This window comes from Canis lupus, chromosome 32 (genome assembly GCF_003254725.2).
Source record: "Canis lupus dingo isolate Sandy chromosome 32, ASM325472v2, whole genome shotgun sequence".
Lineage (NCBI taxonomy): Eukaryota > Metazoa > Chordata > Mammalia > Carnivora > Canidae > Canis > Canis lupus.
This window is the reverse complement of record NC_064274.1, coordinates 32,854,633-32,926,721: the sequence shown is the minus strand read 5'-3', so window position 1 is coordinate 32,926,721 and position 72,089 is coordinate 32,854,633. Positions and strand designations below refer to the sequence as shown.

General features: G+C 36.9%; 1 protein-coding gene, 1 non-coding gene and 1 pseudogene across 2 annotated transcripts; 2 read left to right on the top strand and 1 right to left on the bottom strand.

Annotated features, from left to right (window-relative positions):
- The first annotated feature begins 34,413 nt into the window (after nt 1-34,413).
- On the top strand, nt 34,414-34,519 carry LOC112671762 (U6 spliceosomal RNA). Its single transcript, XR_003143844.1, has one exon. It is a non-coding gene; the product is annotated as a U6 spliceosomal RNA (small nuclear RNA).
- Nucleotides 34,520-35,210: 691 nt separating this feature from the next.
- LOC125754176 (peptidyl-prolyl cis-trans isomerase A-like) lies at nt 35,211-35,710 on the top strand (annotated as a pseudogene).
- A 7,975-nt stretch (nt 35,711-43,685) lies between these two features.
- LOC125752145 (transcription elongation factor A protein-like 4) lies at nt 43,686-44,889 on the bottom strand. Its single transcript, XM_049104865.1, has one exon. The coding sequence runs from the start codon at nt 44,772-44,774 to the stop codon at nt 43,851-43,853; it is 924 nt and encodes a 307-aa protein (XP_048960822.1). The 5' UTR covers nt 44,775-44,889; the 3' UTR covers nt 43,686-43,850.
- Between the last annotated feature and the right edge of the window lie 27,200 nt (nt 44,890-72,089).

The following is a 72,089-nucleotide window of genomic DNA, read 5'->3' as shown; positions in this document are numbered from 1 at the left end:
CCTGGGCCAAAGGCAGGCGCCAAACCACTGCGCCACCCAGGGATCCCAAGAAATATATATTAATGTAAAATTATTAATGTGAAATAACACTATTATTCCTGACTAAATAAAGACTAAGTTGATACATTTATAATGATTTTTATACCCAGATATTTCTCTTCTTTAATACTACATACATGGTTTTCTATTCAGGTGTTCCCCATTACCTAAGAATCATAGTAATGATATACAATAAGGGAACTTCTCTGGAATAAGGTTATATTGAATTACAGTGAGGCTCTAATGGGAATGAAAAAGGTTTTCCCTGGCGAGCTACTAATAAAGTGAGGGGATACGGAAGGAGCAACCAGGAAAAGAATGAAAAAGCAGTTGGTAAAATATTCATGCAAAAAAAAACCCAAAAACATAACAAACCAACAAAGCTGACACCATAAGAAGTTAATGAGTTAGAAATATTAAAGGGAAATATCTGAAGAGTTAGGGGAGATAATACTTCTATGAGTATCTCATTCCTTCTTCTTCCCCTACATTCATGCATATGTATATGATTTTTTATAAGATACAGAAAATCTATCAAAGTCAAGTACAAGAAATAAAAAGTAGTTGTGGACTTGCATGAGGAGCTCCAGAAGTGTTGACATCTCTAAAGGTTTGAGGACGTCAAGACTGCTAAGTTACCAATTAAATCCCTAGGACATTTACTTGAGTTTATTCAAAATAGCAAAATCTGTTTCAGACATAACTTTTAAATCACATTTTAGTGGCCTTCCTTCAAAAACCTAGCCTGCATAACTGACTTTTTTTTAGCTTAGTTAACATGGAACTCAGAAACACACAAGCCTCATTCCTGACGATTACTCCATTTGGGCAGAGATGCTCATACAGATCATGAAGCTTTACAATTTATCTCTTAAACACTTGGTTCTTCCTCTTTATGCTCAGAATTAATTGGTTATTATATAGACCAGTTAGTCTCATTAAACTTTCAAAATGTTACCAGGGTGCCTTCTATTAGCAAAGGAAAAAATTTTCTCAATGGCAATTTGGAGTTATAATGATTATTAAAAGTAAATTTGTTATTGTTACAAATTCAAAGATGGGACAAAGTAAGAGTTGGGGCCGGGGAGGGGGAGGGACAGAAATATTTATTCCAGTAGATTCCAATTCTGGTAGGAATCACCAGGAGAGCTTTAAAAATATATAGATTTTTGCTTCCTTTCCCTTTTAGTCTACCTCAGGATTCTGGTTTATTATAACTGGGATGAAGCTAGATCATTCTGATGAGATTTTCCACAATGCTGTACACATTTAAAATCATGAGTCATTTCTACACTAAAATGGTCACACTCATATATAGCTGATGAGTCCCCTCCTAATTCATGGAGAACTCCAAAATTTGGAAAGTGCCTTCCTTATACTATTCTTTATTTTAATGTATAGTGTCCCTGTAACTGAGAATAAAAGTAAGTATTCCTTGTGAGGAAGAAATTATTTTGAGAAATACAAATGAAAAAGGGTGACATGTTGGAAAACGTAAACCATAAAAAGATTAAGTATGTGTGTGGAATTGTTAACTTCCTTGTATTTTTCACTGACTCTACAACACTCCTAAAATACTTCTACAATATATTCAGTATTCTTTACAATGTCAAAATGTGCTGTAATATTATTGATGAATGGGGTAACTAATAAAATTAAAAGTTTCATAATAAAGATCACCAATGAATTAATTCTGATTTTTTTCAAGATAAAAACATAAAAACTTAGATTAATGTAACAAAAGAGAAAAAAATATACCGGGTTGTATTTAAAGATTTTAGATTCCAAAAGTAAACACAGATTCATAGTAGCTTTCTTACATTAAGAGTGTGTCTTTTGGGATCCCTGGGTGGCGCAGCAGTTTGGCGCCTGCCTTTGACCCAGGGCGTGATCCTGGAGACCCGGGATCGAATCCCATGTCAGGCTCCTGGTGCATGGAGCCTGCTTCTCCCTCTGCCTGTGTCTCTGCCTCTCTCTCTCTCTCTCTCTCTCTCTCTCTATCTGTGTGACTATCATAAATAAATAAAAATTAAAAAAAAAGAGTGTGTCTTTTAACAGTCTTCTTAAAAACTTATCTCAAGCCATATAACTGGGACTATTTTTTGCCACAATCCCACAAATTTGACAGCTACAAACCCTAAGTTAGTTGTCACCCACTCAATGGTTGAAAGAGGTTCTTTACAATTAAAAACTAATAAAAACTCAAACTTATGGTGTTGGCAAAGAATGCCATTAAGAGTATAAATCACTTATATGAAGATAATTGTCATAGCCAAGACAGGGTTTGTGAATTGAACAAAGAAAGGGAATAGAAGGAGTGTTAAAGACGAAGAAAGTGGGTTTTTAAAAAATCATGATTTCATAGAAGCCTCCACATGTAAATAGATATTTTTACTTGAACATATTTATTTAGACTCAAATGGGAAATCAAATCAACAAAACATTTAAGTTTTTATTTATGAGTAGACATTAGGACATAAGAACAGCAAATGTCCAGATAAAGCTCAAGATCTCACCAATCTATCTTATATTAGTGTAGTCTCTGAAAGTACTGACATACTGATTGAGGGGTTTTAAGAAATTCTATAAAGACAATTTGATGTAGGCCCTAAAATTGCTATCGGGGAGGCACCTAGGTGGTTCAGTCAGTTAAGTGTCTGACTTGATTTCAGTTCATGTCATGATCTCAGGGTTGTGAGATCAAGCCCCGATTCAGGCCCATGCCTGGGCATGGAGCCTGCTTAAGATTCTCTCTCCCTCCTCCTCTGACCCTGCCCCTTTAAAAAATGTTATTGGGATTTGCCATCTTTGAATAGTTTTGGCATGTAATACATTATACAGGACCACATTATTATGTTGTCATTGTATTTTTAATCACATTATATTTGGTTTGGTGCCCAGAAATCTTTGTGTACTTGGTTCTTGGCTAAGTATCATTACTCTCAGAGTTGGCCTTCCATTTGGAATCAGACTGCTGAGTGCCTAAGGAGGAAGACTCAAGGACAGGAAGGATGACTGGGCTAACCACCTTCCTCCTATACACTGAGGGTTCACCGACAAAACACCAAGGAAATAGTACAGTTGTCCATTATCTTCTATGTTTATTTGCAACTCATTCTTATAACACAATTCAAAAGTTATAGGATATATTCCTCTCTATACTTGCAAATAAAACATTCTTCCATTTTAATAAAGTATATTAATTAGTAACTTTAAAAAGTCTCCATCTTTCATGTCTCCTTACAACTTGCTGATAGGTATATTATATATACTGAATAAGTATTCTCATTGTCATCAACTTAATAACCATGTGGACAAGGAGAATATGGTGGTGGTTGTGGCAGGGGATGGTGATGGGTTTCCAAAGGTTATCCTAGAAACGATGAGTCTTGTTCCCTTCAAGATAAAAATTATCTATATAAAAGATAAAAGTAAAGAACCAAACAGAACTTTTTCTATGAAATTCAGTAAAAAAGGACTTCGAAAAAAGTTGGCTCTCATTTTCTACATAATCCCTGGCAGAATCACCTTTCTGTATCAGTTTAAAAAAACTGTGAATATTCAAATACATTTTCAAGGCCTGATAAAATTGCAACAAAGAATGATAATATATCAAAGTCTGTCATTGACAGCAACTGCTATATCTAAGGAGCAAATGTTGATTTTAATAGTTGATTTTCCAAGAAATCTCATGAAATATTTTGATGCAGTTATGATAGAATCACAAACCTAAATTCATAGTATCCTCTCAAACATGATATTTAGGGGATCCGTGGGTGGCGCAGTGGTTTAGCGCCTGCCTTCAGCCCAGGGCGTGATCCTGGAGTCCCAGGATCGAGTCCCAGGATGGAGTCCCATATCGGGCTCCCTGCATAGAGCCTGCTTCTCCCTCTGCCTATGTCTCTGCCTCCATCTCTCTGTGTCTCTCATGAATAAATAAATAATTTTAAAAAAACATGATATTTAACTTCTCACAGTAATTAAATTTCTTTCAGTTGTAGGAAGGTATTTTGAAGATTACAAAGTTGAAGCATTCGCAAATTAAATGATTTACTTATTCCCTACATTCAGTGTAGGTACAAGACTAAGAAATCATTAACTCTTTTTCCCAGTGTACTTTGGAGCCTAAGTTCAAATCCCAATTCTGCCACATAGTAGTTGCATATGATTAAGTAAGTTCCATAAGTCTAGGTTTCCTTATTTATAACATGGAGAGAATAATTCCTAATGTATAGACCTGTTTCAGGATTAAATAGTGCAATGTGTGTAAAGTGCCAGATACAGGGCCATATTGGTACTCAATAAGTATTATTATCTTACAATTTTTACAGGAAGCATGAACTCTGGCTTTTTGAATAGTATAAATTATAATACAAAGGAAGAACTTCTTAAAATGTATAATGCTGAGAATCAGTCATAGAAATTGCCTCTTGAGATATGATTCCAGTGAGTGTTGTAGACACTATGATGAATTGAAGGATGGTTTGTTCATGCTGAGAAATGGAAAACCTATCTATTGTTTGAAAATAACTGGTTATCATAAGTTTAAATGAGAAAGATTATTTAAATATATGCTTTATGTCAGATGGGATTGTTTTGTTTTTGGCAGATTCTGTGAAATTATGTCTTTCCAAATTAAAGTATGTGATTGTAGAGGAAATATTATACTTAAAATCACTTCCTACAATTAAGTCTTAAAAGCTATGAGAGGTCATTCCTTTTGGTATCCTTCTCAAATCTTAAAATTCTCAGATTCTAATATAGAAATAAGACAGTAGACATACAAAGAAGTGACTTAAGTTAACATAAGCTAATAACCAGAACAAAAATATCCTTATTCCTATAAAAAAAAATGTACTCTTTTGAGAAAATAAATTTAGTTTGCTTCAACTAATCTTAATCTTGGTCCCTTTGCTTTAAGATGAGTCTTATTCTAGCTCTATCATAGTATGACACATACACAATATATATTTGGTACATACTATATTTAAATATTAGTTATCTACACTATAGCTTGAAGAAGCCTAAACATTTTTATTCTTAGATAAAGTCTGCCTATAATGCAGTTGAAACTAGGTCTCCTACTATACAAATAGAGATATTTAAAAAAAATACCACTTGGTAGAGGACTTATAGCTAAGCATGCAATATGTTTCAAGTTTACAGTAATTAAAATTTATTCAAAATGTTTTATAGAGTACAAAATAATAATGCAAAGATTCTTCTAATCAACAGCAAGTTTACAAAAGAATCTTAAAATGAGATCCAAATATGAAGCTGCCTAATTGATTTAATACTTAATAATTTATACTCCAGTAAAAATCTTTTCAAAATCAGCTTATTTTTTTCAAGCTCCACAGCTGACTCTTATCTGCATTGGGGCAGGTCTCATCTGACTTTTGCAAATAACCAGGTTTATTAGCAAGATACTTTACAAATGTATATATGTGATACCTTTAGTCATCACTACAACTGATATATTTTTTATGGTTATAAAATGGCAACAGCAAATAAAGTATAATAATTTTTAGGTTACTTTCTGAAGATGATGTTCCAGAGTGCCACTAATAGGCAACTATCCTTTTCTCATATCTTTATGAACTACAATTCTACATACCTTAGAGAATAATGTAAATTTTTCCTCTCTCAAACCAAATTTTAGAACTAGCTCAAGAAGTTCTATGTGTGGAGGGCTAAAAATTTAATCTGATACAGCTAAAAATCTCAGCCACTCTTCTAGCAAACATTTGTTGTGCTGTGTAAATACTCATATAATACCAAATACATCTGCAGTAGAAAGGGAAGAGGTCGGGTAGGTATGTTCAAAAAAAGAGAGAGGACAAGAACAAGAACAAATAATAGCAATACCATTATTCTCCTAATTTTCTTTGGTTCTAGCTTAATGGTATTATTTAGATGTGAAGAGCAGATAATCCTGTCATACGACCGCATTATTAACCAATGATCTTGCCCACAGTGTTGGATTTAAGCTAAAGCAATGCAGCATCCAAGCAACTGAGATTATCAACAACTATTGGCACTTCTCCATTTTAATGATGTAGTCTTTCAATTTTAATAAAGTATAGGAAAGGGGGGGAAATGAATCATACACAGAAACGATCCAGAGTGAGAATGAGAAATTTTCTAAGTGTATGCATGGTACTCTGGCTATTCAAAGTTACTAGGTCACAACTGAATGCTGAACAAACACTCCTGACCAGGAAGTAATCTTGTGTTTTGGAGAACATAAGATAAAAAAGATATAATCACAGGAAATTGTTTTATGTAGCAATGTTCCATTTAGAGGATTAGAAACAGAACTGTAGTAGCTGTCAAGAAAGAAGCCAACTCCCACAAAAATGGTCAACAATACTTTCGATGTTATAAAAAAAGAATGACTACATCCTTGAAACAAGGCCTTCTAAAGGTCAGACAAGCAATACTAAAGTTTTCCCCCAGAAGGGAAACTATAATATACTGCTAATTTTATTTAATTATGTTGCCTAATAATAGTTACTTAAGCTAACTAGTGATGAAATAAGTAGTAAAACTGAAGTGGGATGAGTCCCTCTGTAGTAAGACCTCAATTTAATGTGGGGTCCTTACGTGTTTTTCCAAAAATGAGGCAAAGATAACATCCCCAAAATGGAAAGATAAACATACCTATGAATGAGGAAGAGAAAAAAAAGGCATTGAGCATATGGATTATTGAGCATCTGGATCCGCAGTGCATCCCTAACCCCGGAGTTATGTTTAACAACAGCTTGTGTACAAACCACTATTTTTATGCTTTGCAAATGTAATATGCCATTTATCACATTCTGAAATTATTCAGTGACCTACTTTGTTAATTAAGGCATATACAGAGATCTTCTTCCCCTTTAGAACCAGACCACTGGCTAAATGACTATTTTGGTTTTACCAGGTTACAAGATTATTTTTATTTTAAAGAAAAGAATATTTTAAAGAACAATTCCATAGTTTCATGTAAAGGGAAGCAATGTTTCTTCTCCTTATTTAAACCTTGGTCTTCTCACCTAATTGCTATAGTCAGAAGATAAATTCATAAGATTAATGATGGAAACCAGAAAATAAATTAATTAAAATTTTAAAGATGCAGGGACACAGCTCACTGCACCAATACTCTTCCGTGCAGTTTCACACAGAACAGTCTCAACCTTCAGAAGGGGTGGGGGGAGTAAATAAAACCTGTGGTTTATTCTTAATCAGAGATCTACAACAAATACACAGTCAGTGAGAAGGCACAGGGCTAAAGATCTAGTAGTAAAGCTGAGGAACAAGAAGGGGAAAATATTTTAACCTTCCAACCATAAATCAGCCCTTTCCTTCTACTATGACAAGTGTTGAGAGTTACTTAGTGGAATAAAGCACCTGGCTCTGAGATTGAGTACACAGAACTGAGAAAAACGAAGGGAAGGCTCTGCGTGGTTAAAGCAAAGAAATTTGCCCTGCTCAGGCATCTCCTCCCAATGCAGCAAATTTGGACATGAGCTATAGGCTGCAAACTGAGCTTGGAAATGGTGCAGGGGAATGATGGAGGGAAGGAAAAATGAAGTTGCCAGTTCTGAGGCTGGATGGTTCTACACGGAGCCTCAGAGGGAAGGGGCTAAAGGGATGCTCCTCATACCTTTCTTTTCCGTTCCATACGTTCCCTGGGGATTTTCCGTTGTTTTTTCCTCTCCCTCTCAAGGGTTTTTTCCTTTTCATCCAGTTCAGCCTCTCGAACTTTTTTAATAGAAGCAGCAGCGTGAGCCATTTTGCAGAGAAAATCAGCAGAAGCAGTTACCGCGGCTCAATTTCCACTCCCCAGCAAGCCAGGTGATTTTTAGAGCTAGATGGAGATGTGATTTTTCCCCACCAGGGCAATGGCTGGCAGCCAGAGCACTCACAAAATAATCCACTCCGCCCCGGAGCTAGGTCATAATCTTGCTCCAGCCTCTGCAGCACCCATAATTCACCAGAACGTACCAAGGTCCCAGGCCAAGCCCCCCAGCAGCGCACACCTGCACACACGCAGGCATAGGTGTGCACCCACACTCGGAAATGGTCCCGGGGGAAGGCGGAGCACTAGACTTGGAGCTCTTCAGCAGTTGGGTGGCCGCAAGTGCAGGCAAGCATCCTACTAGTTGAAAAAGCCTTCCTTAGACACACATCACCAATTGGAACAGTCTTTGGGGACTCCTCCAGACAGTCTGTGTCTTCCGACTGGAGCCAGGAAGAGGCCACCTCTGTGCAACTGCTAGGGGGTGGGTAGTTTATTGCCGCTTCCAACCACACCTCTATGCAGGGTGAGAAGAAAATGGTGCAGTCTCACTAAATGACTCGCTGCTGCTGCTGCTGCTAGTGCTGTTGCTACGGCAGCTCTGCTGTAGCACATGACATGAATTCCTGCCTTTTAAATCTCAGCCCTTCCCTCCTCCAAGGTTCATTTCTAGAAAAGAACCAACGCTGCCATTCTGGGAGAAGACAAGCACCGTTGGAGGTACTTGCCAGGCCACCGCTATAGCAATACACGGGTGAGCAGTCTGGGAAGGGCTGGGAGTAGCCCGGTCCTCACTGTGTCATTTACAGACCCACGTGAGGCTGCATTAGGGAGCTGCATTAAGCTGGGACTCGAAAGGAGCTGTCAGTGAGCACACAGCATACAGCATAATCTGGGCTCAGCCAGGTTATCCCCCACCCCACCCCCTGGAGAAAGAGGGGGCCCTCAAAAGAGGCAGAGGAGGGCAGAGGTTGAGAAAGGGTGACAGGAAGGCCGGCAACACCTAAGACAACTCTCTCTCATTCTAACAGGCACACAGGTACTCATTATTTAATTACCAAAAGCTTTTGTTAAATACCAAGGTAACATTAAGTAATGTGATGAAGTAAAGTGGGATTAATGTTTCTAGATGTTCCTGGATATAGACCCACAAAGGGAAACACAATGAAAGAAGAAGATACAACCTGGTAACTCAGGATGAACCCAGCACTTAATCTGATCCAAAAGTCAGTCAAAGGAAAAAATAATTGCCATGGCAGGGGCTAGCCTTCATGGGCACCGTGACGGTTCACGGGTCAACTAACTTCCAGCCGGCACTATTAGTTTCTTATGCATGGGAAGCATAGCCCTCTCTGACATAAACAGCTGAGAATTCATCTCCTTAAGAGAAATAAATAAAATTAGCTTTTATTAACTCCCTCCTCTGGAAAATCTTGTACGTATTTGCAAGGAAACACACATAGGTATTTAAGCTTCCTGGGAAGATAATATGTGGATGTGGGGAGGATTCCTATATGTTCTTAACTAGGTGAGTCATTGCCTGCCACTTGATATAACATAATTGAAATCTTTTCTCCTCTGAGTTACTTCAAGATAATCAGTGGTGAGGACTTCGAGATAATCAGTGGTGAGGATGTCAAAGCAGTCATTAGGAGTGAAGGTGGTTCAGGGAAAGCAGTGAGACTGGAGCACAATGTGTTCTTAACACCATCTGGCCTTTTTTCTTCATCTAAATACTTTCTTAAAATGTTTACAACCAAGCTAGTCTGTTTTGATTCATGGATGTCCTTTTAACTTAAAAACATGTGTCCCAAAAAAAATGTGGCTGAGCTACAGACACACAGTGGTTTCCCTGTTAGTAAGGCTGACTCTTTCTGGCTTCTGCAGGAACAATGCTCTTTTCCCCAGTCCCTCTAGCACCTGTTCATCTTGTCTCACAATATAGTCTCCCCTCTGTGGATTTCCCAAAAGGAAGGTGGAAAATCACAAACACAGCTAGGGAAGAAAGTGGGGAATTCCTGTTTGTTTGTTTTTTTTTAAAAAAGCAAAAACAAACAAAAACCCAAGTTTATTTCATTAGCCTTTAATGAGCTCGATAGACCTACTTATAAAATTGAACAGTATCAATTGAATTATGTTGTTTTCTAATGCCGGGAAAATTACACATTTTTAAAACTTTAATCTGATAACAAGCTCTTGCAGGATTAACCATTTTAGTCCCCAAGATTCCCTCCCTTTTTCTTTTCTTTTTTCTTTCCTTTTCCTTTCCTTTTCTCTCCTCTTTCTCTCTCCCTTTCTTTCTTTCTTTCTTTCTTTTTCCTCTTTCTTTCTTTTTCCTTTCTTTCATAAAGTCTTTGCCCAACTGGGAGCTCAAGCTCATGATCAAGAGCCGCATGCTCTAGGGACTGAACCAGCCAAGTGCCTCTGCTTTCCCTTTTCTACAACAGTGTTTGAGAACTTTTTCATTACTTTGTCTGGAAGAAATGGTAATCAATCAGATGTTACTTTGTTAGGTGTTAGTTTGAATGACATAAATATTTCACAAAGCATGTGATTGCCAAATCTTTAAAAACAATAATTAAACTACTTCGCTTACGTATTTTCATTATATCTTAGATGCAATGCAGAGAAGCAGTCACTGTGTTTTTATAGTACACTAGAGGGCAAATAACTTGTTCCAGATAGCTTTCCCAGGACAGTTTGCAATGGCAAGAGGGCCAAGTTTAAGTACTCTCAAATTGGCCCACCTCAGGAGAAGGAACCCACTCTAAAAAAAAACAAAACAAAACAAAAACAACAACAACAAAAAAAAAAAACCCATTCTGGGTTCTACTACTCAAATCACAAAACAGGAAATCTCAGACGGCTGTAAATATTTTTAAGTGAAATAAACCGACTACAAGTCCTTTCTTAGTGTACAATGTTTCATTTATCTTTTTTCTAATCATAGAACACATTGCTTCCCCCTGAGGTGGATGGCCCTGTAGAATTCTTTTTGGAGCACCAGGCACATTAGACATTCCCATGCAGTGATAATGTCTCTCTACAACTAACTTATTCAATAGTAAGCTGTTGAGGAAAGGATTTTTTAAACTGTATCTTCTTGTATATTTGTGTTGCTCAAATTTTCCTATGATTTCTGTTTGAATGGGAAAAAAAATCAGTGTCAGTCTTTCTGAGGAAAGAGAGTAGGGCACACTCACCAACTGACCTCTGCACAGACAGGGCACCAGGTTCCAGTCCCAGGAGCTCCCAGCCATTTAAAGGATACATGCGCCACATTAAAGTAGTCTTCCCATCAAGCTTCCAGCAGAGATATAATACTGGCTGAATTTTAAACTTGTAACAAAAGCTGCTTCCTTCCACAAAGCATCTTGGCCATCAATGGGATAAGCTTGTGTCTGCCTTCAAAGTAAGGAACACTGTGTCGTTTACATTTAAACTTGAGAGCCAGCCTACATAGATTGCCCTTCAGAGAGGACATACTTCATTTTAAAGACAAGAGAGAAAATGGCCATTTGCTGTTCTCAGAATCCAGCACTCCATTGATCAGAATCCAAAGAAAATCCTCTGCAGACATCAGGCATCAGTCAGGGCATCGTTCAATAACAACTGAGCTAGCCATATGCAACTTAATCCCCACTCTCTCTCCCAACCTCACCCAGGAGAAGCAGCTATGCAATTAAACAGCATATATTGTCACTCTACCACAAATGGAGTGTGGGTGGTAAGTGGGAAAAGAAGCAGATGCACCACAAAGACAGTTAAATCATCACCTAATCAGGAAAAAAAAAAGAAAGAAAGAAAGAAAGATTCTGCTCACTTGAGCTATCAGCCAAGAGTTCATTCTACTCAAGTTCAATGGTGTTTTTTTTGTATTTGAGGATTCATGTGTGTTCTGAGACTCTCGAATGGTCAGGTAAGGTAAAGCAAACAGAACGAATGACAATAATGATACCTCATTTCCAGTTTGTTTTACTTGAAACCAAATCCAAAAGCCAATTTTACAACACAAAATTAATAAAGCAGAGCTTGCTAAGAATACTAGATCCTACTTTCTGTTGAAAACAGTTTTGTGAGGAGAGGATTTGATTAAAATTAGAATATCAAAGTGGTGTAGTTCTACTTCTGCCTGAGGAATGGAAGCAAGGACACCCCAGTTCCAAGTCAAAATATATTCTATAGTTTAAGATGAGGAAGGAGAAGTGGTCTCAAGATCCCTGTCTTCAAGCCTCTGAAACAAGCTCTGAGCACTTCTGATGTTTGGTAGAAACTTTCCAGCTAATAACAAGGGTAAGTACACAAGAAGCGAAAAGCTTCCCTCTGGTGATCGCTTTACATAAAGAAGATAAAGCCACATGAAGTGTAGGTCACAAATAGTTAGCATTTTATCACCATGGACTGTGGCCCTATAAGGACTGTGAGGATGGTCAAGGGATTACTGGCAGCAGCCACATCTGCAGTGAGCAGAGGGAAGGAAAAGGCACAGAGAAAGAAAAAAAAAAATAGCCACAAGGAAAAGAGACACAGCCTATTTCTCCCTGCATCCCCCTGACCCTTATCCCTGGCTCTATTCATTCATCCCCAAGGTGTGAACCCAGGTGAAAAAAGATGAATATGCATTAGCCTAGCTTGCGTAAATTGGAGTCAGCTCCTGTAAAGGCGCTTGGATTTACACATTGTAAAAAAACTCTTCTGACAGAAAAATCCCTTTGCTGAGGCTTCTTAATCGAATTTACTTCTCTGTGCTCACTTTGACAGGAAATAAAGAAATAAGTTCATTCAGAAATTGGAAAAGCCTCACAAGGCTAAAATCTGTCGTCCTTTTAATTTACTATATGTTATTTTAGATTGAAAGACCGGAAATTAATATTTGCCTTTTAAAGACACTTTGTTTCAGTTAAAATTTTTCTCCCTGTTATCTCATTACTGCATGGCTTCTATCTCTGGTGCCACCTTTTTATCAAATACAGTAACTGAGGGTCTAATATGAGCCAGTCAAGAAGGACTGGGGATCCACTAGTGAAAATGATAGTCTTAACAATCCAGCTGTTGTAAGTGAATTATTTTCAGACTTCTACACCATCTCAGTCACTGTGTACGATCTACAGTCACTCTAACTACAGATACTCAGATCTCAAATAGAAGGTGGCTTCACAATCTTCAAATGCTTGGCTTCAAGTGTGAAGCCATTTCTACATATCTTTAAATGTCTTCTCGGGGCTCTTCTCTTCTCATAAATGGACTTTTATTCTGAAAAACTTACTGATCTTGGATCAGAATGCCCCATAGTCCATTAGGGATTAAGACCTTGGAGTTAAGCTCTAACTCCTGCTAACAGTTTACTGTCTTGGTTTAAAACACATATAAGTTGCCTTTTGGGTATGTAACAGCTTTTCATGAAAACTCTGGGCATATTTCTGAGCCCTTTTATTTTGGTCAAATAAAAAGCGCTAAACTGTGGTTAAGATGTAAGCCTGTTAGTCCTAAAGATCCCTGAAGACAAGATTTGTGTCTTTATCCATAAAGAAATTTTTATTTTTATTTTTATTTTAGGAATTATATTTTTATTCAGGAATTATATGTTAGTGGTTTTAGCATCTCAAAAGAAATAACTTTATTGGTAATGGAGAGAGAAGTTGGATAAATACTTGAAATTTTTACATTTACATAATGTCAATGAGAAGTGCTACTGGGAAATATGATAGACCATGTTTTAATTAGATTATTTACAAAAGGCAAAGATTAATTTTTCTTGATTGAGACAAAACTATTTTTTAATGGTTACCTGATAATGTACTTATTTTATTTTGTTTTATTTATTTTTATTTAAATTCAAGTTACTGAACTTAGAGTGCAGCACTGGTTTCAGGAGCAGAATCCAGTAACTCATCACCAGCATACAACACCCAGTGCTCATCCCAACAAGTGCCCTCCTTAATGCCCATCACTCATTTACCCCATATCCTCACCCACCTCTCCTACAGCAACCCCTCAGTATGCTCTCTATGGTTAAGGGTCTCTTATGGTTTGCCTCTTCTTTGTTTTCATATTATTTTATTTTCCCTTCCCTTCCCCTATATTCATTTGTTTCTTAAATTCCACATATGAGTGAAATCATATGGCATTGAGACAAAACTATTTTTAATTGTTATTCCTTACATGACTCCAAATTTAAGCCATGTCTATCTTAAATTTTTGTGAAATAATTTATATTTGCATATAAGTCAGTAAGGCTTAAAAGCTAGTAAATATGCATTTTTAATGACTGGGCTATATTAATCCTATACTTTCTATGGACCATGAATTATAGCTTTCTTACTCAGCATTCCTGGCCAATTGTTAGCAAAAATATCTCGTTATTTTCCAAGATTAACAATAGAAAGATGGTAAAATGTAATCTTAGAGTATATCCAAATCTGCTGAAGATCAAACATCAAATCAGTGACAGATGTTTCAGATCTCCAGTTTTCCAACCCAATGCCCTTATCACTAAAGCATGGAAATAAACACTTTTGGCAATTCCTACAATCAATTCTATACCCAGTAGAGCTTTTGTGCAGTGGATACAGCAATAAATATAAAACACTTATAAAATATGTTGTTTCAATAAACACAGCCATTCAAAAAACAATCCTCTTGTGGTTGTATTGCTGGTACCAGAAAATTGAACTGCTACAAAGTGCCACTCTTGTATCCATGAGTGGTTAGTAATATTTATGAAGGTATAAACATCTGGATTATTACTGCTTCTGGATGCTACCACATTTAGTTAACTATCTCCCCGCCCTCCTCACATATACACTGATAAAGAGTTTCCATGAACCATTTTCATTTCTTCAGCAACAGATATAAGCTATCCTTTTTATTGCAACCCCTGTTTAATTGACCTATAAATAAAATCTGTTGCTAGGCAGTCAATGTTTCTTGCTTTAGGCATGACCAGCACTTTTCATTTTATACCTACTCATGCAGAGTCATGGTCCATAAATATGGAAACCAAAGCATAAAATTCAATCAAACTTTCTCTGGAAACCACATTTTCAATGCTACAGCATAATCAAACCTTTTTGGCAATGTAGTGTTTCTATCACTTCTAAATCAAATCAATCACCGAAATACAAAGCATATATATATATATATATATATATATATATATATATATATCATATGTTTCCAGTGAATAGAAGCCAGTCATTCAGACCAACCCTCCCCCTGAAACAAGCTAGGAATGTTGGATAAAATATAAATAACTTCTTATAAGCAATAAATAGCTTACATGATAATAAGGATTTTCTGAAGGAAAATGGAACCACTGGGAGATAAACAAGCAGAGAATTTGCTTTTGTTTCCTGAGTATATTTCCCTAGAAAATTTTAACTTTTGTTTTGAAAACATCATAAGCAAGGGGGTAGAAATCAAATGTCAGTATCTATATAAGGTGCAGGGTCTAATGAGGGGCCTCCCTACAATCATCTGAAACCTCAAAAATCTAAAGTCTTAGGCTATGGGTAGAATAATAAATAACCAGCTCTCCAGCAGATTTACAGCCGGGTTTTATTGCCTGGAGTTTCAACAAAACTCAAGCCTTGAACTTGGTTTAGAGTGATGTTCAAATCATTTTTAACCACAGGGCCTTAAGTAAATATATATCTTCTGTGAAGGAGTGACCTTCATCCTTGGCCTCAAATTATTTGCATAAATAATTTTCCAAGAACAGTAATTAGCCAAAAAAATAAAAGACAGCCTAGCATACAGCAGAAACAACAAAACAGAGAAACAGACCCATAAAGACTTAAAATAATAAAACTGTGTATAGACAAGACAATGACACAAAAGGGATGAGTTATAAAAATAAAAAAACAAACATACAGTCTGGTTCCCCCAATGTAATATCACTTAGTTGAGAGGTCAGTAATCTGAATTCATAGAGTTCAACTTATTTCACTTTTTTTTCTACCTCTCCACCAACCTATACTAATTTGCATAAGAACAGATACTAATAAATGTTGGCAAATGAGCATTTTAAGCACCAAATAAATTGTAGAAACAATATGTACTGTAGGATGATATATATTTTAGGATTTCAGAAGCTTTATTTTTTTCTTAATAAACAGTTTTGATAATGAATAAATCTTAACAGAAAGTTGCACCCCTAAACATTTGACAACACAAAAAAGTCACCAAAATCTGATAAGGTTAACTGAAAAATTGCAATAGATTATATTTCACATGTTGAAAATTTTATATGAAAACAAACTTGATGGTTTAGGTAGAAACTTTAGCCAATATTCAATCCAACCAACTTAGTAAAATTAAAAATTAAAAAGGGGTGAGATATATACATATATATGATTTATATGTATATGCAATGGAATATTACTCAGCCATTAAAAAGAAAGAAATCTTGCCATTTGCAATGATGTGAATGGAGCTGGAGTGTATTATCCTAAGCAACATAAGTCAGTGAGTAAAAGACAAATACCATTTGGTTTCACTCATATGTGGAATTTAAGAAACAAAACAGATGAACATAAGGAAAGGGAAAAGAGAGAAAGAGAGGCAAATGGTAAGAGATTCTAAACTACAGAGAACAAACTGAGGGTTGCTGGAGGGGAGGTGAATGGGGAATGGGCTAAATGAGTGATAAGTATTTAAGAAGATGCTTGTTATGATGAGCACTGGGTGTTATATATAAGTCATGAATCACTAAATTCTACTCCTGAAACCCAATTATACTGTTTTAACTAACTAAAATTTAAATAGAAACTTGAAACAAGGGACTCCTGGATGGCTCAGCGGTTAAGCTCTGCTTTCGGCTCAGGGTGTGATCCTGGAGTCCCAGGATCAAGTCCCACATCAGGCTCCCTGAGGGTAGCCTGTTTCTCCCTCTGCCTCTCTCTCTGAGTCTCTCATGAATAAATAAATAAAATCTTAAAAAAAAAAAAAAAAAAAACTTGAAACAAAAAAAAGCTTTCTTAAAAAAAAAAAAAAAAGCGTGTGTATCTTCTTCTCCCACCAACAAATTTGTATGTTTACCAAGAGCCATGTATGTTTACTACCAAATTTTTTATCCCAGTTGTATTTGTTATAACAGTAACATAATTTAAATAAGTCTTCTATTATGTAATGAACTATAAGTGCAAGAAAGCTTTTGTTTTATGAAAATTAATATGAATGCTTTTCAAGGACTTAATAAAGATGAATACCTGACAAATACCACTGTTCCATTACAGATATGTCCAAAACACGTGTAAAAACCTAGGGAGGAGGTTTTGGGAACCTCTAGAAATTCTGTGATCAGATTGTTTTGCAAGTGTCTTTAAGAGTAGGTATTAGTGCTTATTTGTCAACTAGAATGTTTAAGCCATTAGCACCAAATAGCTCTAAAGTTGACGTGACCCTCTTGTACATGAATCTTGTAGCTTCGGCTTCCTTTCCTCTGTAAGAGGTGTGAGGAAGTGCAGACACCAGGTATAAGGAAAAGGAATCATTAAGTTCTGACTCCAATTAAGATAGCAAACCAGAAAATACAAATAATACCTATCAGGACATACCATTTATTCAAAAAAAAAAAAAAAAAAAAAGCAAAGCAAAACCCCACATGGTGGAAAACTTTTAAACAAAACGCAATCACCCAACATTAAATCATTGGCAAAAGAATTCCAATCTACATGTTTCAGGTTAAAACACTTAAAGTATGTACACATTATTGTTTATGATTCTTTAACCATCGTTTTCTTAAAGTCTACCTTTTTTATTACCTATAAGCACATTACATAATATTAAATATTAAATAAGCCAACTAGATGTTGTTTACTAAAGGTTTTGATTTAATGTTTGACATTTTCAAAATTAGTACACCAAGGTATAGCTGAGGCATTAACAACTTCCTGTTTAGGTGTTAAAAGCTCCTAAGCACTATTCACCGTTTTGTAGTCTAACTAATTTTTTTAAATCAATTAATCATATAACATAGTTCTAATATGTTATAAAATAGAGCTTTTATTTGTGTGGTGAAGGGTCTTGAGTTTGAATTTTGAATTCCAACTTGGACTCTGTAACTTCAGGTACATTACCTAGCTTTTGTAAGCTCCAATCTCATTTTATATAGATTTTTAGATAATGTCTACCTAACAGACCCAAGAGAAATAGCATACATAAAACATCTAGTAAGTGCTCAATAAATAGTAAATACTATGATTATTGTTCTGAGAAAAACAAACAAATATAAAACATAAATACAAAACCATGAAAGAGTAGAAAAGTAGACTAAGTAGACTTTTGAGACAGAAATTCAGGGAATAGTAGGAAATAAGATAGGATCACCCCCAAAAATAGTGTGTGGGAAGAAATGCCAGTCACTCTGTATGATCATTATCTTTAATAAGTTCACACTTTGTAAGACTATTTGGTAATGATAAAATCTAACACAAAGCTTGTAACACTGTGGAACGAGTCTTAAAAATCAGTGAATATTAGCTATGGTTTGAATGTCTATGTCCCTCCCACAAAATTCATACATTGAAATCATAATGCCAAATGCATTAGAATGATATTAGTAGAAGTCCTTTAAGAAGTGATTAGGCCATGAATGAGATTCATATCTTTATAAAAGAGACCTCACAGAGCTCCCTACCTCCTTTCCACCATGTTCCGATACAAGAAGTCAGCCACCTGGAAGAGAGCCCTCATTTCACCTGACCATGTTGGCACCCCGATCTTGGATTTCCAGGCTCCAGAGCTCTGAGAGATTAACTTCTATTGTTTACAAACTGCTCAGTCTATAGGATTTGTTATAGCAGCCTGAACAGACTAAGACAAAGTATGTACCTGGGAGCTCAGAGAGCTCCATGCTCAGTGAGGAGTCTGAAGATTCACTCCCACTGCCCTTTCTCCTCCAATAAATAAATAAATTTTATTTTAAAAAAATATGGGCCTGAGAGAGTATTTATTAACCCCATGATAACACAGCTCTTTATGCTCATTTTACTTAAGTGAATTCAGTACCAGGCCTCAATACAAATAAAGGGACACCACGTAAAAGCTTTGTTTTGAATGGAAAAAACAAACAAGCAAAGAACAATTACGATTAGACCACCAAGTAGGCATCATTCCAAAGGGAAGGCTCTATAAGAAGTTCTTCTGCCAATGGATTTATTACTAAGGCAAAGTAATAAATAGTCTGGAGATGGAATACTTTTTCACTCTTTTATAATTAACCCCTAAAATTCAGTTTTAGTAGAAGGCAAAACTTGCTCCATTACCGTAATAGATATAGAAGGACACAATCAACCAGTACATCAATGTGGCACACCTATGAAATACTGTGAAGAAAATTTATTAAAATAAATACTTTCTTCACTCATAAGATTGTAGATAAAATGCCATCTTTCCTAAACAAAATAAAAGCAAAAAAGACATACAACCACATAGTAGGAATTACAATGAACTTCCATAACTTGGACATTATTCTGCTTAAGTATTTTCCCTGCAGTGTCAGCATTTGGATTTTTACAGAGGAAAAATATTTACAACTCTACTCAAGAAGAGCTGACTTTGAATTTGGAAGAGTAATTGTGGATAGATCAGAGTGGAGAGTTTCCATTATCCTCGACAGCTTGCTGGGGTTTTTGCAGAGACAGTTCCGACCTCTTCTGCAATTAGAGCAGCTGCAGATATATTTCCTTTGCATATTGATAATCTCCATTTTTTAAAGATTTATTTGTTTATGAGAGAGAGTGTGCACAGGGTGCGGTAAAGGGAGAGGGAAAGAGAATCCCAAGCAGGCTCTGTGCTGAGCATGGAGCCCTACACGAGACTCAATCTCACTACCCTGAGATCATTACCTGAGTGAAACCTAAGAGTCAGACACTAAACGGATTGTGGCACCTAGGCTCCCTAATAATCTCCATTTTGAGAAAAACTTACTGCTTAGAAAAAAACAAAACAAAACAAAACAGAAGAGTAAAATAAACTATATGCTGTCGTGTGTGTGTGTGTGTGTGTGTGTGTGTGTGTGTGTGTGTGTGTAAATGGAAAGTAATGGAGTGTGATAGCCCTCTGCTGGATGAGAGAGATTAAATCTTGTTACAGGAAAGTACTATTTGAGGAACTCAATGTTTCACGAGATTTAGAGGACTACTCTACTGCTTGCTACCTATATATTTTATTGTAGTTTAATGGATATTTTTCTGTTTTACAGAAAGACAGGAAATATCCTTTATGCCAAGCCATACAATGTAGCATTAAACTAGAAGAATCTAACGCAGATTATAAATTCAAATATTGTGCAGGATTCTTTTTAATAAAAATAGAAATTGAAACAAAGTACAATTTGAGCACAAAAGATATTTTGAGTTCTCAGTTGTCAAATCCCTAGCTGGTATTTCTCTTAACCTCATTCTAGGCTAGATTACAATATTCATAATTAATATTAAAAATCATTTGCTAATATAGTCTCAAACTATACACTAATATGCATTAAGTCAGTTCTAGTCTTACGGACGTTTGAGCAGTACAGTATGATCAGGTTTGGGTTTTTTTTTTTTAAGATTTGATTTGAGAAAGAAAGACAGTAAGTACCAGCAAGGGGAGGGCAGAGAGAGAGGGAAAATCAGGCTTCTCGCTGGCCGAACTTGAGTTCAGAACTGGTTCTCAATCCCAGGATCTTAAGAACATGAACTGAGCCAAAGGCAGAAGTTTAACTGATTGAGCTGCCCAGGCACCCAGGCATTTTGTTTAGTGTAAGAAAATTTCTCAATACAAAGGCAGAATCACTCTACAGTATTCAACTCTTAATATGGATATAAAATTTCTGAAGCATGTCCTAGAATATTATTATCTTTACAAAAATTGTTTTACAAACGGACCCTTCATGCTTATACCAATACCAATTGGAAAATTATTTGATTTGTGTTTGAAAACCTCAATGGTAAGCCTTAAAATGATTGAGTCTTGAAAAAGTCTCAAGATCCTGGGTCAATCATTAATTTTACTTCACATATCTGATCTTTTCAAAATCCCATCTTCCTGTGTATCACTTAAAACTCCTTATTTTCAGCCCTCTCTGCATATGCCTCGCTTCTGTCCCTGCTGCTTCCTAAACCATTGATAAAGTTTTGCCTGGTTCACAGTCTCTTCAACTTCCACACACTCACGATACTGGCCATTTGATATACACTTCCAAATTCTGCTAATCCTATCTTGAGGCAAAAAGGGATTGAGGAATTCCTTCCAGTTTGCCAAAGTGTAGGATTAATTCATTTCACATTTCATTTTAGATAACTGTGTCTACGCTTTGATGTTAAATTTAATCCCTAACTGGGTTGGTAAAATGTGTAGAACTTCAGAAGTACTACCTATTGACAAGATTTGCCTGTTTACCAACTGTTCATAATTCTACTAAATCGCCAAACCTCTCCTGAATTTCTGTTTCCACTCTACCTGCCTGCTGGGACACTGCTGTCATGTCCATTAGACTTTTTCAATCTGGGTGGATTATTACCTATTTCCTGGGGCCATTTTCTATGAACACCCCAATCATTGAGTATTTGGAGTCTAGCTACTTCCTATGTCTGCTGTTCATTGTCCTTAATTAGACACTGCCAGGAGGGGTCCCAAGACCCTATAACAACACTCCTACTGTTTTTTTCTTTTTTAAGAATTTTTTTTAGATTTGTTTATTTATTCATGAGAGACACAGAGAGAGAGGTAGAGACATAGGCAGAGGGAGAAGCAGGCTCCCTGTGGGGAGCCCGATGAAGAACTTGATCTCAGGATCCTAGGATCACAACCTGAGCCAAAAGCTCAATCTCTGACTCACCCTGGCAGTCCCACTCCAACTAGTCTTGAGTTAAGCTTGCTTCAAACTTATGTACTCCTTGCTTGTGACCTAAGTCCCTTACAGACCTAAGTCTGCCGCAGAAATAACCTACATGCCTTGAAATTTGCAGATCAGTAGCCTTGAAGAGTGAAGGACCAGACCTTCCCAGAAGATAAGCCCTGACTACAATCCAAATGCTGTCCCGGAGAATAGCATGTCTGTTCAGGATCATATCAACAAGCAACTAGCCTGGGTACCTGCATCTCCTGAACATAGGCCCCCTTCCCTTTTTCTGCACCTTCCCCCTTTAAGACCCTCCAGCCTCATCTAGGTGTAGAAGAGGGTCTTTGAATAGTAGTCTAAAATCTCCCCAGGCTGCTGGCTCTCTGGATAAAGCAACCTTTCCTTTCCTACCATCACTTGTCTCTTGAGTATTGATTTTCAAGTGGCAAGTAGCCAAACTTGAGCTCAGCTCAGAACTGGTTCTCTGTCCAGTAACAATACTACACTTTTACCAATATTAGGTTTTTCCACCCTCACCCATTATATTTTATTTTCCTAAATTTATTTTATTTACTTTTGAAGGATTTTGGGGTTTCTTTTTTTAAGATTTTATCTTATTAAGAGAGAGCACAAGCAGGGGGAGGGGCAAAGGGAGAGGGAGAAGCAGACTTCTTGCTGTGGGGCTCAATCTCAGGACCCTGAGATCATGGTGTGAGCCGAAGGCAGATGCTTAACTGACTGACCCAGCCAGGCCTCTCTCTATTTTACTAATTTTAAGTAACAGACGTACTTCACTTGCCTTCCTTTTTTTTTTTTTTTTTTGATCCTATCTTCTCTTTCAATTTTTTCTTAATTACACATTTTTCACAATTCTTTTCTTCAAAGCAACTGTCCAGATTTGTAAAGTTCTTAGTGTGATAAAGTCTGCCAAAATTCTTAAAAGAGCAAAAACTCCTTTCTTTTTCTACCCCTTTTCCCAACCCAGAATTCCTACCACGTCTCCATCAAAATCTCTGTTTCTCTGTCTCTCTGTCTCTGTCTGTCTGTCTCTCTCTCTCTCTTACACACACACACACACACACACACACACACAGCATTTAACTTTGAAAAAAAAAGGATTGTGGTATTTCACTGAGGGAACAAGAACATTATTAAGTAGAGGTTATACTCCTAACTTAATATTGAAAAGAGAAACAGACTGGAGAATGATAATGTGGACAAAGAAGATTTACCCTTCAGCCTGTTCTAACACTATCAAATACTACAAAACCCCAGGTTTCCGAGATCATTGCTATTTTAAAAATTACTGCCTGGGTAAGCAGTTTGTGTGTCTTCAGAGGGAAAGAATGAGAGGCATGAAGGAGGAAGGGGACAAAAAGAACAACTAATTTTTTTTAACTTGCTACAATTCAAATATTAGTCTTTTACTACAAAGCTAGGCTTATCTTCCTCTTGTTTTAGATTTAAATAAACATCTAGATTTTTTTTTAAAGATTTTACCTATTTATTCACGAAAGACAGAGAGAGGCAGAGACACAGGCAGAGGGAGAAGCGGGCTCCATGCAGGGAGCCCGACATGGGACTCGATCCTGGGACTCCAGGATCCCGCCCTAGGCTGAAAGTGGTGCCAAACCACTGAGCCACCGGGGCTGCCCCTAAACATCTAGATTTACACGCGTACTCCATTTCCTGAATAATGACTAACGTATATACTCTATCAACTCCATATAGCTGACTTTTAAAACACTGACAATAAAAGCTTGTCCTCCTGAATGTTGATGAATCATTCAATGTACAAATAGTATTCAGTAATGCATTTCCAGAGATCCTAGGTGCTTCAAAAGTACTAAGCACATATTTCAGCTGGATTTTGCTTAGTGCTAAGCCGGATTCTCCATTATTTTAGCCACTTACAATAAATTCATGGTGATGTATACTAGAGCAACATTTGACTACTTTCAAAAATTGCTGTTTAATATTTCCCTTTATTTCAAAAAATCACTAATATTTCCCTTTATTTCAAAAAATCATTTTCCACTTCAAAGAACTCTATAGTCTTAGATAACACTGTTTTTAACAGTTGCTGTTTGGGATGCCTGGGTAGCTCAGTGATTGAGCAACTGCCTTTGGCTCAGGTCGTGATCCTGGGGTCCTGGGATTGAGTCCCGCATTGGGCTCCCTGCAAGGAACCTGCTTCTCCCTCTGCCTATGTCTCTACCTCTCTCCGTGTCTCTCATGAATAAATAAATAAAATCTTAAAAAAAAAAAAAAAGCAGTATCACAGTATTTGTGTTTCACACTAAGATCAATTGCATTTTATGTTATGGATTACAGCAATACAAAAAAGCCCCATTTTGTGATTTAATTACACCAGGAGGAGACAAAACAAGGGTGTATTTACATGGGTTTGATGAAAAGTTCCCCTCGGGTCCCTACTGAATTTCAGACAATTCAGATATTAAACAGATATTTTATAATTGAATTTTCTAAGTAGATGAAGGCAAGTAACTTAGGTAAATGTAACAGGAAGGAAAAGTAATTCTGTGAAGAACAGAACAACGTAATTAGATGTTGCATGTCTGTTGTATTAACTTTTTCTTTTGTCCTCTACCTCCCCTCTCTCTGCAACATCCTTTTCTTTTTTCTTTTCTTTTTTTTAACATCCTTTTCTTTTGATCCAAAGAGGAGAAAACTTAGAAGTATAGGGGGAAATAATGTGAGATGTCAGTCAGGTATCCAACATTAAAGGATCGTACAAAATAGTTTCACCATCTTAAATATCTCCATGCTTCAGCTATCACTCTTCCATCTCAGCACAGAAACCCTGACAAACACTGATCTTTCTATTATCTCTATACTGTTGCCTTTTCCAGAATGGCATATAGTTGAAATCAAATAGCATTAAGTCTTTTCAGTCTTGGTTCTTTCACTCAGCAATATGCATTTAAAATTCTTCCATGTTCATAGCAGCCATGTCCACAATAGCCAAACTGTGTAAGGAGCCTCAGTGTCCATCAACAGATGAATGGATGAAGAAGACGTGGTCTATATACACAATGGAATATTACGCATCCATAAGAAAGGACGAATACCCACCATTTGCTTCGATGTGGATGGAACTGGAGGGTATTATGCTGAGTGAAGTAAGTCAGTTGGAGAAGGACAATCATCGTATGGTTTAACTCATACGGGGAATATAAGAAATAGTGAAAGGGATTATAAGGGAAAGGAGGGGAATTGAGTGGGAAAAATTAGTGAGGGAGACAAACCATGAGAGACTCCTAACTCTGGTAAACGAACAAGGGGTAGTGGAAGGGGAGGTGGGTGGGGGGATGGGGTGACTTGGTGACGGGCACTGAGGAGGGCACTTGACAGGATGAGCACTGGGTGTTATACTATATGTTGGCAAATTGAACTACAATAAATAAATAAATAAAACTATATATAACTCCTCCATGTCTTTTTTGTCACTTGAGAGTTCATTTCTTTTTTCCTTTTTTTTTTTTTTTTTTTATGATAGTCACACAGAGAGAGAAAGAGAGAGAGAGGCAGAGACACAGGCAGAGGGAGAAGCAGGCTCCATGCACCGGGAGCCCGACGTGGGATTCGATCCCGGGTCTCTAGGATTGCGCCCTGGGCCAAAGGCAGGCGCCAAACCGCTGCGCCACCCAGGGATCCCCGAGAGTTCATTTCTTTTGATCACTGAATAGTGTTCCATTACATAGATCAACACAGTTCACTTATCCATTCACATATTAAGGGACATCTTGATTGTTTCAGGTTTTGCATAATTATGATTAAAGCTGCTGTAAACGTGCAGTTTTTGTGTGGACAGAAGTTTTCATCTCACTTGGGTGAATACCCAGGAACATGACTGCTGGATTGCATGGTAAAACTATGTTTAGCTTTGCTAAGAAACTGTCAAACTGACTTCCCAAGTGACTGTGCCACTGGCATTCCCACAGTAATAAATAAGGGTCCTTATTACTCCACACCTTTACCAGTATTTGATAGTATCAGGGATTTTTTTTTTTTTTGGATTTCAATAATTCCAATAGGTGTACAATGGTGTCTCGTTATTTTAACTTGCAATTCCTTAAATTTACTGTGTCCAGCATATTTTAACATGTGTATTTGCCATCTTTCTATTTCTTTCCCCCAATATTTTTATACATTCCTTTTCTTGTCTTTTTGTATTAACTAAGCTTCCCCTGTGAGGTAGAATAAGAAAAGTGAGAGAGAACATTCTTGTCTCTTCTCAGTCTCAGGGGAAAGCATTTAATTTCTCACCATTTAATATAATGCTAGCTGTAGGTTTTTTGTATATGTTCTTTTTTTTTTTGTATATGTTCATTATCAAGCTGAGTAAGTTTCCTCTATTGTTAGTTTGATATATATATATATATATATATATATATATATATATATATATATATAAACTTGATATTGGGAGTGCCTGGCTGCCTTAGTAAGTGGAGCATGTGACTCTTGATCTTGAGGTTGTGAGTTTGAGCCCAACGTTGGGAGTAGAACTTACTTAAAAACAAAACAAAACAAAACAAAACTTGATATTGCATTTTGTCAAATGTTTTTTCTACATGTGATTTTTCTTCTTTACCTTGTTGATCTAATTGATTTTTTTAATGTTGAACCTAACATGTCTATCTAGAATAAATGCCAGTCATGATGTATAAATCTTTCTTATACATTCTCTTTGCTAGTATTTTATTGAGAAGTTTCACATCTATTTTCATGACAGATATTGGTCTATAGTTTGGCTTTTTTGTTATGTCTTTATCTCATTCCCTTGTTTTGTTATCAAGGGAATGAATACTTGTCATCATAGCATGCCATCTGACACAATTTGGTACAAAGAGCATAGTCAGGTAATCAATCACATCATATAGATAATTCTAGCACAGCACAGAGAATGAGTGTCTCACTTTAAGCTAATCCAATGAGATAAAAGGAAAAGGAAAAGTGCACTGGACGATTTTTTAAAAAGAATTAACAGACAACCTTAGTCAGAAGAGAAATTAAAGGAGTGGTAATAATTTGTCATACAGAGGACCAAATAAAATAGCCTAAGATGGCCTTAAAAGCAATTAATACTGGTTTGGTCTAAGGTTGACTGGTAGGCTGGGTGTTCCAGAAATCTATTTGAATGGTACTGTGAAAAAATCCAATTGTCTTTCCTTAGTAGCTGTTCTCCTTTCTTGCTTTGATAAAATCACCATAATAATAATTGGACACATGCATAGTAGAAGGCTATATTTTCCAGCCTCATCAGAAGCCAAGTGTGATGACATAACTCTGTGATGACCAATAGGATTTTTTAAAAAGTTGCTTGCAACTTTTGAAATTGTCCTTAAAGACAAAGCATGACTACCCCTCCCTTTCTGCACTCTGCTGGACATAATGGTTAGATCTTGAGCCATCAGTTCAGGCTATGAGGTAGAAACCTCATGGTGAGAATGGCAGAGCAAAAGATAGGTGAACCCTGGATTCCTGACCCAGTCAAGTGCGTACCATACCAGCCCCAGGTTATTCACGTCTCGATTTATTTGATGAGAGAGAAATGAACTTCCAACTCATTTAAGCCACTGTTGCTGTGGATCTTCACCGGTTCTAATGGCAAATCAATTATTTAATCAATTAATCCTAATTAATAAAGAGACCAGGGAGCCTTTTGGTAAAGAACTCATCCAAATGGAAAGAGGATCAAATCACAGGAGATTCATGTAGTAACAAGGTCTTCTTCATAAAACAGGAAGAGCTGGCTGCTGTCACAGACATTTAACTCCTTATCAGCTCCCAAGTCTTCCTCATATTTGAACCTTATTCAAAGAATTAGGATGGATTTTGTAAGGCACTGGGACACAAGCAACATTACACCCTTCAACATAACACAATGGGGAATGAGCTCCAATCAGATAACATGTATCTTTGGCACCTGAGTGCTGGTGACTCAGTGGAGCCTGGTGATAGAGCAGTAGGCAGTGGAAGAAAAGGGACAATGTGTTCAGGCACTCTATGGCAGCTGATAAGATAGTTCACATGACTTGTTCATGAGCACACGTTAGACCCCATCTGGAGAGGCCCCCTCCTAAAAAGAAATACAAGAGTAGTGAATGGAACAAGAAGAGCTGGCTTTTCAGGAGATTGAGATGCTGATATGCATAAAAGAAGACATGTGACTATTAAACTAACTTTATTTGGATTCATGGCTGAAGAGACCTAAGAAATTTGGACATCTGGATATGGTCTCCATCTGCCATTGCCTGAATTACACTTACCTAATACAAACCCACATGTACAAAAACCATAGAAGAACATAAATGTAAGCATACACAGACAATGAGAGGTACAGTAGAAATGTATTTAGATGAGATACTAGGCAAAAATAAATATTCCAGAGTTCCTGCCCTCAGCCAGAAATCAGAAGGAGAAAGGTATGTAGTGATGGTGGCCTGGAGGAGGTGAGTAGAAAAGTCTGAGAAAAAACCTAAGTGGGCTACAGATACTCATGCCTAACTCATAACTGGCCCTGACCAATCCAAGTATTTGAAGTTCTCTTTTTCCTATGCTGGAGGATTTAATTTTCTATAGACTAATTATTATTACACTTACAACCAGAAAAACACAATATCTGCTTCGCTTATTTTAACTTAGACCCTTTCCCTGGTTTCCCTCATTTTATTTATGATTCCTCTTTTCTACTGCTGTGGACAATAGAATAATAGAAATACTATCAAGAAAGGACATGCTAAAAAATAATCATTTAAAATCTGAATACTGAATACTGCTTGTCTTCCTGCCTGATACTAATCACAAGCAAACTTCCTGGTTACGTACGTTCATCATTAAAATCACTTCAAATTAACAATGCCATTGTTATGTAGATCATTGATGTTTACATATACAGGCACAATTTCAGAGTTCTTGGAGTATTTAACCAAAATTAAAAGCTGTAAGAAAAAAACAAAAAACAGGTAATATAATAAAGATAGATAGATTAGATAGATAGATAGATAGATAGATAGATAGATAGATAGATAGATAGATGATAGATAGATAGATTTTATTTATTTGAGAGATAGAATGAGTGAGAGAGAGAGCACAAGCTGGGGTGGAAGCAGAGAGAGAGGAAGAAGCAGATTCCCCACTGAGCAGGGAGACTGTGGGATCATGACCTGAGCTGAAGGCATGACCGAGCCACCCAGGCACCTCTAAGAAATATATATATTGAGGAAGTATCAGCAGGGTAGAGAAAAGATAGCCAGAGAGAATTAAGTGTCTTCTCTTAGAAAATGAAAAGCAGGGACACCTGGGTGGCTCAGCGGTTGAGCATCTGCCTTTGGCCCAGGGCCTGATCCTGGAGACCTGGGATTGAGTCCCACATCAGGCTCCCTGCATGGAGCCTGCTTCTCCTCTGTCTGCCTGTATTATCTCTGCCTCTCTCTCTGTGTCTCTCATGAGTAAATAAATTTAAAAAAAAAAAAAAAAGAAAGAAAATGAAAAGCAGTGTAATTCTTCCTCTATCAAAAAGTTGTGAGCAACAATTGCATTAAAGTATCAGCTAGCATCAGAACACTTTTTCCATACGAGAGAATCCTGAGATTAGAGGAAAATAGTTCCCACCTCCCATCATGGATGTTCCATTTCGCCAGCCCTGCCCATTAGTGCATAGGATCTTAGCTAACGTGTGATGACTCTTTGCTAAAATCTCGCCTCTTTGAATCTCGCAGCAGTGCTATTCTTCAAAGACACCACTGGAGGCCAGTCATGCTACAGTTTATACTCCAGCCACACCCCGAATTTAAAAATGAATATATCTAATCTATAGTTAGAAATCAGTGCTTTGTGACTAAACACAAATAAATGCAGACAAATCTCACTTTAATGTTAAAATTCAACTCAGTAGTAAAATTTTTGCTGGAGAAAAAATGGAATCTGGTTCTGATATCTCAAATACCACCATCCATCCAAAGATCACTAAATATGTTGATTCTCTCAATGTGGTGATGGCTTTTTGGCTTATATATATGTCAAAACATCCAACTGTACCCTACACTAAATATACACACTAAATATCTATATCAATCATATCTGTAAAAGCTGCTGAGAAAAGGAAGATAACTGAGATCCACTGCAGCTTTAACTTTATATTATATACAAGAGCAATACAGTGCTCTCCATGGCAATAAATTCTTTCTGGTCCTCTTGGTGCTGAAGTAATTGTTTTGAATACATAATCAAAGGTTTCCAGTTAAATGTTCAAACTTGTAAACTTTACATAAATGAGATTCCTTCAAGACCGTATCTTTTCTAATGACTTTAAGTCATTGCCTCAAAGATAGGTTGATAAGTCTTTACTTATTTACTAATCTAATGATTAAGCAAAATAGCATGCCTCCACTTTGTTAGAAACTATTCTTTTTAAATCACAGAGGAATTCAATAGGATATGACTTGCAGATATATTAGAATAAGCAGAGAAAATGACTTTGATTTGCAATTACTTCAATTCCAATTTAATTTAAATATTTATTTAATGTGGGGCACCTGGGTGGCTCAGTCAGTCAGGTGTCTGCCTTTGGCTTAAGTCATGATTTCTGAGTCCTGGGTTTGAGCCCAGCATCCAGCTTCCCACTCAGTGAGGAGTCTGCTTCCCCCTCCCCCTCCTCTCTGCACCCTGCCCCCTGCCCCCTCTCATGTGCACTCTCTGTCTCAAATAAATAAATTAAATCTTTAAGACACATACACACACACACACACACACACACACGTTTATTTAGTATGTTGGCCATATGTTCACCAGGAAAATTTATCATCATTAATTGAAAAGAGAAACAAAAACAACCAACTAAGGAAGCTCAAGAAGTTCTATTCATTTGTGAAAGTTTCTTTATACACTCGGGTCCAACATAAACACTGGCTGAATTAATTATGAATTTGAGACAGATTTTCATCAAAGAAGAATCACAGTGAATTCCAAACACTTAAGTTCTTGGTTATCATAGAGTTGACATTTTTGCTACAAGCTCTATTACTAAAAAAAGGAAGCAACAAATTTCAGTGAATTTTCAAATGAAGAACAATTAGGGTGAAGTCACTGTCTTTCAATCAGTGAAGATTTGTTGCATGCCTGCGATAATTCAGCCAGTGTGCTCACATAGTGCCTGGACAATAAGGTGATAGAAGAGAGGACAGAAGACTTTTATCTGAAGCTTCAATGAATGTGTCAATACTATTACATAATGAGCAGAATTTCAAAATAGCAAATTATTTCTTGTACAAATAATGAGTTTGGGACTAAATATAGAGAATTAAAGCATATATTTGTGGCCGAAATGGTAATTTAATAACCTGAAAGATTTTCTAAAGCTTCTAAAAGTACCCAACCTAGTGCCACAAAACAGCAGCCCTCTGAACACCTTATCACAAATTCTTATAGATTAAGATAACATATGCATAATAATTGGGTTTTGACAATTCTACAAAATCCGTTACCCAGGCCTTTGGGAAATCCATTGGAGATTGGATGCATGTCTGACAGAGATAAGCCAAGAGACGGTAGAAGAGAATGATTAAGACCAGACATGGTGAAACACCTGGGTGGCTCAGCAATTGAGCGTCCACCTTGGGCTTAGATCATGATCCTGCAGTCCTGGGATCGAGTCCCACATTGGTCTCCCCACAAGGGAGCCTGCTTCTCTCTCTGCCTATGTCTCTGCTTCTCTGTGTCTCTCATGAATAAATAAATAAAATCTTTAAAAATATATATACACATATCTTTAAAAAAAATAAGAGCAGACATGGAAATAAAACTGCCAGAAACAGTTTGTCTAGATTCTCTGTGAATCTAGACAAAGTTTTATTTCCTCCCTATGCTGCAATTTCCTCATCTATGAAGCTGGGCTGTCTAATAGGGATAAATTAGTTAATTAATGTGGAATTCTTAAAATATTGGCACATAATAAGCACTCAATAATGTTAGCTACTATTATTTAAAGCTAATTTGGACAATTTTCAAAATTATCCATGTTCATCTATTTCATCTCTTTGTTTCAGAAAGTTGAACTACCATCATTTGATAATTTTTCTTCCTAATCAATCTTAAAGTTGCCAGCTGGTGTGAAAATCATAACTTCACTCTGAGAAAAAGTTAACAATGACAAACACAATAAAATTCACAACCTTTAAAATATATATATATAGATAAAGTGTCACAACTTATAAAGACCATACCAACCCAAAATTCGATCAAAGAATTGGACTACTCTTCAGTTTGCCTTAATTTCTGAATTTGGAATTCAAGGCAGTTTGGAGTTATAATTCTTCTTCTCCATTCTTTGAAGTAGTTTTACAGGAATATTTTTTATTTAAACTCAATTAACATATAACATATTACTGGTTTCAGAGGTAGATGTCAGTAATTCATCAGTCTTATATAACATCCACTGCTCATTACATCATGTGCCCTCCTTAATGCCCATCAACCAGTTACAGAAATATTGGGAGAAGTCAAAATTTCAGGCTGTCTTGGACTGGATATCAATATAATGCTCCTAAAGATGCCTGATAAGCAGCATTTTAAGAGCAGCAGGTGCAATCTGTGCTAAAGTATTACTGCCCAAATCGGCTTTTATGGTATGGTTCGTAGACAGACTGAATCTGTATCACTTATTCAGAGCTTGATCAGGAGGCAGATACATGAACTCTTATGTTCATCTCTTCACTTTGCACCCTGACACCAGAGAGTCTCCTCTTTGTCACTAATGTACCATTGATATGCCCAGCAGCAGCCCCCAAATTCTTTAGTTATTAAACATCAGGGAGTTTGGCTCTGTTCAGCCATAATTCTGTCACCATTTCAAACTCAATGCCTCACACAGGCAAGCAGCTTATGTGAGTATGGGAAGTAGGGTCATGGTGACCAGCTTATAAATCCTTTTTGACACATCAATACATTTTTTCAATTTGACCACAGTTGAGACACAGTTTAACATTAATTCAAGGCATAAAATATAGTGATTCAACAACTGTATACATTATGCTATGCTCACAATTGTGCTATGCTCACCACCATTTGTCACCATGCAATGCTATTGCAATACCATTCACTATATTCCCTATGCTGTACCTTTTATTCTCATGACTTCTTCATTCCCTAATTGGAAACCTGCATCTCTGAAGGTTGTTAATTTTTAAGAACTTCTTCCTAAATAAAGTCCCAACATCTCACTCAGCCCTCCCTTAGAAAAGAAATCCCATATCTTTTTTGTAGCACCATTGCGGTTTCTCATTTTAGAACTCATTTTTGCACACTGCAACAATATTTTGAGATGCCAAAAGGAATTAGATTTTAGAAGGAGGAATTGGGATTGAGTTATCTGGCATTTCTGCATTAGTCAGGATGATCCCATGTCCATAATATGATTCCACAGACTTCTTGGTGTGGGAGTATCTGGGTCTAATACTATTAACTACCCAAAAGATGGCAAGACTTTGACTTCACACAACTTTTACTCATTGCTTTATTCTACACACACAAGCAACAAAACATTTAATTTTTAAAAATCACATTTTATTACATTTCAAAAAACCAATAATGCTTCCGAGTCTTGAGGAAAATTTCTATGCCCTATGAACAAGATTTTGTTTCAAATCTCTCTTTCATTTATTTTTAATCTATTAAAAATGCCTTTCAACTATAAATCCCAGCATCTTCTATAAATCTTAAATAACACCTTAGCTTACAGAGGGTTCTATTTATAGGCTTTCAAGGTACCTTCACACTCATTTTCTTCTTTCAAATAGCTCCTTCACAGTGATAAAGTAGGACAAAATTAGAAGACACATTTAAGAATCTAAATCTGCATTCTAACATTTTTAAGTGCTTTGGTAATAGTGCAACATAATACGTCTTAAAAAGCAAAATCGGAAAAGAATAGTGGCTGATTAAGTTGGTCATAGAATATTTGCAATTCCTCCCACAAGAGATAAAATCTATTTTCCACCTGTTGAACCTGGGATGGCCTTATGACTAAAAGAACGTGGTGAAGTGGCACCGTGGGACTTCTAGAGCCTAGTCCTTAAGACATCCTACAACTTCCATTTTCACCTTCTTGGAATGCTGTCCTGAGACTACACTATAAGAAAGCTAATGGAGTCTAGTGGAGCATGAGAGAATTTAAATTATTGTTGTTTTAAGCATTAAGTGTTGGGGTAGTTCATTACGCTGTGATAATTAACTATGAGAACTATAGCTGAGAAAGATCAAATGATGCATTTAAGCAGAACTGATAGGTGACACCATACACAGGAGAGCCAGAAAAGCCTGTATTCCAATTCGGGATACAGTCATCCAACTTCTCTGGGCCTCAGTTTACACATTTGTATAGTATGGTGCTAATTATGTCTGTGTAACAATTGTAGCGGGTCAATGAACTACGGTGTTCCACTAGCAGAGGTAAAGGCCCATATGCAGATAAATGTTAGTTTCCTTTCCAGCTCAGGTCATTTGACTTCTGTTTCAGTGTCTTTTGGAGACATACAATGTTCTTCTTTTCTAAATACCATTTTGTAAAAGATTAATATTCCGAGGTTTTTGAGCTTTGTTACATGAAGTCCATTAAAATAAGACTATGATCATGCTTTTAGAACTGTGAGGCCAATTGTTCATGATGGTGTGCTCTTAAATCCTCACCTTACACAGGTAAACACTTCCACTTTAAAATTATGTTTGAAAATGAAGGATGGTGCTTGCTTTGGCAGCACATATACTAAAATTGGAACAAACAGAGAAGATTAGCATGGCCCCTGCACAAGGATGACGTGTAAATTCATGAAGCGTTCTGTATTTTTTATATGTTGGCATATCGAACTTCAATAAAAACAAATTAAAAATAAAAAAATTTTAAAAAAGAAAATGAAGCATGATGCTAATGCTAATACTAATGGCATATAGAACTTCAATAAAAACAAATTAAAAATAAAAAAAATTTTTTTTTTTTTTATTTATTCATGATAGGCACACAGTGAGAGAGAGAGAGGCAGAGACACAGGCAGAGGGAGAAGCAGGCTCCATGCACCGGGAGCCCAACGTGGGATCCGATCCCGGGTCTCCAGGATCGCGCCCTGGGCCAAAGGCAGGCGCCAAACCGCTGCGCCACCCAGGGATCCCTTAAAAAGAAAATGAAGCATGATGCTAATGCTAACACTAATGAAGGCCCTCTCACATAGCCAGAAAGGCGCCTGTGAAAACTCCCAGTGACTCAATTGTGCCTCTCAGGGAGATGCCTCCTCCTCTGGAGAACTCCAGAGTCCCTGAGCCCTACACAGCCTGCAGTTCCCAAAACATTACTAGTTCGCCACAGTACTTATTATAATGAAGAGCATCAAGAGATAGCTGACACTGGAATTTATACATACCCAGTAAAAAAACATTCATGGTTTCTGATTTCTTATAGACAGCATATGATGCTATTCGGGGAATTCTAGAAGCACTTCAATCTTCAAAAAGAGGACCAATGAGGTTTTGCAGATGCCACCAACAATGCTGCCACCCAGCCAAGGTCAATCCACCCTGTTCTTGAACATTGCAGTCAAGGACAAGCCCTTAGGTTGCATCACCTTCACACTATTTGCAAAGTTCCAAAGACTGCAGAAACCTTTTGCATTCCGAACACTGGGATTTGGTTATAAAGGTTCCACGTTTCACGGAATTATTTGGGAATTTATGTGTCAAGGTGGTGATTTCACACACCATAATGGCACTAGTAGCAAGTCTATCCATGGGGAGAAATTTGCTGATGAGAACTTTATCCCAAAACATATAGGTCCTGGCATCTTGCCCACAGCAAATACTAAACCCAATACAAATGATTCCCAGTTTTTCACCTGCACTGCTAAGACTGTGTGGTTGATGGCAAGCATAAGGTCTTTGGCAAAGTGAAAGAGGATGTGAAGATTGTAGAAACCATGGAGCATTTTGGGTTCAAGAAAGTCAAGAACAGCAAGAAGTTCATCATTGCTCACTGTGGACAACTCAAATAAATTTGACTTGTGCTTTATCTTAATGACCAGACCAGACTTTCTATCTTTCCCTTTCTCTCCTACAGTCATGCAGCACTCCTAATAAACTGTTTCAGAAGATAAGAATTTATCTCTCTTAAAAGAAAATTAGATAAAGGTTTTTGTTTTCACATACAAAGTCAAAATTTGCAAACATGGATGACATCTAGGTAGGCAATCTATATTGCCCTGGGAATAATGAAAAAAAAAAAACAACCCACAGAAATGTAAGTGCTACAGAAATCTATGAAAGATGAGGGCTGATACAATGAGACTAGGCATAAATAATCAACCAACATACATAATATTTATATACTTATGGGAAAAAATACATATAATAAGTGCCTCACAGTGGGTGTATGGACATATTTCATTTAGGATAACTAGAGTCAGAACAGGGACAGAGTTAAAGAAAAGGATAAACTTTACAAATCAAGAAATATATGTAGGTCACAATAAGTGAGGAAGTACATAATAAGTTCAAGTTCATTATGAATCTAACCATATTTATTTCATGCTGACTTTAGCACCTAGTATTTTTTATTACTTTTGTTTCCCAGTGTTAATGACTTTCTTTTTTTTTTTAATTTTTTATTTATTTATGATAATCACAGAGAGAGAGAGAGAGAGAGGCAGAGACACAGGCAGAGGGAGAAGCAGACTCCATGCACTGGGAGCCCGACGTGGGATTCGATCCCGGGTCTCCAGGATCGCGCCCTGGGCCAAAGGCAGGCGCCAAACCGCTGCGCCACCCAGGGATCCCTGTTAATGACTTTCTACTGAGCTGTCCTTTAAATATTTTTTTCTGAAGCCCAGATGTGGATATAATATTTTAGACTTATTTTACATTTTAAAAAGCAATACATGTCCACTTGAACTCTTACTCATCCTTCCAGAATCAATTCAAATATGACCTCCTCCAGAACACCTTCTACACCACCCATTCTCCATCCTCCCCAAGGCTGTTAACCTCTCTTATAAGGCTTATAAGGGCTCCCTTCTTTCTTCACCTTTATTAGACTATAAGAATTCTCAGCTTCCTCTCGGTCTGTATCTCATGAGACTGTGATCTTGAGTAAAGGGGCCTTGTCTTTTATCTCTGTACTGAACAATCTAGGCAATAAAAACTCAATAAAGAGGCAATGAATAAAGGATGAAAAGTCAATTGTACGAAATAAAAGCAGTTCTTGAAAATAGTAGAAATAGATCTGGGTTTGTTTAGAAATATATACATTGAAGCTACAGTTTTGATGACTTTCGCCTTGTGGATTAAAAGAAAAAATGCATAATATCTGTCCACTCTTGGAATTCTATCCTATAAATATTTAAAAGCCAATACACAAAATATGCCTGCACCAGCAAAATGAAAAAACCAGCAATGCTGATCTGTCATTTCAGTCACCTTGGTGATGCTCACATTATCTGCATCTGTGGTATGTGTATAGATTGTACAAACTGAAAAATCTACAATAATGGTCCTTCCCAGTGTCTGGATAGGTATCACTATGGGTCACGAAAACAGCATCATAATGGTTACAGTTCTCACTCATCTAACCTTTATAATCCAAAGGCTTTTGAGATAGCCATTTAAACTCTATGAGTATCTTAAACAAACAAAAACTCCAACTCTATTATATTCCTTGTCCAAAAGGAGAGCTAAAAATACCTATTCTAACTTTCTCAAAGGGTCATCGAGGGGCCCAAGTGGCATAAAGACCTAGAAATACTTTGCAAAGTATATGAGGACATAGTTATTCTTAATCACAGTAATTTATTTTAGCATCATAGAATATTTATATAATCATTATAACACAAAAGGATGTGTTGTATATATCTTCTAAATAAAACTATCATTCTGCTTAGCAATTTTATTTAAGCTACTGCAGAAAGAGGGATTTTTATCTCTTCACTTAAAAATAATCACCAGAAGTAAAAAAGGGGAACAACTGTTCTGAATTTCTGAAATCTAAGAATATCTCCTTAATCATCTAAATGGGATTCTATTTCATGACATAGCAACCCCTCTAGTTCTAAAACCCTGCTAGTCCTAAACTTACTCAATTACAAATTAATAGTATTTAGTTTCTGGGTTTTTTTTTTTTTTAGATTTATTTATATGAGAGATAGAGAGAGAGAGTGAGTTGGAGAGGGAGCAGAGGGAGAGGGAGAGAGAATCCTCAAGCCGACTCCCCGCAGAGCACAGAGACCAATTCAGGCTGAACCCTGAGATCATGACCTGAGATCGTGACCTGAGCTGAAATCAAGAATCAGAGGTGGGCAGTCCCTGGTGGCGCAGCGGTTTAACGCTGCCTGCAGCCCAGGGTAGTGATCCTGGAGACCCTGGATCGATTCCTAAGTCAGGCTCTCTGCATAGAGCCTTTTTCTCCCTCTGCCTGTGTCTCTGCCTCCCTCTCTCTCTCTCTCTCTGTGTGTGTCTCTATGAATATATAAATAAAATCTTAAAAAAAAAAAAGAGGCAGAGGCTTAACTGACTGAGCTACCCAGATGCCCCCTAGTTTCCATTTTTAAAAATAGCCTTGTTTTCAATACCATACTCTAACAACAGTTTTCATTGTTGTTTGAAAATGGCAATCACATTCACTCTCTTAGTAGAGAAGTGAATCACCAAAAACTAATGCTGCCTTTTCATGAAAAAGTGTTGTTTTTGGAAAATGGTCACCCCCCTGAAGACCTCATTTTCTCACACCTTTTTCACTTGGTTAGACCACAAGATAGCTTATGGAACCTAAGCGGAAGATTATATATATATATATACCCCCTCCCAGGGTTGCACAATCCTCCTTTAGACCCCCTGCACCATCCTCCACATTCTCACCTCCTCATTTGGCAGGTGGATGACAACCCCGAGGGAGATCTCAGAAGCCCAATGTGAGAAGAAGCAAAGTCTCTACCAACCGGAGTCTAAGCATATCTGCCATAGCTCTCATATCAGTTAAACTTAGCATAAAATTTCAATATCCTTTGAAGATACAGTCTTAAGAAGGAAAAAAAAAACCTTAAATGAATGGACTCAAAATACCAGATATACAAAATCAAATATTTCCAATTTGCTATTAGCTAGTTTCTTTAATGAGACTAAGATTTCTGGCTGCCTGTTGTCTAGATTTCTTGTTACCCAAGCAACACTAGCACTATCAATGAACATATCTATGTTGCTGTTTTGACCTTCAATGCCTACAAGATTTTGCTTGGCTTAGAGAGTTTTATAGATTACACAGTGGGAGGAATAAATAGTAATCCTGCTTTTCCACTCCTTATAGCCATGGACCCTGTTTAGGAATGGAGTTGAAAACCAGATGCAAGTAACTTGTGCTATCTAACTGCAAGAGGAATTGAGAAATTACAGAGACATGCATCGTGCTCTCAAGAAGGGGCTGAGGGCATGCATCTGAGAGCTGCCCGGACACATTCCTACCTTCCCGTGTGACTCCCAGACAAATTCTATAGTTTTAAGCAAGACCACTTTTATAAAGCTGGCTCAACATTTATGGCAGAACTTATATGATATTTTATTTCAAGAAACATAACAATGAGCACTAAATATATAAAATGTAAAGAGAGAACAGGGAATAAAATACTGAGGCATTCTGCACATAATATTCATAAGATGCAAAGTATTTTAAGTCAGAACATTTAAACCATATTTTCTCTCCTTGCTTATATAATATTCACAACTGAAACAATTATCCACAACAGAGGAATAGTCTCATGTATGTTTCAAATACTGAAGGTGAATTGGTTTTATAATCAGTCCAATGGATAAAGTGGAAGAGGAAATTGTGCATTAAAGCTAAATATCTGGGCAGCCCGAGTGGCTCAGCAGTTTAGCGCTGCCTTCAGCCCAGGGCCTGATCCTGAAGACCTGGGATCGGGTCCCATGCCGGGCTCCCTGCAGGGAGCCTGCTTCTCCCTCTGCCTCTCTCTCTCATTCTCTGTGTGTGTCTCATGAGTAAATAAATAAAATCTTTAAAAAAAAAAAAAGGCTAAACATCTTTCATTAAGTTTTAATAATGATGGGCATTTCATCATTAATAGTGATATTAAATTAATTATTAACTAAATTAATAATACGTATAACTTCTTAAAAATCTAAAAATAAATGTAATCTTAATGAAATAAGAAGTAATGCATCCTAGTAGCAAATAAAGCTGAATTATTGTAGATATTTGCTGCATATTTAGATGCAAATTATAAATCATGCAAATTCAAATCCAAGTTAATACAAAAAGTAAAATTTTTGTATATTACATATAGGTTTTCATGTATTTTTTTTAGCAAATATTTATTGAGGACTTGTGTAGAATGTAATGATTAAGTTCATTTAATTATAGGTAGAAAAGATTTCCTTGAAGAAAAAACATCTAAATGAAGACTTGACAGATGAGTGGCCAGTTGTGCTTGTTAATAATAAATAATCTTTCATCATCATTAAAAACACTTTATCACTTACCATGCAAATCTATTTGAAGTCTAAACTAACAACTATTAAGTATTCTCCACAAGTGATTTAAATAATTTCTTCAAGGGAAATTATTTCCCAAGGTGATTCTTATTTAGAGTCATATCATCAAAACACCTTGATTCTACAACAGAAAAGCAAGGAGATTCTGCTAAGAATAATTGCCATGATAGCAAAAATTTCCCCAAGAATTGTCAGTGATAATGAATTTTTCAATTAAAAAACAGATCTTTCTTTCTATTAAATATTCATCTTCTGGGATGCCTGGGTGGCTCAGTGGTTGAGCGTCTGCCTTGGGCTCAGGGCATGATCCTGGAGTTCCAGGACCGAGTCCCACATCAGGCTCCCTGCAGGGATCCTTTGCCTTCTGCCTTTGTCTCTCTTTCATGAATAAATAAATTAAATATTTTAAATAAATAAATAAATACACAGCTTCTTACTACTTCATTGCTAAATAGTCCTACATGTCATGCTGCTAGGATCAAGATAGTTCAATTAGTGATTAATTTAAATTAAATGCAAGCCAGCTTTATTAATTGGGAGAAATGCCTCATCATTCTAGCTGGGCACCAACGAATGTGTTACCCTGGAATGGAATCATCTTCTTTGAAGGAACTAATGACTATTTAGAAGTATACTCCTTTCAAACTTAAAAGCAATCAATGTCTACGGGAACTTCTCACTGATGTCAGTTAACATTGAGTTTTTAAATATAAAGTGGTGAGTGGTACTAGATACATGCAGTAAAATCTTATTAATGGGACTAATTAAAAGAAAAGACATTCTGGGGCACCTGGATGACTCAGTTAAGTATCTGCCTTCAGCTCAGTCATGATCTCAGGGTCCAGGAATGGAGCCCTGCCACATGCTCCCTGCTCAGCAGGGCATCTGCTTCTCCCTCTCTCTGCCTCTTGCCACCCCCTCCCTGCTCATGCATGCACATGTATGCTCTCTCTTTGTCTTAAATAAATAAATAAAATCTTTTAAAAAAAAGATATTCTGAGTTAGTGAAAACTCTATATTGAGGTTTTTGTTTAAAGAAATTCAACTTCTTTATAGTAGACAAAATAAATTTCTGGAGTCTGATAAGAATAATATATATAAGTAATGCCTTTGAAGGACAGTTTGCTCATGTATTTTATAGGTTAAAATGTTTCCATACAATTTTGTCCATATGGTCAATGCACTAATAATAGATCATGTGGAGGTTACTACACTGTCCCTACTGGACTTTCCTGTGTCTTTTTCCTTTCCTCTGTCCATCCACTCCCTTCCCATCTTTGCTGTTTGCTCTTCAAAGCATCCCTGGTTTCATCTTCTTTCACCTCTCCTTTTACCTTTCTGTCATAGAGAAACTGATTCTAAATATAGTCCTACAGAAACAAAGGTTTGATAAAAAAAAAACAAAATCAGCAGGTCACTCTCTCACTAACCAACAGGTGACAGGGCACAGATTAAGGAAAATGAGTGAAGCAGACCATGCCAGTTACAGATGTGACAGATATTTTTCCAAGTAGCAGAATGCCTTGCTTTCCCTTTGAAGGGATTCTAATGACCTTGCAGATACTCATAGTAATTCCAGGCTTGAACATTCTAACACTTAAGAGTATAAAGTCGTGAGATTGGTTTTCCTGTGTAGCCTAGTTATAATTCATAATTATAAAAAATTGGTCATGGCTCAATTTAGACAATGATCTTTAATTTGATTAGAATTTAAATCTTATAAATAGTAGAGTTTATATTAATTATATTGAGCATATATTCTCAAAACTATATGAAAAGTAGGCATACCAAACTGTGTACTTGATAAACAAAACCGCTTTTCCAACAGTTTTAAAAGGCTCCCAGGAGCTTTGATTTTATTATTCCTGATTTTTATAGTCTTATAGTGATAAAGAATAACAATGGAAAATACCACCATTCTAGGTTGACCGTGAAATGACAGATTGCTTTAAGAAATGAAAACGATTCCACTGCGATAACCACAAATAAATCTCTTCCTTAGGAGAGTAGTATCGACAGTTTTGCTCTAGAGATAATCTTAAAGTCCAGCTAACCGATATGGCAGGTTCATCATTCTCCAAAGTCATGAAGGACCATACTTAGGTTAGTTAGAACTACAGCCTCCAGAAGCAAGACATTAAGAATGTTGGGCTTGCAACTGGCTCTACTCTCTTAAATTAATAGTTAAAACAGCTTTGAGTTTTCATCTTTGGTTATGTTTGAGTATTTTTGCTTTATTATATTTTGGGTATTTGTGGTACACTGAGGGAAAGTCAATTAAGACAAGGACCCATGTGCAATTGAAATATTTATTTCATCTGATCAGATCATTTTCAATAATGACACAATGATTCAAATTAATGAGAAAGAAAGTCAACATATGTTTAAAAGAAATAAAGTTATAGGGGCACCTGGGTGGTTCAGTGGTCAAGTGTCTGCCTTCAGCCCAGGGCATGATCCCAGGGTCCTGGGATCGAGTCCCACATCAGGCTCCCTGCAGGGAGCCTGCTTCTCCCTCTGCCTATGTCTCTGCCTCTCTCTGTGTCTCTCATGAATAAACAAATAAAAATCTTTAAATAAATAAAAGAAAATAAATACAGTTATAATTATATTCAAGGTGACTCCTTTAAAAAACATTTTTTGAAATGTGCCAAGCAGTGTGCTGAGCAGTAAGAGACCTAAAGCAAACAAAGCATTTTCCTGTCCTCAAGTATCAAACAATCTAAAAGAAAAAAACAAACATAAAAAACAAGTAAATGCAATTTAAAGATGTGGAAATTAAAAGTTCAAGAAACAGTGTAAGTAGACAAAAAGCACTGGTAGCTACTTCTTGATGTATCACCCTAGGGACCTAATCTAGAAAACTGGAATCATCTTTACACCCAGTCTATACTTGTTGATTTTACCTCTTAAATTTTTCTTGAATCCTTCTAATCCCTGACTACTAATGCTCTCATTAAAGAAATCCCCATCTGTCATCTGGATTTTAATAACTTCCTTACATGTCTCCCTGCCTGTAGTCCACATACCTGCCAACATGATCTTTCCATGATTATTATTACCATAACTCCCTGTCTTCATCAAAACTCCACTACCTACAGGACAATGAATTTTAGTTTTTAAGGCTTTAAAAATATGTGGTGCTGACTCAAGTTTCTTTCCTTACCAGGCTCCAGAAAAAAAAGAAAAAAAAAGTCATAGAATGATCTAGGTAGGGTGTCAGGGAAGGTATAATCAGTAAGGTAGAAAGAGAATCAGAACAGTATACTCCCCATTGTAAAATACATCAATAATATTTCTCCTTTCTCAAAAAGGCAGGAATACTGTTCTATAAATTCAGTAATAAAACAGCTAAAGAAAACCGCAGGATGGGTTCACAGCTGGGTATTTTTCTATTTTGACAAAGAAAAGGAAAATGTCCATCTACCACAAAATTTTTTTTTTTTTTTTTTTTTTTTTTTTTTTTTTTTATGGTTCATCAAACTCTTCTTTTTAATTTTACAATATGCCATAAACATTTTTCCATGCAATGGACAAAAATCTACTGAAACATCAAGGGTTGCAGTTGGATAACAGAGTGATAGCTAAAGCAAGTATTAGCATAAGGTTAAAGCACAGGGCAAATGCCTGCCAAGGGCACTACACAAAAGGAATGTCTTCAAAGCCCCTCTGTGGGGCCCTGCACCCACCCCTCAGTTCCCTTGGGCCCCTCGGGTGGAAGGGGTCCTGTAAACTTTTTTGCATCCACATAAACCCCCCCAATTTCTGTCTGGTTTTCTTCACCTCATCCTCTACCCTGGCCATCTCATCAAATTCTCTTATCATCTCTTCATTGCTCAAATGCATATCGTGTATGGCCTCCTTATATTCCTTGAGGCACTGAGCCAGCCCCTTGTTGGTTTTTCTTTTGGCCTTCCTGGGTACATCATCCCCAGCTGGGCGCTTTCCTGCAGCCCTTGGTTCGATGGCTGGCTTTTCTTCTTTTGGCTTTTCCTCATTCACTGGCTTTCCCTCACTCTCTAAGTTTTCTTCTTTTGGCTTTCCCTCACTCACTAGCTTTCCTTCTTTTGGCTTTCCCTCACTCACTGGTTTTCCTTCTTCTTTTGGCTTTCCCTCACTCACCGGTTTTCCTTCTTCTTTTGGCTTTCCCTCGCTCTCCACTGGCTTTCCCTCGCTCTCCGCTGGCTTCCCCTCGCTCTCCGCTGGCTTCCCCTCGCTCTCCGCTGGCTTCCCCTCGCTCTCCGCTGGCTTCCCCTCGCTCTCCGCTGGCTTCCCCTCGCTCTCCGCTGGCTTCCCCTCGCTCTCCGCTGGCTTTCCCTCGCTCTCCGCTGGCTTTCCCTCGTTCTCCGCTGGCTTTCCATCCTTTGGCTTTGTCATACTTTCTGACTTTTCTTTATCCTTTAGTATTTCCTCATCTTCTGTCTTTCTCTCATTTTCTAACTTTTCCTGGTTTTCCAGAGTACAATCTACTTCGGGTTCTTCCACATCCTGTGGCTGTTCTTTGTATTCCATCTTTCCTTGGTTCTCAGTCATTCCTTCATTTTCATTGCAGAGTTTTTCCATGTTGAGATTTCCCCTCCTTTTCCTGTCCTGCAGGAATTCTGAGCAGATTCGTCCTTTTCTAGCCCTGCAGAGTGCTGAGAACAGACACGCAGACCTGAAAGAACCTGGAGCAACAATTCATCTACCACAAAATTAATAAGCTCTTTGAAGGCAAAAGAAATAAGTGCTGACAACTCTTTGGGACATAAGCTTAATTTTAGAAAGAGAACACATAATCCATTGAGTCTAGCTGATGCCTCGAAAAGGCTGTCACCCCTAAATCATTAGTAACTCAGTACTTCAGTTCACTTGACCTTATTTCCCCAGATACCACTGCTACTATTGACCAAGCAGCATTCAATATGTTCATACGATAATGTCATAAACAATCCTCAGCAATTCCGCCTTCTGGAAGTGCTGCTCCTGCCAATGACATCACAGCTTGTCAGCTCAATATGTCACTGGCATATGGGTTCACTTTAAGTGGTGATAATAAATAGCATCAGGCCATCCAGTTGCACTCCATTTTGAGATCACATTAAAAAGCGGCATGAGTCCTGGGCAAAGCAGGAGGACTGCTGCTATTTTACTGTCTCTTTAGCATCACTATATACAAAGGAAAAGAAAAAAAATGTGAAAAAAGGTGAATATTATCATGTAACACCGCAGTTTAGAAACGTCTATCTTACAATATTTTATAGGAGATAATCCGAGAAAGTCATTATGATTCCTATTTTAAAGATAAATAAACTGAAGTGCAATGGAGTTTCCCAAGGTCACCCAATAGGATGTGGCCCTTGTTTTGTCTTTAAATTTTACGTATTTATCATATGAACAGAAGAAGATAGAACCATCCTCAGTGGTGTCTGCTTTTTTATGCAGGCATATTCAAGATATCCGAGCAGGCTCACTCTTGAGAATCTTGGACTCACGCTGTTGTTCTGTGCGACAGCATGGTTGGCCAGCTGCTGGTTTTGATTCAGTAGCTAGTTGTAAAAAGTGAACACTTGCATAGAAGCAAAGTAAAACAGCCTTCCTTGGGGACAGCTTGAACTCAATAAATAGTCCATTAGTTTAAGGCAGCAGATACGCACAGAGATACAGATAGAACTCACAAAAGCATGGTTTCTTTCTGCCTTTACTAACTGGATAGAATTCCTTTCAGTGGTTACTGGTTAATAGGACTGGGCAGATGGCTAATAGAACTGAAGGACACTAAATGTTCACTTAGCCCATCTACCTGTGGTTTTTTGGTTTTTTTGTTTATTCTGTTTTGTTTTGTTTATTAAGTAAGCTCTCAGCCCAACTCCATGACCCAACCTGGAGATCAAGAATCGAATGCTCTACAGACTGACCCAGCCAGGAGCACCCCCATCTACCTGTTCTTAAGCATAGCTACCCATAAAACAACACAGATTTTTGAAGTTATATTTCTTTAAAATTTTTTCCTAATTTTAAAAGTAATATTAGATCATTAAAGAGATTTTGCATTATACAAGAAGTTATAAAGAAAAAAAAGTTTAAATCATCTGCAATTCAATACTCCAGATATGATCAATGTTGCACTTTCACTTTGACATGTTTCCATCTGAATTTTTAATGTATATATATATTTTTTTATTTTCAAAATTAACTTTCTTATACCTGTTCTTTTTCTCTTTACATTGTATGATGGGAATCTTTGTATGTTATTTTTGGAAAATACTAATTTAAATGGCTGTCTTTTCCTCTCATATGGATATGCCATGATATGTTTACTCATGTTTCTATACAGGTCAATAGTCAAATCTATTATGCTATTGATAAATGATGCTACAATACCTACTTATACAAATCATGCAAGTTTCTAATTATTTCCTGAGACAAATTCCTAGTGAGGGAATTACTAAAATCCCTGATACTTCAGATTTTATGATTTTTATTGCAACACTGACAAGTTGTTTTCAAGAAAGCACCAGTAATATAAAAAATATATAATATATATTATATAATATTAAAAAGGATCCTTTACGTTCAACTTTAAATATTATGTTTGTATTTATGTTTTAATTTTTTTTAAGATTTTATTTATTTACTCAAGAGAGACATGTAGAGAGAGGCAGAGATACAGGCAGAGGAAGAAGCAGGTTCCCCGTGGGGAGCCCAATGTGGGATTCGATCCCAGGACCCCAGAAGCACAACCTGAGCCAAAGGCAGATGCTCAACCACTGAGCCACCCAGGCATCCCATGTTTTACTTTGGTAATACAGAAGTATATATTTCTAAAATATATTTTATTTTTAAAGACATATAGAGAATGAGATTTGACAACCTCCCATGCATGACAAAACCCTGCATGACCGATTGGAGATAAACTGTGTGGAATATAACAAAGTCTAAAATGTTGCAAACACTTAGTGCTGTTGTTTGATGCAACATAAAGTTAGGAACAAGAGATAAAGTAATATGAAACATAAAGGATATTTAATCATCTTTTGGTCATACCATAAATCTTCAAATGTAAGTAACAAAAGTCAATAATATTTTTCTCCCTTATTTGTCAGATAGATCTCAAATTTGTCAACCTCAATATTTAAATTTCTATATCTCCACATATATTAGAAATTCTCTTAGCTCCATTTTACATGGGAATGAAATGAAGTCATTGGCTAGTCATAATTGCAAATATACACTGCTAAACTGAGCATGAGAAATGGTACAAACTCCACACTCTTCCAAAATTAAAAGTTCCTGACATTGATCCATGTAGCAGATTTACAACAGGACAATTGTCTTCTAATATTTCTCAGTCCACTGAAGCACCTCACAATACACATCACTTATTTTCTTTTTATCCTTCCCTCTCACCTCCCTCCCTTCCTTCTTCCTTTCCTCCTATAATGGTAAGTAACTAAGAAAAACAAAAACAAAAAACAAAAACAAACAAACAAAAAAAAACCCAACTTCCCAGCACCAGTAAAGTCAGATATTAATTTATAGGTTTCTTGTAAAAAAAAAAAAAAAAAAAAAAAAAAAAAAAACCTGACTTATTTCCTAGAAAAATGCAACACGATCAATAATTAAATATAATGGATTGCATATTTCAATGCTTAGAATATGAAATCCTACAGTGAATACAAAATCATTTTCTAATATCTCCTTCAGAAAGCTTGCCTGATTAAGTGGATCAATCTACAATTTACTAGGCTTGGTAATAGACTAGCAATTGGGATTTAAATAATACTGATATTGGAGGAAAGTTAGCAATTTCTAAGAACATAATGCCTTAGAGCAATGTCTTTTCAAAATGTGATATTCTTAGCACCAACAACAGAATTTCCTGGGATGCTTATTTCAGTGCAGATTCCTGAGCCTTTCTCCAAGTTACTGAATCAGAATCTCAGTAGGGTTTGGAATCTTTTCTGATCAACATTCTCAGATCTTCTTTTGCACACTGAAGTTCAAGAAAGGCAGATAATTTCTGCTAACTAAAGCATATTACAGGGGGAATCCCTGGGTGGCTCAGTGGTTTAGCACCTGCCTTTGGCCCAGGGCGTGATCCTTGCATGGAGCCTGCTTCTCCCTCTGCCTGTGTCTCTGCCTCTCTCTCTCTCTCTCACTCTCTCTCTGTTTCTCATAAATAAATAAAATCTTAAAAAAAATAAAGCATATTATAGCTCTTGTTGCTAAATATCAACCTAAAGGTATTTCACTAGATCACTAAATTAATACTATTTGGGAAAAGAAATATTTTCACAATTATTGGTAAATACACTGTCTTTTCTTGAATCAGAGGCACTGTTGGGAAATAGCCATCCATAAAATATTCTGCTATTTTGCAAAAGTTCTCTGAATCACTATTTACAGTTGTTTAATTCAGATTAACGAGGTAAATAATGGGTAAGCACCCAAGCTAGACCCTTTTCCTGTGTGCCGCAGGTTTACTCTGGCATCCATGTTTCCATGGATAGAGTTTTCCAGCCCCTTCCCTTTCTTTCCCATCTGCCATATGCCACCCAAACCCATGTGCAGTGGGATGGCAGGGAGACAACATCTTAGAATAAAATTGCTTTTCAGAGGTGATTTTGAGGACATTCATTTGAAAAGCACAGGAAATATTGCCAACGTCTAAAGTGAAAAGATCCTTATTCAAGACACGGAGATTGGAACTGTAGAGGAATACCAAGACAAAGTCATGGGAATTTCAATGTGTTCATCACACTTAAATAAATTATTACATGGAGATATATAGTATGACGAATATAAAAAGCTAACTGATTAAATGAGACTGTTGCCTGTCAATACTATTCATTGTTCACACAGTCCAATAGAAATTTAATCCATTAAAATATATATCTATGTCTCTGCTTCCCCCAACTGATTATGGCTAATTATGTAATAGTAATTTAGATACTAAAGTAGTGTTTCTCAGACTTTAGTGTCCATATAAAAATCTTTTTTAAACGCAGATTTTGATTCATTAGGTCTGGAGTAGAACCCAAGATTCTACATTCTAACAAACTACAGATGATCCCAATGCTGATGATCTGTGGACCACATACTTTCAATTGCAAGATACTAAAGTACTTTTTTTTTAATTTTTTTAAGATTTTATTTATTTATTCATGAGAGACAGAGAGAGAGAGGGAGAGACACAGGCAGAGGGAGAAGCAGGCTCCATGCAGGAAGCCCGAAGTGGTACTTGATCCCAGGACTCCAGGATCACAGCCTGGGCCTAAGGCAGGCACCAAACCGCTGAGCCACCCAGGGATCCCCCCTAAAGTACATTTGTAAATCTATGTCTGCTCCATCATATATTAGGTACTTTCAACACTGTTGTTTTGGGAGTGTGAAAAAAAAAAAAAAAAACTACTGAAATATCCCACCATTTCGTAAATGTATTTGAGTTCTTGCTAGCTAGCTAAAGTTACAAATCCACCGTAACTTCCATAATAGCAATCATTCGTTAGTTATCCAGTGTTCACAGAATTGGCTCAAATTTAGTTTTGTGTTTGATGCTCATCCTGGATGCCTATCTCTGCTGCTCTTGATAACTCCAGTCTTTAAAATATTTATACTTTTCAAATAGACAAATGATTAAAAACAATGTCCCTTGTCCATAGACCGAGACCTGGCCATGTATTACCTTTTACATCAGTTATTCATTCTCAAATCTGGTTGCATGTTATGGACATGAGGAGACAAACAAAAAAAGACTGAGGCCACAAGCCTCACACTGGATGAGTTAAATCAAACTCTCTGAGGAGTGAGAGAATATTTTTTTAAGTCTTTTATGGGGATTCTAATGTGCAGCCCCAGTTGAGAATCACTGTCTTAGAGGGCGGCTCTCCAAGGGCTTGCACTAGGTCTTATTTGCAAATACTTATAATAGTACTCTCAATTCAACTCAATAAATTCTACTGAGGGTCTTGAACATTGTAGGCACTTAATAAATACACACAAGTCGCACATGAGAATTTGTCATATTTGAATACTGGAAAGAAAAGGAAAGCACATCAATCAAAATTTTTTATTATTTTCACAACACATTCTTTAGTGATACATTGACATTAACAGACCAATCCTTTTGTGCAAAAACAAAAACAAAAACGAAACAAAAACAAAAAAAACCTTCGAAGTTACCAACATATTCCTCAATTCCTCTGCCATCAAATATTCACTCTGTAGATTAGGATTTTCCTTAAGACTAGGTCCATTTTACTTTTCTTTTTTTCAGGAAAGCACTTTTCTCTCTTCAAGTTGAATAGCTATTGCAAATCATTAATGGAATTTTCAGCAGCAACCATACTGGAAATAATCAGCTGGCATCCAAGGTAGGACACACTTTTTGCTGCTGTCAAACAAAATTAATCACTAGCTTCCAGCATGCTGAGTAGAGGCGGCCTGGGCACCATTGGATGAGGTGTTTCCATGGCATGGCAGCAGTCGATGATCAGCAGGAGTCAGGCTGTTTTCAGAAAATACAGCAATAGGTTGCTTCTTTCCCTTCATTTCTTTCGTCTTTTCAATTTCTAAGGGAGAACCTCCTGGCAATGCACCCAGGAGACTTTCTTGCCATGGTAACAAGAGAGTCGGGTGTTTCAAAAGCTGACTGTAGGAAAGAATGCCATTCTCCTTGCTTTGTTCTACCCCAGCCTATAGTCTTCTGCAGAGGAATTATTTAAATAATTCAGGTTGAGATCTAGTTTCATTTGAATTACACAGATGATCCAGGTATACTGCATTGCTTTGGATGCATTATCCAGATATATCTATTATGGTATTCTTCAGTTTCATTTAGTAGATATCTAAATTGTATATATTGAACCAATAATTAGTCTATTGACTCATTATTTAAAAAATAAATTAACTGAGCCACATTTATGTGCCACGCATTGTGCAAAACTAAGAATTAAAAGACACAATCTCTGTGACAGTTGAGAAGATAGGTCTACTAACAGCAAGATATAATTGTCATAAATCCTATCTAGAAATAGTTTGAGTAAAGACACTCTGATATCTACAATTATAGCACCCAATAAAAAGTCTAAACCCATGTTTTAGATGCTGGAAAGGCAGGACAGAAAAAAAAAAAAAAAACCTTTCTTTGAAGGAACAATTTATTTTAGGGGAAAAAATAAGAAAATCAAAGAAGTCATCAAGGTACTATCTTGCACTTCTATTTTGGTTGAGTATCACATGGGCATTGTTATTGCCTAAACAGCTCCCACAACTTCCCTGCACAACTCAACTCTAAGAAAATAGTCACTGGTATCTTTGAATCCTGAGGATATCTCATGCTTGTTATTTGGATATCACAAAGAGTCCTGTAAAATGATTTGAACATTGGAAGGGACCGGCACCAGAACTCTGTAGCACTGGAAACACAGTTTCCCCCCAGAAATCCAATTGTATATGCAGCTTGAGATTGCTAATTTTATGATTCCATGGGACTGAGTCTTTGAATCCTTCCCTCCGGACTGAATGAGCCCTGAAAAGGGGAGCTGGTTTGAGCATGTAAATATTATTAGAAAAAGCTAGGGTTTTTTATTGGCCTTCTTTTCCATACCCAGTCACCCTTAGATTATCATGAAGCCAGAGTCCTTTTCTACCTATATTAATAGGGCAAGTGTAAACGTGCTGGTAAAATGCATGGTTTAGCCTGTCAATGCCTTGCCAAAGGTACTTGTCCTTCTGTTGGACCTCTCTGGCTGTACGGTGTTAACTTTATTCAAAATCAGGGAGGGATGGGGTATACTGCTATCGAAGCCTAGACCAAACTAGAAAGTGATTTTGACAACTAAAAGGAAGTAATGAATCCCACCAGGGTTAAGAAAACCCTAAGTAGGAAAGAGGGAATATATTAGTTGATCAAGCAACAAGGAAATCTGGCTTAAGGAGAAGGTAGATTTGAATTAAGTCTGGGAAGAGTCATCTTGGTAGCCAACGTAGGTTAGAGTCCAGGTAAGACAAAGGTGTGAAATCCATGGAAATTTTTATGAAGCCCTGCCTTTCCCTTCGTCTGAGGAGGGAGCCATACTGTGAATTTCTGTACCACTCTTTTTTTTTTTTTTTTTAAGGTAAACTCTATCCCCAACTGGGGCTTGAACTTACGACCCCAAGATCAAGAGTCACATGCTCTACTGACTGTGCCGGCCAGGTGCCCCTCTCTGTACCACTCTTGAAAAATACGTATCATGGGACATCTGGGTGGCTTGGTGGTAGAGCGTCTGCCTTTGGCCCACGGGTGATCTGGAGTCCCAGGATCAGGTCCCTCATCAGTCTCCCTGCATGGAGCCTGCTTCTCCCTCTACTTGTGTCTCTGCCTCTCTCTCTCTCTCTCTCTCTGTGTGTGTGTGTGTCTCTCATGAATAAATAAATAAAATATTAAAAAGAAATACGTATCATAACCTTTATCACAGTGAACTCTAATTGCGATTTATTATCTAGCTTACTATTGTCAGCTGACTGACTTTGAAACCATGCTCTCTGCCAGTCCTTGTCCCAAATCTGACAGAAAAGACATAAGGCCTAAGCTTCTGTCAGCTGCTATTTCATTTAAGGCTTTGTTTTTTAAATAAATGTGAGGCAATTTAGATATGTACAATATACAAGAGAAGCAGTCATTATTTTAGGACTATGGGATGGTTGTCATCTCAATTTAAAATGAACCCAATCTTATTCTTACTGCTTCATCCTGTCCGTTACTTCTTTCTAAATAAATCTAACTAGACATTCTTGGCTCATAACTTCTCTGGGGTGTGATAGCCTCCTTTATCCATCACCATTACTGTCATCAAAATCTAATGTTATGATGGGTACTAAGGATTTACTAAGCAACTAAACATAAGCATTTCAAACGTCCCAGGGGCTTATTGTCTCGGATAGAAAAGATCAAGGCAGAAGGGGATGGTAATGACATACTCCATAAATTAATTTAATTAGTGTTTAAGGGTTTTTAAAAGACAGTGCATTCAATGGCAGCAGTAAGTAAAATCAGGAAAGTTACACAAGGGAATGCGGTTACAGGATCTCTATGGAAAGAAAGGTAGAGGAGTCTGGTTGAGCAGGAATGATTACTACCTGAGGACAAAAAAGAGTGTTTGAGGGATGCCTGGCTGGCTTAGTCATTGGAGCGTGCAACTCTTGATCTCAGGGTTGTGAGTTCAAGCCTCACACTGGGTGCAGAGGTTACTTAAAAATAAAATCTCTCGGGCAGCCCCAGTGGCGCAGCGGTTTAGCGCCGCCTGCAGCCCAGGGCGTGATCCTGGAGACCCTGGATCGAGTCCCATGTCGGGCTCTCTGCATGGAGCCTGCTTCTCCCTCTGCCTGTGTCTCTGCCTCCCTCTCTCTCTCTCTCTCTCTCTGTGTCTCTATGAATAAATAAATAAAATCTTAAAAAAATAAAAATAAAATCTCTCTAAAAAGAAAATACTAAGAGTGTTTGATTGGTTGGCTCCTAAATTGTACTGATGGACTCTTAGGGTAAATGGATACTTTGTCTTCCAGTGAATTTACTGTTTATCTGATGTGCCCAAACCAGGAAATTAAAGTAAGTACATTTTTGTTGGGATTCAAACTCAGAGTCACTAAGGTCACTCAATTAGAAGAAAAAATTAAAACATGGGACAATGCCATTTATACTGATTAATCTCAGAGTAAAAGATGCCACGTAATCATGTGCTGGGAGAATCATCACTAACCTTCTGGTTAGGACTCATAGTTTCATGACTTTAGCGATGCCAAGAGTTTTTAAATGATAGAGTGACAAAGTTGGCATTCCAGGAATAGAGCCGATCAACTTTGTCCAGGAGAAAAAGCATACCAAGAGAAGGGAAATGAACAAAGGGATCTACACTTTAATTTGGAGGATAAAGATGTAGTCTCTCTGAGCAGAAAAGCATGGAGCGGAGAATTTGTGTGCCAGTTCTCTGCAGTGTCCACCCACGGTCAGGGACAAAAGAGACAAGTGGTGTAAAGATTGAAATGTGGACTGACTCTCAGCACATGAATGAAGTGACAGTGTTGACCAGGGCATCCAATGGGGCTTGGGATGAGTAGGGTTAGATCAGGTCAGATTGTTCTGGTCAAGTGTCAACACAGAGGGAGATAGTATCAGGTAGCAGCATGACCTAACGCTAGTAAGTACCCATGCCTAGAACACAAGATGAAAGGGAGGAGTCAAGCAGAAGAGACAACTCTGGAAGGAGCATTACAGATAGAAGAGTCTCATGCAGTCCTTGTAGGGGGCTAGAGAATGAATGAATAGTGCTAAAGGTAGGAGTGATGAGTTAGAGAAATACACCGGATATTCAACATAAGAAAGAACAGTGAGTCACACATGGATGCAAAGCTAAAGGGAAACATTACCTCTCAATGGAAAAGTGTAGCATAAAGGATGATGCAATAAAGAGATGGGCAGCTCTCTCCTTGTCCTATATAGTCTCACGTGGCAGCAAAACACCCAGTTTAGAGTATCATGTAGTTGTGCAAAGGCCAAATTCATTATTGAACTAATTGCAATATATAGGTCTCATGAACTTTGGTTGTATTAATCTTTGATTGTATTATGTCTCACTCTACTAAAGCACGCTTTCTTCTCACTCAGACTTCGAGATGTGTGTCGCTGTTGCCAATTGTCCACTGTAGTCAGTGCTGAGGACCTGGAAGACGGCCTGCTCTCATTTGGCTCTTTTGATGGTTTGTGCCAATAAATTTTTTAATTCTGCTCTCCAGGTGGCAAGGCTGTTTTATAACAAATTGCTGGCTAATTAGGGCATAAATGTTCTTTTCTTTGTTTCTCACTGACCTTGCTCATTCTCTGCTTGTGATTACATGCCCCGGCAGCAGTTTCTCACTCCTGGTGTTACATTCTCTTCTGCGATCTGCTTACATCACTCAATACTTTCAAGACTCCAAATTTCATTTCCAATATTCTTAATCCGTGGAGTCTGAAATCCTTTACTTAACTTTATACTTTTTTAGGGTTCCTTAAACCTAAAGTGGTAGTTTATTATTTGTTTATTATCAAATTGTCTACAATTTTTTTACTCTTCTCATGTCATTATTCTCACTGTAATACAAATATTTAAAAAAAAACAAATATCCAAATATAGAATCATATGATCCATTTCTGATCATTCTCTTTATCTTCAAGTGATATCAAATTCTCTATCTGAAATCTGGAAAGTACATTTAGAAATTTCACAAGGCACTTTTTAAATTCATTACTAAAATAATACTATATACTTATATATATAAGAAATAATATTATTTCTAGATGTTATTTATTTTTATTTTTTTCATATTACATCGTTAGTTGAAATTTTCCAAAGCTTTTTGTTTGTTCTTCTTTTTAGTAGGCTCTATGCCCAGCATGGAGCCCAACATGGGGCTTGAACTCGCAATCCTGAGATCAAGACCTGAGCTGAGATCAAGAGTCAGAAACTTAACCAACTGAGATACCCAGGTGTTCCAAATTTCTCCACTGCTTTTATGAGAAGCCTATTTATGTTACATTCAGAATATATCAAATGGTAGGTGCAAAGGTAAAATAAATTTAAAGGACTGCCAGGGATGTCCAGTATGCAAACTGTTTAAAAATAACAAAGTAAATATTATAATAATTTCCAGCATCATTTTCTTTTTTTTTTTTAAGATTTTATTTATTTATTCATGAGAGACACAGAGAAAGGCAGAGACACAGGCAGAGGGAGAAGCAGGCTCCCTACGGGGAGCCCAATGCAGAACTTGATCCTGGATCCTGGGATCAGGACCTGAGTTGAAAGCAGATGCTCAACCACTGAGTCACCCAGGCACCCCTCCAGCATCACTTATATACAACTATCCAGTATAGACATAACTAATTGCCTCAATTTTTTATAACTTTACAATTTTTTCATTGTATGGGTGAAATTCACCCATAAGGGCAGAGAAAACTTAAAAACTTTTATCTGCTACTCATAGGCAATCATTGGCAGATTTGTTTTGTTTATAAAATGTGGTTATAAAGTTCACATCTTTCCAACACCCAGGAGAAAAGAGGAAAAAGAAATAAGAATGTGACAGGGATGATTTGATTTTCTTTAGGAATAGTTGCCCATATGATCTCTTAAATTTGTATTTGCCCCCAGAAATGCGATGCACTCATAACAACATGCTTAAAAAGCAACTGGCATCACTGAGTGGCCCCAGAGATACAGTTATCGTGTAACCAGAATAAAAGGAGTGCAAGTATGGTCAACCTAACCAGACAGAAAGATGTGACCAGTTAACTTATTTTCACTGTGGCCATGCAGCCTAGGTGGAGTGATGGCAAACCAGGCAATCTAGAAACATGTTTTGAGGCTTTGATTTATAAAGTGCAGCCTTAGAGAAACATCTGTTAGAATCTAAGCCTGGCATTCATATGTGAAGAAATCATACCTAGAGGCAAAAAAAAAAGGACATGTTCTCTCTCCTGGTTTTCCTAGGAGCTCTTCTATCTCTTTTCATTGTCTCTCTCCTGTAAACCTCTTTCTTAGTCTTCCCTGTAAATACAGGTGTCACACCAAAACCCTGTCCTCCACTGATGAGTGATTTCATTATGTCTTATGATTTCAACCTCACCTTGCTGATGGTTCCCAAAATTATATGCATCCTGACCTTTCTTCCAACTGTCATACTTCAAATGCTTACTAGACTTTTCTACCTGCATGTCCCACAGGAACCTCAGACCCTACATGTGAAAATCAGAACCCAGTACCTTTCCCTCTGAACCTGTTCCTCCTTTACTATTGGCTATTTAGTTCTTGGTACCACCAGCTACCAAATCACCACAGTTGGACATCTAGGAGACATTTTTTACTTACTTTTCCCCAATCCACCTCATCCCTATGTGCACTCAATGGCCTATTCAGGTTAATTTGTCTTTATCTATCTCTTCCTTGCCACACCTACTGTACTACCTCTCAATTCATTCCCTATCTCCCTAGCATTATAGCTCCCTAAATAAAATCTGCCTCTAGACTTTCCCATTCTCTGAAGTCTCCACAATAATGAAAAAGATAATCTGGCCATGGTGTCCTACTGCTTAGAGCCTTTCAAAGTCTCCTCTTTAGCTACCCAGCATATAGTCCAAGCTCATTAACATGAGATACAACATTCTTACTCTTGCCTACGTCTTTAGGCTCATTTATCATAAATCTTACTTAATTTTCACTTTATAATTTAGTGACAAAAAGTTTACATGGTGTTCATTATTGCCAAGTCCTACTCTAAGAATTTATATACATTAATTCACATAATTTTCACAGAAACCCTGTTAGGCAAGTCCTGCAATTACCTCAGATTTTATAGATGAAGAAACAGGTGCAGAGAAGTAAGTTACTTTCACACTTTGAACATGTCAGAACATGTGGCCCAGGTTCAGACCCCATGCCCATGTACCATGTACCCCATTATGCCCTTCCTCCTTGGGTGTGCAGCCTGGTTCTCACCACCATAACATGGCTAAGGTTGTATCTTCTGACACCCCTGTGCCTGGTTTCACTCCTATTTATCTTTTAAAGCTCAACTCAATCATCATAGCCTATAGTGGTTCGGTCACTACAACTTGCAGAGTTCTTGCCTGACCTCCTCCTCTTCCTTACAGGGGCCTACTTCTGTGTTTTTATAGTAAGCTATATTCTGTGCTTCTATAGTAGGCTCTGTATATTCCCATCACTGCAGTTATCATCTAACAATTATGCATTTAGGGCACCTGGCTGGCTCAGTTGGAAGAGTGTGTGACTCTTGATCTCAGAGTTATGAGTTCAAACTCTGTGTTAGGTGTAGAGGTTACTTAAATAAATGAACTTTAAAAAAATGATCTTTTAATGAAGGGGACATATTCCTTGAGTAATTCTCTTTAACTGAGGGCAAGGAAGATGTCTCCCTCATTTTATTTCATATTTTGCACAGCAGTGTCCAGCAATTAAGAGGCATTCAATAAATGTGTGCTGAGTGAAGAATAAGTAAGTACATAGATGAATAAAGGGCACTCCCACCAGTAATGAAGAACCCTTCCTAATAAGAGTACCATAGTAACTGAACTACTAGTGCTTACAGAAAGAGTCCAGTGGCCCCTGCAGTCAGTTTATAAAAACTTTAAGAAGCCTAAATGCGTGCGTGTGTATGTGTGTGTGTGTGTATGGGGCGGGGGTGGGAACAACATGAACCGAGGGAAGGAGGGACTAAACACAGAAGATATATACAGGCTAAGTAAAACCAAGAATTTTTATAAGACTAATGTGTATTAATGGTTCAATAAACCCATAGGTAGTTTCCTTATAGTGTTTTGATTTCAACTACTTTTTTAGTTTGCTTTAAAGTTCTAACTTAAGAAGGCTTTAAGATATCATAAAATTTATACCTGGACCCAGGGAGACCCCAGAGTAATGAGTACAGCAAAGCACTTCACCTTTCCCAACTCACACCTGAAAGACAGTTCTAGTTTGGTAATTCTCATGAAGCATTTGATTAGTAGATATGAAGAAGTTAGCTTTTGCATAATGACCTTGCAAATAAAAACTTGGTACCTCACCTGGTGTTAGAAACATAGCTTGTGCTCATTGTCAACCTGGTCCACGTCTCCTTCATTCAGCAGATTAGGGCTATTTCTAATGCTGTACCTCTCAAACACAACACTTAATTTTTTTTCTTGCTGCAAGGCTTTGATTGCTCTTTAGGATGATCTCTAAGCAATAAAAAGGTCACTAGGAGTCAAGGGATGTAAAGTGTAGGCTCATGTAACAACTTACATGTTTCCGGCCAACGTGCTTCGCTTCTCTGGGTCTCAGTTTCCTCATATAAAATAAGACATTTGAATTTGGAAATTTAAAGCTAATTTCAGCTCTACTTTAAGCCACTTGCAGCTCTAACAGTCTATGTTCTTGAGGAGGGAAGCTGAAGGAACTCCATTTTAGAAAGGCTCTCTATCTCTGCTGTTCTTCTGTTAGGATCCGTTTACATATGTCTGTATTTTGCCTCTGAAGAAGCCAAAGAAACTGTTCCCACTTCAAGGTAATCATTCTCTGAGTTTTGTCCTAGGCCCCAGACACCTAATAACATTGAAGAAGAGCCAAATCCCAAACATATTCCAGGACATTAGCCTCAAACAAACCTCTGCGGATGCAGGCATCAGTACCCCTACCTTCAATAATTTCCAGAATAATACCTATTGTTTACATGACACTCGCCTTTGATCAGACCCTATCCTGGATTCCTGAAGGAACACACACGTACTCTAGATCCCTTTCCAGTATAAATCCCCAACCACAAACAATCACAGGATTCATTCTCCTTTCCTTTCCAAGTCTCCTTGATGCTCTGCCTGCTATTCTCTGTCACTCACACTATTCAATAAACTGTTTTTACTTTCTCCACTTTGCTTGATTTCTCTCCTGCACAAAGCCAAGGACTCTTTTGGCTCCCCACCCTCTTCTGCCAATGTCCTCTGCCCCAGACTACCTGTATTACCTTAAAAGAAAATGAGTATTTTTTTTAAATTTATTTATTCATTCATGAGAGACACACAGAGAGAGGCAGAGACACAGGCAGAGGGAGAGGCAGACTCCTCACAGGGAGCCCAATGTGGGACTTGATCCCAGGACTGCAGAATCATGCCCTGAGCCAGAGGCAGACACTCAACCACTGAGCCACCCAGGCGTCCCAGAAAATGAGTATTAATCAAATATTAAAGTCACCTGTATGCATACACATTCTCTTACACAAGAGAAAGCACACTCATATATTAATATCAACTGCAATAGCAAAATAATCATTACCTTTATTATACACATAGGATAAGTGACATAATTGATATGTTTCTGTAAAATTCGAGAAGTATTGTAGCTCGTTTAAAGTTTGGTTCAAACATTTTTTATTTGTTAGACATTTTACAGATGCACAAGGAAATAATTGTCAATTCACAGCTTCAATCCCAAAAATTAACTTTTTGAAGAAACATACAAGGCTACAATTTTCACAATAGTTTAGATTTTCTCAAAGTGGAGGGGAAAGATGAAGAGGACTGGTACTCTGTGGCAAGACACAGCACCACAGATTGAGCTCTGAGAGAGAGAGATAAGTGGGTAAAACAGGATGGCAAGTGGGGAGATGGGGCTTTTCAATCATGGAAAAAAACAGACAGTGGCTGAAGTAACACTGTTAACTCCTCCTTAATCCTAGCTGAATTCTGACTGGTACCACCTGCTGTTATGTATATGCTCACAGAACAATTGGCACCTGCCTAAGGGAAACATTACTAAATCAGGCACAAAATCCCATCATCATGATGATAAACCACACAGAGTATTCTTGAGGGAACTTAATCTGTACAGAGAGATGATGAGGTAGGTAGAAGGGACCTTTTTCTCCTGTGAGACTCACAGAACAATACAGCTATGTCATAACCAAGTTCTAAAGTACCTCATGTCCCTAAAGAATTAATGAGACAAATTTTGGTTATAATAAGTAATATAGATCTTTAACACCTAAAAGCAACACAGTTTCAATTGGACAGTATTACTATAAACTCCAAAAATAATTTTCCATAGGAAGAAAGGCATTTGTATATATCTACTGGAAAAAAAGTGTGTGTGTGTGTGTGTTTATGAAAAACTCAAGTTTCAGTTTAATGTTTTAGATCAACCCCAAAATAAAACATTACATTAAAATCATTTGAGGGGTGAGCTTCCTGTAAGTAAATTGCCAGCAAATGAAATAAAGAAACAGAAAAGTATTTTTCCCTTTGCAATCTAAAAAATTCAATTTAACACAATGTCTACTCAAGATAGCTCTGAAATTTATTTTTCAGTCTTACTTTTGTATTTACATGGAGTTCAGTTTCATAATTTTAAAAAAGTTGAAATATTTTATAATATGAGCCAAAATACCACTTCCCATAATTCAGCTCTTTGACTTCCACAAATGCTGTTAATTTTCAAAAATTTCTTAAATTATAAATTTTTTAAAGATTTTATTTATTTGTCCATGAGAGACGCACAGAGAGAGAGGCAGTCATAGGCAGAACAAGATGCAGGTTCCCCACAAGGAGCCTGATGCGGGAGTTGATCCCAGACCCTGGGATCACGCCCTGGGCTGAAGGTAGATGCTCAACCGTTGAGCCACCCAGGCGTCCCAAATTATACATTTTTTAAATTATAAAAAGTACCTACCTACCACTGCCAGCCGACAAAAGTAATCTGCAATTAATATCATAGATTTAGATTCTACTTATCAGTCTATTTGATCTTTTTCATCCTCTCCCAACTGAGAAAGCAGCCACACAAAAACAATGCCTCTTGATTGTAACAGAAAGCAATTCATTTTTCACTGAGAAAAGATGTATCTGCATCATTAAAGAAATACAAATTTTCACTAGATACATGGAAGAAAGTGAACACAAGTACTACAACATATTTTTTGAGAAAGCAATGCTGAAATCTACATTTCCCAGAATTTTAATAATGACTATTATGAAAGTTATCTGCAATATTGGCTGCAGGTATAATTTGAAAACTTTTACTAAATAATAACCCAATACAATTCATTTAGGAAACATGACAAATTTTGTAGCATTTTTGCTATTATTGGCAATATCTAAAGATTTATTATGTACACATACATATATTTATGGTCATATATACTCCACTGGTTATATTCATATTCTTTTTTTTTAAAGATTTATTTATTTTTTCATGATAGACACAGAGAGAGAGAGGCAGAGATACAGGCAGAGGGAGAAGCAGGCTCCATGCTGGGAGCCCGACGCGGGACTTGATCCCAGTACTCCAGGATCGCACCCTGGGCCAAAGGCAGGCACTAAACTGCTGAACCACCCAGAAATCCCCTGATATATTCATATTCAATTTAAGAATTTCCAATTCCAAGTAGATATTACACTATAGAACTTGAATTTCAGGCGGCTGTAATACAGACCCTTGTCATCTATTACCTAAATTGGTATAAGCACCTCATTTCCTTGAGGTCACTTCAGGGCCAACAGACATAATTACTTGTCATCATGGTAGGCCCAGGGAAAATAATCAAATTTGTACTGTAGAAAGGAAAGGCAAGGGGTGCCTGGGTGGCTCAGTTCCTTATGTGTCTAACTTCAGCTGAAGTCATGATCTCAGTGTCCTGGGATCCAACCCCACCTTGGGCTCCTCACTCAACCAGGAGTCTGCTTGTCCCTCTCCCTCTCCTTCTGCTCCTCTCCCTACTCATGCACTCTCTCTCTCTCTCAAATAAATAAAAATCTTTTTAAAAGACAAGATATTAATCCTATTTTTATATATCTAAGCTATATAGCCTTGAAACTACTAAACAAATAGTAAATAAATGTGTACTAGACAGTTGCCATGAAACAGATGCCAAAGATTCTTCTCATATTCCAGAACATTCAGTATGTTGAAAGACGTAGCCAACTGTATCTTCCTATCAATCACCCTTGTGATATAATCATTCATATCAAAAATAATTTAGAAGTTCCATGTTGGACCACATATTCTCAATTTATTAAATTTATCACAACTGTTCACTTCTGCAATTCATGTAGTACTGAACAATCTCTACTTAAAATAAGGCTCTTCTGGATGTTAAAAAAAGATACTGTAAAAGGGTGATATATATTCATAGAGAAGTACACAAACCACTGTATAGACAGCAGATATAAAGAATATAATATTATCCAAACTCATTGGTCACTGAGTACCTTGAAACGAATTTGAGAAACCATTCCAAATAGTAAAAATTCCAAAAACATTACCTTTATTTTAACGTATTAAATGGGGGGCAGTGCCTGAGTGTCTCAGTCAGTTTAGTGTCTGCCTTCGCCTCAGGTCATGATCCCAGGGTTCTGGGATTGAGCCTGGAGTTGGGATCCCTGCTCAGAGCATAGTCTGCTTCTCCCTCTCCTCCCTGCTCATGCTCACTCTCACTATCTGTATTTGTCTCTCTCAAATAAATAAAATCTTTTTAAAAAAATAAATATTAAATGGAAACATATAGAATATTTAGATTATAGATTAGGCTATCCCAGGATAATCTCCACATAACCCTTGACTCTTCTGTCAGAACATGAGATGGCCTTCATAGATCCTGATATACACACACAGAAAAACAGTCAAATCCACATCAGGGGGAGGGAAGCCTGTTTGAATATCTGGAAATTCAACTTATGACTTCTAAATTAATAATCCAACTTTAGACAAGAATCTAAAATCTGCATATGACACAGCATTAGGTTTTTAGAAGGATAGTTGTTATTATAAAAATTTTCTATGATACAGCAATAATGAAAACATTTCAAACACCAGGCAACTAGGAATTAGAGTATGGTTATAATTATTGTTTTTAAAAATCCAGTTCCTAATCCATTTCCAATAGTATTGTACCTGAAACCCAGAATAATCCAAATGTTTATTTATGTGTATATATCATTTTTCCCAAACTCTTGACTTTTTTATATAGGCAACCTACAAAAAGCATCTCCCAATTTCCTTTTTGAAAAATGAAAATTTTTAATTGCTCTGCAAAGGATAAATTACTTCCATTCAGCCAACTTTCCTCATATGTAATAAATTATAAATAATATTTTTTAAAATAATCATCCCTTAATATTATTATAAGGAAGAAGCAATAAGATGCTAAACTTCACTCTTCCACTGGATTCTGGCCAGTGGGTTATTCATAAAATTGTCGCAATGATAGTTTTTTATCTGATCAAGGCATTTTGTCAAGATAAGAGTAAGTTCCCAAACCACAGTCAACCTATTGCTATTGACCAAGATCTATCTTCACAAATCAGGCATGGAAGCCACTTGGGGTCAGGTCATCTGGAATAGTTTCCTGATGGAACCGTTTCCTACCCACTCAAAAAACACTTTAAAGTGCATGTTCCTACATGAGCCGGTATACAAATGCCTGATTGCCCTGTGTAATAGCCCAATCACTCCTACTGATTCTTTAACAACTGGAAAGAAGTCCCTGCTGCGTAATGAGATTATGAAGCACATGATAGATTAGTGACCTTCTGAATTAGGACAAACAACATGAACTCACTAACAAATTCCCCCTTATATTGAACAGGCTATGTTAAGGGTATCAGCCATTTGACAAAAATAGTTGAAGTGCAGATGGAAATATTAACATATAAAGCTTCATTCTTCAGTGTTCCAGGACCTCATATCTGGCTTGAATATTATGAGTGCATCTGATAATTTTACTCTATGACTACACATAAAAAAACATTTTCCTATTTGGATTTATACTTGTTTTGAACTCCATTTGAAAAAACATCAATCCAAATAGCATTTTGGATTCACTGACTAATCAGTGAAGGCATATTGGGTGGGTTTTGAACATAAAGAAACCTCTATTTTTTAAATTCTTGATCCTATTTTAATTGTTTAAAATGTTGCTCTGGGGGATCCCTGGGTGGCTCAGTGGTTTAGTGCCTGCCTTTGGCCCAGGGCGTGGTCCTGGAGTCCCAGGATCGATTCCCACATCGGGGTCCCTGCATGGAACCTGCTTCTCTCTCTGCCTGTGTCTCTGCCTCTCTCTCTCTCTCTCTCTATCTCATGAGTAAATAAATAAAATCTTAAAAAATAAAAAAATAAAATGTTGCTCTGTCAGCATAGCACAGGGGTTTGGAGATAGGGAGGCAGGTCTTTTTGACTTGGAGTAACATCTTGGGTCCATCATTTAGTAGCTATATGGATTCAATCAGGGAAGTTTTTCAATCCCTCTCGACATTAGTCACCTCCTGATAATATATATAGCACCAACTCATTGAATTCTTGTGCAGATAAAATGAGATAATATATGTAGAACTCTTAGCACAATGGGTAGTGCATAGTAAGATCTCAATATATATTAATTATTTCTTCTTAATATTGAAAAATGTTCCTATTGTTATTAGTAGTATTATTATAATAAAATGTTTCAATAAGGTATAATATTTTCCCTAATGAAGTTTTCTATAAACTGTTCAGCTTATTGGAAAAAGCATAATTTATTCAAATAAGTTTGAATTAGGTTCACTTCATCATAAAGCCATAGAGGACTTCCATTTTACTTATACTACTGTTGTTACTCCTCATGGACCTTCTGGAAAAGGATTAGAATTCTTTTTCATATTGAGGAAATAAGTAATTAGAGGTAATCTTGACATATAATATGTGCCTACAGAATGTCCATTTTTTTTAAGTATGTTTTTTGGGAGTAATAGGTTCAGGTTTGTATACATCTAACAGTATTCTCCTGCCCTGCCTCCCTTTGATCAGTTACTCTCTGAGGTTAAGAATGAAGTCTATGCCTTTGAGACTAAATGAAGATACTTAGCTTGTATAGAATGTCAGTGGCTAGGTTAGCACTATATCCTGACTAGCTGAGCAATTCAGATGAAAACCTAGTCAGCACTCATCCTAAAACCTCAGTAAACAGACTTATTCTGAGTCTCAGAGTAAGAGTTACTTAATGTGTTACTTACCAACACTTTACCAATGCTACTCAAACTGTGGTTTTCAAGAGTCTAAAATAATGAAAACAAATTAGTAATTCATAGTAAGGTTTTTCATAGTCACTACTATAAATCATAAACTATAAGGAAAAATGCTGCCAATTTCTGAATTCTCAAAGTACATATAAAAAATTCTCAAAAAGAATTTTATCCCTATATTTTATTTTGCTCCTGTCACATGTTTCATCTTGTTCTGTACTTGTATTGAGAAAATCAAATCCCTTTGGTAGAGCGTAAACTCTGAAATGTAAATTCTACTCTGATATCAGACTTACATTCCCCAAATCATGAAACAACCATATTACCCTGAAACACATACCAAAAACAAAAACAAAAACAAAACTGATCTGCAGATAAAGCTTAGGAGTGAATATATTTTATCCTACTGAATCTGCAGACTTCTATACAGTAGCTTCTGAAATGGGTGGAAGAAGAGTTACCTACATGACTTTCCTTAATCTTTCTCATGTTATACCACACGGGATAAACATTATAATTAGGATAGAGCAGTAATCTTGACTTTCTACAGAAGGTGGGAAGCTGACAACCATATTGAAAGGCATACCAATTTTCTTCATGAGACTTAGAAGAACTATCACAACTCTGAGTGTGACAAGTTTGCCTTAAGTCTGTCACAGACACACATCCTCATTACATGCTGTGTAATCTAGCAATGCACAGACTTGTGGCATGCAGCCACATCAAAGTACCAGGACAGAATGATCTATAAGAATACACCATTATAATAATCTCCTCTTTATGTTGAGGCAGAACAGAACCGATTCCTATAGGCTACTTATAAAGTATGTTCACTGGCCATTTAAAAATAGCTCTTGAACAACTTTTCTACACAAATGATGCAGCACACCATACTAAGTTGCATAAACAATTTTAAAATATATTTACTACAGTTCATACCAACAATATACACATACCAAAGTCTTATATAGACCTAGTCTTTTGAATTTGACTGATTCAAGAGGATGCTGGAATGATTTATTGTGACAACTATATGAAAAATACTAAACAATCATGTCAGTTTGATCTGATACAGGTTGGATTGAATGTGAAAAAATTAAAGCAGGTATTCATACTAATTTTAACAAGCCAATAGGATGAATAGATCTACTAGTTCTAATGGCATCTCCAAACCACTGAAAGCAAAATGTCTGTACTTGTTCTAATTTTTTCCTGATTTTCATTTTAAAATATTGGACTTTATCGCTATTGCCACTACCCTCCACACCCACTCCTCACCCTGGTGCAATCATTAGGAGACAGTACTACAGTACTTACAAAATAAGAGAGGAATCCTGCCAACATGCCCTCTGAATTCAGGGTAAACATTTAGAACATCTAAGAAAAGGAATCTTTAGGGATAAGTATTAATTATGTGAAAAGAGAATTGAAATCATGACACAGAAAACACCAAATTTCTCCTATAAAATTTTCATAATATTTCAATTTTTAAAAAAGTTTTTAGTATTTTTTTTCCAGTTAGAACATCTTTACCTATACTGGCTCAACTTTCACAGAGAAATATTTATTCTTGGGATGGCTGCATGGCTCAGTGGTTGAACGTCTGCATTTGGCTCAGGGCCTGATCCCAGGAACCAGGATCAAGTCCCACATCGGGTTCCTTGCCCGGAGCCTGCTTCTCTGCTGCCTATGTCTCTGCTCCCCTCTCTCTTTGTGTCTCTCATGAATAAATAAATAAGATATTTAAAAAGAAAAAAAAAGAAATATTTATTCTCAAAATGTTGTTAAAGATCAGACATACAATAAATTACTACATTATTACATTAAGTACTTATAAAAAGGTGTCACTTACTAGTACTTTGTAAAACATTCTAGAATGGTCCACCTTCCATTTTTAAATTCTTCAAACTTTCAAAATCAACACAGATCCTAACACTTATTTCTGTGTCCATAGTTTTATTTCTAATATGCCCCCTTACTTTTTTCTCTTTAACCTTGAGTGTTCTCTGAAGTGGCAGTGGCTATAATTGTTCTTTTTTTTTTTTTTAAGATTTTATTTATTTATTCATGAGAAACAGAGAGAGAGGTAGAGACACAGGCAGAGGGAGAAGCAGGCTCCCCAGAGGGAGCCCAATGTGGGACTTGATCCAAGGACCCTGGGATCATGCCCTGAGCCAAAGAAAGATGTTCAACCACTGAGCCACACAGGTGCCCCTATAATTGTTCTTATGGATAGAAAGTCCAAGGCAGCCGGATGTAAAATAATTGGCCATGAGTCACTCTCCCTGCCAGTGCAGATGAACAAAGACCAAGTGTAGATGTGGACAGATCAGCAAGTAGAAAGGAGGGAAAAGTCATGAATTTTCATGTTTGAAAACCTGAAAATCCAACAGGACTTAGTTACTCAGAACAAACTCAAAAGTATGCCAATACAGGAAATGGGCTAACATATAGCACATGTAATAATAACCAAATGAGAAAAGCCATTTTCAGCTAACATGTAAATGTTAAGACTTAGGAGTTCCTATGTAAATATTCTAGATAATTACAATCCTAGGGTAACCACAGCAGTTTCTCTAAAGGTAAAGGCAAAGATTATTTGGATAATTATAAAAAAGTGTACCTCCTAGATTAATATGCCTTATTAACTCAGAGGCTTATTTGTTGGAATTTACAATTGACTAAAGAAATAATTTATAAACACAAATATATATGAGGCAAGGCTTCATAGATAAATGATTAAAGAAATATGTGCTCTAAGAGAAGGACACAAAATAAGCCCACCCAAATAGGGTGGGTTCTAAAATGTGAACCTAGAATTGACTAAGGCTCAGAGCATACAGACATGTCAGGAAGAGTTCAGCCACAAAACTTATGGCAATAAACTACGACAAATTTCTCAACAGTTTTCTAATCTTTAGTATGACTTGTAATTATATGGCTGAAGTTGCCCCATCTAGGCTGCCTATCTGTACCCTCCCATCATACTTAATTAAGCACTAGCCATAATTCAAGGCTTAAGGCTCTTGCTCACCCACTTGTAGAGCTTAAGATTTTAATATAATCACACTGACCTCTTGCTCTTCTCCAGTCTCCTATAGAATATACTTTGGCACTGCACAGCATAATACTTATAATACTTGTTAAGTGTTACATACTTAAAATATTTCTGAATTGCTCATTACTTTTTTTCAGTAGAAATGTCTCCTCAATGAGATTTTAAACTCCATGAAGGTATCAAATATTGACTTTCAGCCCTGAAATGCCGTAACAGCTAATTTAGTGCTATACACCTAGCAAACCAATACAAAATTGTTGAATTAAGGACCTTTCCTATGCATTAGAAGGAAATATCTAAATTAAACGGAGTTAAACAAGTTGATTCTTAGATATTGAAGCTCATTAAGTAAATGTTAGAAATTAAGGTCTTTGTCTTAATTAGTATAAACACAAATTAGTGGGTAGAAGATGATAGTTGTTTGTGAGTTAACAGAAAACATGAATAAAACCCAGGTCTGACAACTAAGTAGAAGCTCACCTTCTAGATTTAGGTGTATCATTATTTAGAACACATTTTGCTATGTCCCTCTTTTAAAAACTGATGCTCCATAAAGGGTTGGCAGGTATTAGTAGATTAATGGATTAAAGAAAAATAATATTCTATCATATTGGTCTCAAGTGTATAAAATAGTTAACTTTTTTCTATCAAAAGATGGTCTTGGGGTGCCTGGGTGACTCAGTTGTTTAAGTGCCCGACTTGATTTCCGCTCAGGTCATGATCTCAGGGTCATGAGATGGAGCCCCCTGTCCAGCTCCATACTCAGCAGGGAGTCTGCTTGAGAATCTCTCCCTCCACCCTTTCCCTCATCCTCTCTCTTTTTCTCTTTCAAATAAATACATAAATCTTAAAAAAAAAAAAAGATGGTCTCATTTGATAGCAATCTCAACTCTACCCTTTTAAGTAAAAAGAAATTGAGATGTTAAATTTATGTGTTGTGATGAATCCTGCCAGTGCCCACTGAGATAAAAATAGATAGTGGTTTTGTTTCTGCTACCAATAGGAATTAGAACACAATACAAGCAGGAAAGAAACAAAGCTGTAGGCATATTTATAATTTAGTATGCTCTAAATCAGGACAAGATAGTAACAAATACAGATTTAAAATTCTTAATCCTATTTCATTATGCATTCACTTGTCTCTTAGAAACTTTCTTAAGAAGGAAAAAGAGGGGATCCCTGGGTGGCGCAGCGGTTTATCGCCTGCCTTTGACCCAGGGCGCGATCCTGGCACCCGGGATCGAATCCCACATCGGGCTCCCGGTACATGGAGCCTGCTTCTCCCTCTGCCTATGTCTCTGCCTCTCTCTCTCTCTCTCTCTCTGTGACTATCATAAATAAATAATAATAATAAAAATTAAAAAAAAAAGAAGGAAAAAGAAACGAGAAACACTTCAGGAAAGAGTATATGAGTATATTAAATAAAACAATTACTGAGAATATCATAATAACAAAGTATCTCAAGAAATTAGAATAAAGTTGCAAAAAGAAGACCTTTTTATGCTAGCTCAATTTAATACACCTAAACCGGGCAGCCCGGGTGGCTCAGTGGTTTAGCGCTGCCTGCAGCCCAGGGCCTGATCCCGGAGTCCCGGGATCAAGTCCCACATCGTGCTCCCTGCATGGAGCCTGCTTCTCCCTCTGCCTGTGTCTCTGCCTCTCTCTCTCTCTCTCTCTCTCTGTCTGTCTCTCATTAATAAATAAATAAAATCTTTAAAAAAAATAATAATACACCTAAACCACATAAAGATACCTGTTTACTTATGTTATCCCGTTCATTTTTGTGGATTTTCAAAGTCTACTATGTGTCCATATAGACTGAAAGAAACATCCACACCAACATATCACAAAATGTAAGGAAGCAAAGGAAGGGAAAAGAGGAGTCCTGGTTGCAAGAATATTACTTACAGCCAGGAAAGAAATCATCTTTACATATTATCCCCAGATTAGAGTCAGCATTTTGGAAAATGTTGTCAACTGGGAAAAGATAGGAAGTAACACTAAGGGAAAAGTTTGGAGGATATCTTAGCAGAAGATGAAACTGCAGATACCTTAGAAACTTTGCAGAAGACACAGAGGTATATCTTAGCACCTGGTTTCCACGGCAGAAATGGTTCAAAATATGTCATGTGCCGAATAATACAAAAACATCTATCACTTCTCCAGCACCATGCCCATGTAAAGTTTGAGTCTCTAGTTCCTCATCTACAAAACTAGGGTATTAATACTCACTGAGAATTATTCTTTAGATCAAAAGAGATGGTGGATATGAAATAATTCTAGGTCCTAAATGTAGAATAATAGTAAAATAAGGGAGAAAAATGCTTTCTATTCTCTTGTGTCATTGTTGTTGCCATCTACACTTGAAATAAATGTAACTGTAAGAGCCAAGTAATTTAACACATCTAACTGAAATGAGAGATTCTTCTTTCTAAAATAACTCCATTTCATGCATGCTGATCACATTTTGACCACATAAAAAACAAAGCGTTGGAAGCCTGTTAAAAATCTCTAAAAGTGATTGAGCAAGTCTGAAATGGGTTCTAAGAACTCAGTTCTTTTAGGAGGCAACCCAGGTAATTCTGGTAGTGTGGTCAGCAGACAACACTTTACTCTAAAAAGGATACTTTGAGATTAATACCTAGCTATTACTTGTATGTGAAAATCATCAGTGAAAAAACTTTGTATCATAAAGGTAGATAGAAAAAGTTAGAAACAGAGACAGAAAGAAAACCACAGAATACCAGGTTGTAAGGGATTTTTTTTTCCAATAAAAAAATTTCCATCATCTCTGACAGATGGTCATCCTAAATACCTTCAGTGATGGGGAATTGCTGTCTTCAGGTAACGCGTGCTATTTGGGGCTATAAATTCATGTTTTAAAAAAAGGTAAATAAAAAAAAAGGTAAATCAGAAGTTATTTGGAAAATTGGAGAAATGGGGATATCATTCAGAATGAATTATACATGAAAGTGTTTTTAGATTTGATTGAACTAAATAAGGCTAAATTCAAAACTAATTTGACTGCAAGAAAATGTGAACACCCAAATGTTGGATCTGCTACCTGATTCCACTAAAAAAGCCATATGTTCTGTGGCTGCTGTAAAAATAAACTTTTTTTCTATGTCTCTCATTCACATTTCAATGGTGCAACATTTCAATCACACATCTGGTACCACTTTCATCTCCCTATTCAGGTAGTGGCAAGTAAACAGCAATAAAAAAAAATATATATATATATATATATAACGAAAACAATTTGCAATGCCCATGAATA

Bases quoted from the DNA above. Each gene is read 5' to 3' on its own strand.
- LOC125752145 (XM_049104865.1), bottom strand. From the start codon at position 44,774: ATGGAAAAACTCTGCAATGAAAATGAAGGAATGACTGAGAACCAAGGA.